This window comes from Nipponia nippon, unplaced genomic scaffold (genome assembly GCF_047370975.1).
Source record: "Nipponia nippon isolate SJK-2023a ecotype South Korea unplaced genomic scaffold, ASM4737097v1 scaffold_15, whole genome shotgun sequence".
Classification (NCBI taxonomy): Eukaryota; Metazoa; Chordata; class Aves; order Pelecaniformes; family Threskiornithidae; genus Nipponia; species Nipponia nippon.
Genome location: NW_028262331.1, coordinates 9,278,918 through 9,349,490, shown reverse-complemented (window position 1 = coordinate 9,349,490; position 70,573 = coordinate 9,278,918). Strand labels below are relative to the sequence as shown.

General features: G+C 50.8%; 2 protein-coding genes across 8 annotated transcripts; both read right to left on the bottom strand.

Annotated features, from left to right (window-relative positions):
• Positions 1–29,059: 29,059 nt before the first annotated feature.
• MRM1 (mitochondrial rRNA methyltransferase 1) lies at positions 29,060–37,803 on the bottom strand. 7 transcript variants are annotated; one of them, XM_087752161.1, is made up of 5 exons: positions 36,708–37,803; positions 36,150–36,243; positions 34,144–34,264; positions 29,950–30,069; positions 29,060–29,806 (listed from the first exon to the last, which is right to left on the bottom strand). In XM_087752161.1, exons 1-5 carry the CDS (start codon positions 37,529–37,531, stop codon positions 29,757–29,759), a joined length of 1,209 nt encoding a protein of 402 aa, XP_087608287.1. In that variant the 5' UTR covers positions 37,532–37,803; the 3' UTR covers positions 29,060–29,756. The 7 variants fall into 7 exon arrangements, 5 of the variants coding, with proteins under 5 accessions (XP_087608287.1, XP_087608290.1, XP_087608288.1 ...); XM_087752164.1 differs by lacking the exon at positions 29,060–29,806 and adding an exon at positions 33,676–33,733 and having other exon boundaries at positions 29,953–30,069; XR_015703539.1 differs by lacking the exon at positions 29,060–29,806 and adding an exon at positions 31,508–31,667 and having other exon boundaries at positions 29,954–30,069.
• Positions 37,804–39,170: 1,367 nt separating this feature from the next.
• On the bottom strand, positions 39,171–67,826 carry DHRS11 (dehydrogenase/reductase 11). Its single transcript, XM_087751749.1, has 7 exons — positions 67,646–67,826; positions 52,045–52,254; positions 45,891–45,985; positions 45,302–45,431; positions 44,531–44,623; positions 43,802–43,867; positions 39,171–42,814 (listed from the first exon to the last, which is right to left on the bottom strand). The coding sequence occupies exons 1-7, from the start codon at positions 67,775–67,777 to the stop codon at positions 42,773–42,775; spliced, it is 768 nt and encodes a 255-aa protein (XP_087607875.1). The 5' UTR covers positions 67,778–67,826; the 3' UTR covers positions 39,171–42,772.
• Positions 67,827–70,573: the final 2,747 nt, after the last annotated feature.

The window sequence follows — 70,573 nt, the reverse complement described above, 5'->3', positions numbered from 1 at the left end:
CATCGGCACGCTGGAACAATAGATGGACAGATAAATGTATATAGAAGAAAATGACCATATTAATGAAGGGTGGAATTGGCTTATATTTTGCTTGAAGCATACCCTGCATTTATGTGGCGTTTTCCCTCACCCAGGCTTTGAGCACTTGGTGGGACAGCAGGATGGCTGCAGTACCTGCAGGCATCCCACCCCGAAGAGCTGCCGGTCCTACAACAGGTCCCTTTCACCCTGGGGGCCTGATTCTGCTCATCCATGTGCTGGGGAACACCCAGGGAAACCCCCGGAGTTACCCAAACCCTGTGCATTAACACGAACGGCCACGCTGGGGGAGGAGTGCTCCCAGCAGCTCAGGCCCAAAGTGTTAAATATTTTCCACTTAAGTGCAAAATCTTTACAGTACGGCTCATTGAGTTTCTTCCTACACCAGGCCTTCACTGGAAAAGGAAACTCTGAGATGCCAAGGACCCGTTGCAGGTCCCCAAAACCCAGGTTTATCCAAAAAGCCTTGCGGCCATTGGGCTCCAACCTGAGCAAACAGCCCGTCTGCGCCGGCCACGGCGTCGCCTGCCACCGCCCCAGGTGAGGAGCCGAAAGCCTGGGGCAGGCGGGGAGGTGTCCATCCCTGGTCTTCCAGGAGTGCACCTGGGAAGGGAGCCAGCCTTCCCTCTCCCTGCCATTTCCTCCCTTGTTCTTTGTAAAACCACACTCATTTCACTACTTTGAAAGCTCATAATATGATGGGTGAAAACAATTAAATGAAATAGACTGGTAATACCCATGAGAAAACATTTTTAGATATGATATTACAATCTTGTTTCAAAATTGGATTTTGCCAAGAGGAAATACAGTTTATTATAAAACACATTTTCTTTTAATTTAATTATATAATCTTTGGCTTCAGAGAAGGGATGCTTAAATCAGACCCATTTAATTTTCAAGTGTATTCACCCATCACCTAGGGCAAATTGGTTTAAATTAGCAGGTGACTATATAAGTTCTAGATATGTGTCAGACAAAAATTTATCTGCGAACTCCGTACAAAAGACCATCTACATCAGCAGCCCAGCAGCAGAAATTACAGGGGATGAACAGACAAGTATCTGAAGAGTAGTATTTGCTCTGATTTCAATGATACCCACTACAAAACCCGATCTAGGATATATTTTTTTTTTATCTTTGTTAATGTTTTGCCAGATCGGTTCATCACACTGCATGTCTGCACTGTGCCAATAAAAACTGATGACCTGCAGTTAGTTTCTACCAGGTGCATTAAATTCCCATAACGCGAACAGATCTTGCTAAGTCTACCATAGCCTCTTCTTTTGCAGAGATTACATTTCCAACCTAATGACAAGAGCGGTTTGTTCAGACGCTGCAGTCACTGAACTCTTCCTCCGATCCGTCACAGTGATGCGGTGCACGTCGATCGCCGCACTCTTGCAAAACAGCTCGAGACGGACAATACTTTGCGACTTATATTGCACGAGTCTCTTCCCATCCCACCCTTTTTTTCCCCCCATTGCTGGGTTCCCAGAAGCCGAAGCTGAGCCTGCTCACAGTTCACTGGGACACAGCATTTAAAAGTGGCTGAAGAAAATACCTCCAGACCCAGCAGCTACGCATACAAACCTGGTTTTGCACAAGCAGCTGCACACTTACGGATCCCAGAGCTTAAAATCCCTGCTTTACTGCTGCTCGCTGTGGTTCGGGATAATCACTCGCAAAGACAAGAGAGGAAATTCCTCAGCAAAGGGAAAATACTGCAGTGCAGTCAAGGCTGACTCGGCGAGAACACCATAGTAATAATAAATAATAATACGTGGGACTTGTAAGGGGTTTTTCATCGCAGGTATCAAAACGCTCTCCATGAGCGCTGGCTGGGGGAGGCCGAGCCTCCCCACACTGCCACCACCACTCCCCGGCACTGCTGCGTGCCAGCCTGGCTCAAGTGCCCGAACCAGCCTCGCCCCGAGCGCCCTTCTGCCCGGCGGGGCTCCCGTGGGCGGCTGCACGTTTCAGAAACCGCTCGCCCCAGCAGTGGTTCTCCAGATGCTCAAGCCCGTGGCCGGGTTCGTCCCCCATGAGCCCTCCTGTATTTCTGCTCACCTTCCCAGCAAACACATCTAGTTTTGTACCCTCCAGAAAAACTGGCCAGGCAATGGCACCAACAACGGGCACAACGACCCCAGCATTAAATAAAGCACAAAAAGCAAAGGTTTCTGCCCTTGCCTGGTGCCAGCTGGGCCAGAAACCCAGCCAGCATTAGAAGACAGAAAACAAAAGCAATACCAAAACACAGTTTGGTTATTCTTGCCAGGCTGTTTTTTTTTTAGCAAATGACAACAAAACATATATCATGATTCTCATGCTGGGCAGCAAGCACAGGTTCCTTTAAGAGCTGAAGGCTCCCACTGCCGTGGCACCAGGAGCACGTGTACATATATAAAAATAAATATAAACATATATCAGCATAGGGGAATTCTGGAAAGGTGATTTGAATGAATTGGAAGTGTTGCTTAAACAGTAAATACTTGTTAAACTCCATAAAAATATTATTGGCAAAAATAGCTTATTTTAAAATATAGATCACAAATCCAGAATTCCCACAGCCATAGTCTAAATCCTTTGTTCCAGGTTAGACACAACTCCAGCGTCTTCTCCCTGGCAAGGGCTCGTCCGCACAGCCCTCGCTGGCACCCTGCGGCACGGCGTTTGCATGGGGTGGGAGCTCGCAGGCACTGGTTCTGCGCCCATCGGTGGCCCCGGCATTGCCCGGCGGCTCTTCCCCAGGGAACTGCTGCATCCCACGGGCAGGGAAGGTCACAGCTCCGGGGACTGTTGCACTTCACGCAGTTTTGCCACTATTTGTGAAATGCTGATGGCTGGATGTGTTTGCCCAACATGCATAGGTGTACATAGATGCATGTGCAATCATACTGATATATATAGGTAAGCCATGAATAAATATATATGATTATTTCAACAGGTGTTGGACATCCACCTCCTTCTGGGTCTCTGATGCTCTCCCCCTTGGCTACCCAATTTGAAGAGGTACCCAGTCCATCCTGCAAGACCAAACCCTGAGCGGACCAACCCTGCCAGCTGCTGAAATGCAGATGTACTCCAAGTGTTATGAAAACATATGATCTCAGCCATGTCTGGCAAATAAACATTACAAGGGGCTGTTTCAAATCTTTGTAGTAGCAAATCTCAGCACTTAACTAGTAATGCAATAAGTCCTATCAAGAGCATGCTGAAAGGTGGAATAAATTTCCCGGAGAACAATGCGGGTGATGTATGCATATGACCAACGCACAATAAAACTGTAGAATGGGAGGAAAAAAATGCATCCAGTCAATACAATAAAATCAGCACAAATATAGGCTGTGTAAGCAAATAAATCTAACAATCCAAATATTTTACAACACACTCACATGCAGAATATTTTTTCCCCCCAGAAATCTTAGGGTAAAAAAAAAAATTAGACTGTTTTGCATCTTAGTGTATTGTAAAGGCATCAGCGGCTGTCTGCACAAATTACCATTCATCTAGGCGTTGTTGTGGAAATTTTCAAGGGATTTGCAGTAATTATATGACAAAATGCTTGCAAATCTCACTCATTGCTGAATAGAAACACACGGGTCAAAGATTGAACACTCTCAGCTTGGTAATTTGTAAATGTCAATCAGACGGGGGGCCACGGGAGGCACACAGGCGTAAGCAGTGAAAGGCAGAGCGATTCCGTAGCAACCAGAAAAAGCCTTTTCAATACAGATTATAAAAGGCACGGGATAGTTTTACTTTCCAGCTTTTTTTTTTTTTTTTTTAAACAAACTGATCACCTTGCACCAAGAGGAGGAGGAAAAGGGGGGAGATAGGAGGAGGGAAGTAAAGAAAGGCAGGAAAAACAGTTTAAATAAAACTGGTGAGATTAAATTAACTGATACATACATTCACAGAGGTAGATCGTTTGCTCTGTAATAAATATGGACTCCTATCTTCTCTTCTCCGAGACAGCAAGGAAAGCAAAATAAAATTAAAAGATATAACAATAAAAATTATAAATGCATTGCGGTCCCACAGACCAACAGCTTGTAATGAAGGCTGCTGCAGAGTTGGGTAGCGCGTTATCTCCTGGGATCATAAATAGGTAGAGGGAGGCAAGGTGAGGGGGTCCGATGTCCCCCTCCCAAACCGCCGCTGGCCTCCCGCGGGGACACAGACCTTCTTCGAGAAGTCAACTCCCACCTTTTCCCATTTTCTGGAAAGTGGGATTCGGAATTAAATTGTTTTAAACTATACAAAAGAAATAATCCCAGCATCTCCCACTCCACGGGGAATACATTAAAGCAACCTGATTTGCCTCTGAAGAGAAGCATCTCTCCTCCACGAGGGCTATTTCAGACACAATTACAGCCCAGGCTCGCTGGGCACCCGGAATTCGTGGCACTTGCCCTCGGGGGCCCGCAGCTTTTCTGCGGCTCATCCTCTATTTCAGTACTAACAAAAATGACATTTTTGTTTAAAAATGGTGATGTTTGGGGGCTCCTGAGGTTGGTCGTCTTTGTTTTTTTAAAAAAGAAATAGGAAAAAACCCCACAGAATGACAAGATGCTGCTATTTTTGCCCTGGAAAGTAGAGTTTTAGGACTGAAAAACCCATTGCAGGACAGCCGTGAACATCCCGAGAAGCCATCGAGCCGTTACCGTGGGTCCCCAGTGCCCAGGGTCTGGCTGGTGACGGGTGTCCCGAGCTTTCGCCCTTCTCATCACACCCGTGTGAAACCGCAGCCAGCCCAGGTTACACCAACAGGGCTCCTTGTGCCACTCCACCGCTCCGAGTCACACTCAAGTTTTCTTAAATTTAGCATCATTCTGGGCAAGTTTCAAGCGCAGAAGGAAACGCCAAAGCCGACAAGCTGCAGAGGTGTTTTCTCCGTACAAATGGTCCCTGTGACCGCAGTGAGATGCCACCGCACACCAGGAGGGGCTGGCATCAGCCAAACTGCAGGGTAGGGATTTAACACCAAAACCATTTAATGCCCTCAGAACATAGAAACATCGTCTTTGGTACATGGCACCTACCAAACCAGAAAGGTTACAGTAGACAGAGCACAGCGGAGGCTGCAGACAAAGGTTAATGCAGAAATCGGAGGAATTCTATAGAATTTTGTCAATAGCAAAGCCCAAGCTGCCAAAATACACCTTCCTTTTCAATGCAAGGTTTCCCTCCCCCTGCCCCATGGTTATGGGAGGGAATGACTGGTTTAACTGGTTCAGAAGAGAAAAGTCACCCTAACCCTGCCATGGACAGGGGGTACTCGTGAAACGAAGACACCGAGGAGCACGAGAAACATCGTCCAACTGCCTCCTTGCCTGCCCAGCACATCCATCCTCTCCTGGTACTCCTGGGACCGCCCAGGCGGGACCCGCAGGGCGGCTGCGATGGGCCAGGGTCCCTCCCACGCTTCGCCTCAAGGATATTGGGGAACCAGGCTGTGACCGGCTGTTTTGGTATGATGTAAAACCTCAACAGATGCTGTTTCTTTGCTGCTGTCACAGGCTGAGCCCCCAGCCCAGCCCAAGCCTGGCTGCAAACATACCACCCTGCATTTGCAAAGGGAACGGTGTCTAAATACAGATGTAAGCAAAATTTAAGCATCGCCATGTGTTCTGCAAGCAGGGCAGCGATGGCTCCTCCGCCAGGACCAGGTCATCTTTGCCAGCAGAATAACCACGAGCAGGCACCAGCTCCCAGCCCTGCCACGAGCTGCCTCCAACCAGCAGCAGTTGGGTGTCAGCCATCACCACCCGCTCCCTCCTCTCCCTCTTCCACCTGCAGCCCCAGGTTCACCTCGTGCAGCATGAACTCATCCCGGAGCCGTCTCCTGCTCTTTGCTGGGGGATTACGGACTGCTCCATGGTACTGGGAATGCACTACCTGCTCTGCCATTAGCTCCACCCTCAACTGGATTTAATGAATCTGAGAAAAATTATGAAGTTCATAAAGGCACAAGTATCATAAAAAGTATAATAAAATTGAGAAAAGCTATTAAGTTATAAATACAACCAATACATGCAACATCACTCAGATGGCAGAAACTAGCTATAAAATAAAGTCATTTTAAACCATCATTCTACAAGTTACCGAGTCTCTTAATTCACAAGTCACACGTCCCTTTATGGCATCCGATCCTATTGTCTGTATCAAGAGCTTTATAACATACATCTGCCTGTACCAGTTAAACATACACGTGCCCTTATATACCATGTAGGACAAAGGCCTTCAGTCAGCGCGTTGGTACCTCTTACAGCCTCCCAATAAGCAGCTGTGCAGATCTCCGCTTCGTCCCCGGGCGATGTCTTATTTAACCAACTCCCTAAATTTCTGGCAAGTGCAGAAAGCGCCTTTGGAGTTATTGCAGCAAGTGAGGATGCTGCGGAAAGGGGGTCTGGGGAGCAGGGAGAGAGGGGGGCTCCAGGCACTCCTTCAGCCAAAACCGAGTGGTTTTACAGAAATCGGTGACGCTGCCTGCATCGCGAGTCACTGCCGCGGCAGCAGGCGCCAAATACTTCTCCTATTTAAAACCAAAGTTATCCCAAGTGCCCCTTGAAAACAAATGACTCTCTAATAAGTTGCTTAGTAAGAGGTGTATTCATTTCTTAAATATATAGAGAGATATGTGTAGCAACTGTAAAACTGAGGGTTTACAGTGCAGGTGTATTTCATTTTGCTCACTAATTTAAAGACAAGGCTTTGCTTATCAAGCATCCAATCGCCGTGAAAAAATTTCTTGTCTTTATTTACCCTAAAGGTCCTGTATGTTATGAATATTCATTGAAATAATTAAACACCCTGTTCACAGCTTGTTGTGTTTACCGTTAGCCCAATAAAAACCAAACAGGTTAATGATGATCTTTAATATGGGAATTTAATGTTATTTCACCTATATATTGGCTAAAAGTTTAGCTTCCCCTTTAAGCCTCATCAATTTACTGAAAAGAAGTAACCACCATAAAAACATGCTGTGGACTATAAGTCAGAGGTACATGCCTCTATGTATTTGTCTTCTGTGCTTTTTTTGCTGAATTTCTCATTTCGGTATTAGCTACAATACTAGAGAGAGAAAAAACGAGGTGCAATTTTTTTTCCTCCCCTCTAAGAATTCTTCACGTGATGGGGAGTTCAGTGCAGTTGGTCGGTCACGAGGGAGGTGAAACAGGAGCACGGTGTGGACTGACAGCGGAAAAACCTTGTTGTGATCCTGCAGTCATTAGAAAAACATTTTTACCGAAGATTGTATTCTAGTGAGGAAGCCTCTTAAAGAAAAATGTAATTTGTGTCTCTGCGTTGCCCTGGGATGAAGAGGCCACGGGAGCACCCTGGGCTCCCTCGGAAGGTGCCACCCAAACCAGGGCCGGTACTTGCTAATGAACCTGCTCCACCAAGACCTAAGAGCTGCCCATTAGCTATTTAGAACAGGCTGTCAGAGCCAGGCGGCGAGAATAGAAAGGATGAGCACAAATCAGGAGAGTTTATGAGGATAACTTACATTAATTTTATCCTTTATAGGCAATAAACCTTTGCTGGTTCATTACTGGCCACTGTTAAGTTTTAAAGGAGTTTTTTAGTGTGTAGGGGAGGCGCTGCCCGTCCCCACGGGCACTGCTTGGCTTAGCTGCGTGCTGCCACCACAGAAGAGGGGAGGTGGGTCTGGGGGACAGGGCGGGTTTGCTGATGGCACGGGGAGGGGACACACGCTGGTGTCTCACCTGCGGGCACAGAAGGGCCATCACTGACCCCAAGCGAGGACTTTCTCCCCCAGACTGAGGTCCCCGATGGCGTGGTCCCTGCTGGTGGTGGCACAGGATGGGGTCCCCCATCAGAGCTTCATTTGCCCAGTTTCCTGCACGTCCCAGCTTAGCACCCCGAAGTTTGTTCTCTGCTTTTGGAAAGGGTGCGCTGGCCTGATTAACCCTTTCCTTTCTGCTTACAGCAAGACTTCAACCAGCGCCAGCAGCCCAGGGATGCCACTGCAGTGCCCCAACCCCGGTGACAGGGGACGGCCCCATAATAAAAATGCAAACGCCAGGGCTTCCCATTCCTTTCCCTCCCGCGCTGAACGCCAGGCGTACTCAGAAGTGCATCCCCGAAGGGCCGGGGCTGGGGGCAGTAACCGGCTGCTGCAGCCCATCTCCTCCTCTGCACCGAGCACCGCCAGCTCATTGCCGTCACGTGGCAAAGACGAACCTCGCTTTATTTGCTGCTTACCTTGTTCAACTTAAACACCCAGTAAAAGCAAGTGCCATTAGGTCAGAAAGAAATTACAGAGCAAAGTACCCAGCTGCAAGCAAAAATGATACTAAAGGTGCAAAGCTGGAAAATAAAAGAGAGAGACGGGGAAAAACCTGCACACACCACTGCTGCCTTATCTATAGTTTCACGATGATTAAACAGCATCAGCTTGGCTGGAGACTTTCTCTGGGTCTTGAACATTAGAGAAATATTATTCTCAGAATTACCTGAAGTTTTATTTAATGCAATAAAAGCTCATTTTCGATGGGAATTAGTCCTGAAATAGATGACTATTAAGAAATGCTGGATGATGTATAGCTCAGCCCTCTGAACTAATGAACTCCCAAATACTTAGCGGCGAAGCACAGGGGAGGGGGCTGCGGGGGTGTTCGATGCCTTTCTATCAGAGAGATGGCAAACAGGACAAACAATTAAGAAAATGTCTAATTTACCACTGGAATTAGCAGAGGTCTCAGAATTTAAACCAGCCAAGCAGCCATTCCTCTACCAGAGCTTTAGTATTTTCACAGATTGAGCCTAAGCAAAGTTCCTCCCTTTTCCAAACTACTCAAAGGGGATGAGAAACTGAAACCAAACCAACAAACACCCCCCATCCCAGAAAAACACAGAGCAAGAGAAGACCAGAGGTATTACCTCTCTTATGGGGTTTTACAAGGCATTTTCTATTAATAGAACTGTTAACATCATTTAATGAGCCGTTATTCCCAGGGTCCCCTCCAGCCTTAACCAAAAGGGAGCTACTGCTAATTTTAAGAAATTACATCAACTGTTTTCCAGTTTATTTCCTCCCAATTCTTGGCACCTTTTAATAAAGTGAAGGAATTCAGGGCAAACAAAGTAGAGCAGCTGAAGCCGGGATCTCAGAGGTACCACTCACATCCCCAGTAAAACACTTATTTGCAAGAAGAGAAGAGAAAAAGAAAAGGAGAAATCAGTAAAATATAAAAATCAGTAGCAAGGGGACCAGACCCTACCTCTGCAAAGACAACAGCAAACCTCTAATTCCCTTCAGAAGGCTCCAAGCTGAAGGCAGAAAATAAAATTACTCAAGGAGGCAAGCTGCATTTCAGGTATTTATAATCTTCACTGATCCTTACCTGAAACCTGGTTGGGGAACTGAGGTTCCCAAGGAAAAGCTCCACCAGATTGATAACTGGGAGCACCTGAGCGCTTCCTCCGAAGCTCTCGCTGATGCATTAAGGGACAAGTTCATTTAGAAATCATTTATTTCTCTGAAATTTTATTTAACTCTGCAGTGGTTCTTAGCACCCCCCCTTCCAGCAGCAGCCAGGGCAGCTCTTTAAAAAGTTCCCTTGAATATTGCTCCATATAAGAGGAATAATTAACCCCATTTCCAGTGGGAAGCAGGTACGAGGAGGGGAAAGGGAGTCAGCCCCCTCCATGTGGAGCTGCACGTTGGGGCAGTTTGACCAAGAACCGGCGTGTTTGGCACCAGGGCTGCCAGGAGCATCCCTTCCCGCCCGGCTTTGAACTGGGGGGGGGCCAAGCAAAAATTCAGAGATCTAAACTAGATGATGGAAAGCAGAAGGAACCCAACCTAGGAAGGCAGCTCCTGCCTGCCGGATAAATGCCATATCTGGTGAGGTTGTCCTTTTTTGCTGTCTATATAAATAAAAAGGCTCCTCCTCGTCTCCATTTTTTTCCGCCGAGCAGCCTGTGTTCATTGTAGCAGTAAATGGAGTTCTTTAAAAAGGTGTACGGGAGCTCTCAGTATTACGGCTGCGACGCTGACGGACACCGTAGATCACGCGGTAACACAATGCAGTGTGAATGGAGGGCCTGATCCTGCTCCCACGCCCATGTGGATGCGGAAAGCTCTGGGAACCCGTGATCCATATGTGGGAGACGAAGCCACCCCGAGTCCTGGTGCCTGGAGGCCTGGTGCCTGGAGCAGGACTCAGTTCCTGCATTGGCAGCATCCTTGAGCTCCTTTACAATTAGGCACCAGCTTTCCCCAACACCCAGCCTGGTCCCCAATCTCCAATGTGCAGCAGCACCCTCCAGCCACCGTGGGTACCAGCCTGCGTTGCAGTCCTGCTGTCTACTTTTTTGGGGTTTCAACGAGGGTTTTTTCCTGTTGTGGGTTTTCATAGCCATTTACAAGAAATTTGGTGATTCTGCATACGACAGCGGCGGGGCGGAAGGTTGGTGTGAGCCGTTGGCTGCTGGAGTGGGCGCCGTCTCCCCCCGAGCTCCATGGAGAGGGCAGCCGTGGGCTGGATCAGGCCCCCAGCACAGGAGAAACGACACCCGCTCAGGCACAACGAATATCCCTGCAAGGCGCACGGCTCCCCGCAGCATCTCGCAGCCTTAAACACTGCTGATAGACAACGAATAGCTCTGGGATAATATACTAATATACGGCAGCGTACGGCTGTGAGATACACTGCAAGTGCTGGGAAAAAAAATTATCTTTTACCAAGAGACTGTCATTGCGATTTAGGGATGTGGGGGACTGCGGAAGGGCGGGGGATGCTGCAGCAAAAAACCAGCCCATGGGGCACACCTCCCCTGCAGCAACAAGGAGGGCATTTCCCCCAGCAAAAGAGACTGCAAGTTTTTTATTCGGCATTTTGCCGGGCAGGTGAAGCTTCATGCACAGCGTGGCTGCCCCAGAGGAGACGGGGATGCAGGGCCTGAACTCAAACATCGATAATTCAGGATGCATTTGCTTCCTTGGCCCCTTGGCTGTGCAAAGATGAGCTGTGCAAAGTCCCAGCAGCAGAGCTGGCTGTGGTGGAGATGCCAGGGCTTTCCTCCATCCCACCCCATTAGCTCGCCTCTGCTTCACACGCACCTCCCTGGATTCACATCTTCTCCCCACATAACCCCCAACCACCCGCCACTGCTCTCCATCATCCCTTTGCTGGTCTCCTGTCATTGCCGCTGTTGGCTCATCCCCCGGCTTCACCCAGGACTTGAAGGCGAGACCCTGGTCCTCCGGCACGTCGCGAGAGCAAATGCAGCCACACGAGCAGGGACGTGCCGTCGGCACCGGCATCACAGCCAGGCACGCTGCTGAGTGCCCAGAGCTCGGGGAAGCCCAGTGGCGTCAGTGAAACAAAACACAGCGATGGCTGTAAATGTGTCTGGGTGTCAGGATGCTGCCCAGCGAAGCTCTGCCCTCTCACCAGCTTCCCTCTGCTGTCTGGTTTCCACTCCCTTAAAACAAGACTCGAGGCTAAGCAGCGATTACTGCTCAAAATAAATTAATAAGGAAAGCATACGGCAAGGCAAAATTGGGACTGGAATGACAGGTACAGGGGGTACCTCCGCCGGGGACAACGGCATCAGCCTGTATGGTGCACCCTGTCCTGACATACACGAGTGCAAGAAGAAGGAACTAATCCTTGAGTAGCAAACCTGCACCTGCAGCAGGAGGGGAGCAGCGCTGGCCTCCCGCAGCCGGCATCCCTCACGGCATCCCTCGCGGCATCCCTGACAGCATCCCTCGCGGCATCCCTCGCAGCATCCCGCGCAGCATCCCTGGCACGGCCAGATCGCCTCGCCCTCTCCCGCCAGCCCAGGGGATGGTTTTGGCTGAACAGCCCCGCTCCCCCGTTGCATTTGTGTCTCCTGGTGTTTCCTGCCACCTTCTCTGTCCACGCACGGGGCTGCAAAGGGAGAAACCACCAACATTATTTCCAAACTCTATAACCGTGCCAGATGTTTATTTTCTTAAGTGAGTTCCCATTCTGGGAATTAAAACGGACATACTGGTTTGCAGCAGGGATGAGGCTGTGGGGGGGCTGTGGGCACCCTGGAGCACCTGGCCTGGGACGTGCTCCCATCCAGAGCCGTCTTCACGCTTCACCCAGCCACATTGTAAGGAAATGACGGCACGTGAGACTTGGCCGTGGGAAAGCAGAGATTTTGCCAATTATGTTGAGATTTGTTTAAAGCGCACCTTGTAAAATCACGCATGTTAAGGTAAAACAATCTGGAATATACTACTACCATTAATACATTCTTTTATATGACAAACAATAACATGTATTTATACACATCTGTTGCTGCAGAAATAAAAATAGTTCTAAAAAAAAGAAACCTGATATAAAATAAAATGAATTTTTAACTTTAGAAATTCAGCTCCCATCATGAGAAACAATCCAAGACATTACAGAAATTTCTTTCTTTTTTGAAACACCAGCCAAGCACCCAACCAAACAATGAGCAGGAGCAAAAAAGATCCTTAAAACGACATGCAGAGGGGGAGGAGGTGCCTCAAAATTTCTCTCTTCTCTCTTGAGAGCTGAGCAGAGAGGAGCAAACAGCCTGAGCTGGAGATACAATGATCCCGGCTCCCCTTTCCAGGGACCGTTCCCGGCTCAGGTGTTTCCTTTAGGAAACCAGCAGCTGTGCATTTTCAAACCAGCTGCTTTAAGAAAGAGAAGAATCCCCTGTATTTCTGAAAGCCCAGCTAATGCGTATACATACATATATTTTGCATATATATATTGCTTCAAGAGGCATAACAAATTACTATAATTAGGGTTCCTGTTCTACCTCTCCAGGCCAGCTAAATAACGCTACTACACAGAGCACGGCTGCAGCGTTTCCGACGGCCTCAGCTGCCGCACACATTATACATGAGGGTTCCCAGGCTCAGAGCAGTGCTTTGCGTGGCGCTGGGCGCAGGGAGGGCCCCGTCCGTACCCAGCCGATGGGGACGCCCAGCCCATCCTTCGACACAGCCGCCCCGTACCACGTGCCTGGGGCCAGGGCTGGTGCCGCCATCCCGAAGGGGAGCGGCCCTGCCCAAACGGTGCCACCGGCAGCAAGCGCCTGGGTCCCGTTTAGCCGCCTCCAAGTATCCGAAGGCAAAAAGTTGATGAGCGCCCGGGATGTTTTTCTCACCCAGCTCCACTCAGGCGCTGGTCTGGGCAGATGGAGGAACCGCGGCAGCAGCAGCAGCATCTATCACCCATCCCCAAAACAGACCCTCCATAACTAACAGAGGAATGACCAAAAAAGAGGGTTTTCCCCCATTTGCTCAGCGCTCTGCCATGCCCCAGCATGTTTCTCAGGACATCCCTGTTCCGTCTGTGTCTCTCATGGGAGAGAAGTGCCATCTCCAGCAGCCACGGAGGAGACGGGCAGAGCTGGACCATGATGGGAATTTCCAAACACAGCGTGTCTGCGTCCTGCACCCCGGGGGGACCAGCCCGGCCCTGGCAGCTCTCACCCAGCATCCCATGGCTGCTGCAGCCCTTCACCAGGGGCGCACTGAGCCCTCACACACTCATTACACATCACCCCACAACCACCTTACAGCAGAAAAGGCAAAGCGGGTTTCCCAGCGTACTCCCTGGTTAACTTTTGCAGCCGCTGAACCTTGACGCTTGGGGTTTCCCCTCCTGCTTCCCATCATTTTGTCCCTCTGGGAGATTGCAGGGCCCCAGAGCTCACCCATGGGTGCTGGGCAGGCACCGGTGGGTGCTCACACGCTCCCATGCCTAATATCAGAGCTCCACCTAGCGCTGTGCAGCCCCTCCCGCTGCCAGCCCGGCCTGCCAAGGTGAGGGGGAAGGGGGGGGGAAAGGGAAAAAAAAAAATTAAAACATATTAAAGGTGTTAATAAGCGACTTATTTAAACGGAGTATCACATATTGAACATTAATCACCTTGCAGTAAAAATGTAATTAAGGAGTCACTCTGCCTTCTGGGGAAGGCTCGCTTGGAAGCCGAGAGAAAATGGTCTCTTTATTAACACAAATTATTTTATTTGGCTAAAGGTAATAATTCTAAGTGAGGTCAACGGGACTCGTGCACATGCGAGCGGCGCCAGGTCCCGGCCAGCGTTTCCATGGTGACTGAGCCAAGTTCATCCTCTGCGGTAATGGCTTTGCTCTCCCACCACCGCTCGGGATTGTTTCTTGGGAAAAAACAGCCTTCGATCTGTCAGTGGCATCTCCTCGCCGCACCCTGCTGGGGACCGTGTGGGAGAAACCCCCTGGGCCTTTCGAGGTGGTTTTTGCAGAAGTGCCATGTTTAAAGGGTGGCAGCACCGGGCCCCCCCAGCAGCTCGGTGCTGGGGGCTCGTGGCATGGTGCCCACCAAGTGTTCTCCACATGGGAGTGGCATTCAACAAGCAGGACCAACACACAATATTGCTTTTCATATTTTCTAGTTCATCTACAGCCTGAGATGGTTGTAGGACGGTTGTAGTGCCACATCCATCCCGGCCCCGCGTGGCTGCAGCCGTGGGAATTTTCCCCACTGGCTTCCCGCGGGGGAGCCAGGGCTTTATGGGGCTGCAGCTTCCCCAAGGAACTTGGACAAACTGCAGTCCCACAAGGAAAGCCGTGCCGGGGATGTGCCCCCAGATGTTTTCCAGGCAGAAACACATTTTCCTCCCCATTTTAGTGCAGCTCCTGCTACCGCATTTGGCGTCTTAATGGGCACCAAGTCGCAGCGAGTCGTTTTACCTGCGAGCATTTCCAGGCTCTTACAGCGCTGAATGTCCATTATGAGCAGGGAACAGCATATTTAAAAATATATCTAATTTCATAAAGTCGAACTCTAATAAACGTACTAGTAAAAATCAGAGAGGGTTTGGGCTGTAAAACCCCATTTTCCCGAGCACATTCCTATGCTCAGAGAACTCATGTGTTATTCTGTCTCCCGCAGATTATTGTCAGAACACAGCGGTGATTTATCTGTCTCCCATGTCATGTCATCCGTTTATGTACAGTATTATATGTAGAGTACGGCATTAACATTTTACTATTATTCTTACCTTTCAATGCAAAAAGATAAGAGTGTAAATCTGGGAGACAAGGGATGTGTCAACAGAGCTGAGCCACCGCTCCTGGGCGCGCGGGGCCGGGTGCGGGTGCTGGTCCTCCTCCCTCGGTGCACCGAGCCTCAGCTCAGCGGGGACCGTGCCCAGCCCGGTGACCACGGTGGGGCCATTTCCCTCACCGCAATGTGGCCTCACCCAGCACCCACCACAGCACCCAGCAGCGCAATGGGCACACTCGCAATCCCCCCCTAATAAAACAATCCCCCTTGACACAAACATCCCTGTTCAGCACAAAGCATCCTCCCGCGAGCTTGCAAACATAAACCACCTCCCTGCCACGCCAGACGGAGCAACAAACAGCCTGTTCACAACTTACGGCCAGGCCCGCGTAACTTATTAACACCTAGTCAAGATTAATCAAGCAGGGAAAGCTAAAGCAGGTCCCTAATTAGTTGCTGATGATAACTATATTTGTCATCCTCTCCCAATTAGTCTACTGTACATTTTGGAGTTTAATTGCACCTTGTTCTTCATTTAAATGTCATCATGTGCATATATTCTCCTCATTCTTTAGTAAATTTGAGAAAAATTTGACATTAAATATAGATTATCTTTAGATTTTCATAATTAACACAACTGAACTGTCTTCGGCCTAAATACATCTCCTTACGCTATAAATCTGGCCACTCTTGGAAGCAAGTATTTCCAGGGGTGCCACAGATGCAGGTTTGCATGCCCTTGGCACTGGTGCCACTGGGGCCATGCATAGGTGGCACTGGTGGCCATGGTCAGGATGTGGCCTTGGGGTCAGACCCGCCCCCCCCGAAGGAGGGGATGGGGCAATCCTTGGGTTTTTCTCTCTTTTGGATTTTTTTCTTAATTTTCATAGCTGATGATTGATAACATTTTTAGGAGTCTGCTTTGCAAACGGTGGGTCAGATTATACCCAGGGAGATGACGAAGGTGAGGAGACTGTGTTACCTCCCTCCATCCCGCTGCCAAACCTGCCCCGGGCAGCGTGGGGACGGGCAGCCCTGCTCAGCCCTCCCGTCCTGCATCACCCTTAGGACAAGACACGTCTGCTGCTCTGCACGGGTCGCACCCGGTTCCCGCATAGCCAGATTAGAGGATATTCAATATATTGATGTACAAGAGAAAGCTCTGGCTGAGTGACCTGCGCCTCCGCATCCCGCCGCCTTTAACCCTTCAGCTGCTGCCCAGAGCTCACCGGCAGGACGCTGCACCTCCAGCCCCCCCTGCCACCCAGCAAAGTTGTCACCAGGGCCAGGGACATCCAGCCACATCGCCCACCTGCACCCTGCCTCTGGCTGTGTGCCTGTTTGCTAACCTGGTGTATCAGCCCAGGCTCCCTGCACGCTGTGGCAGCTTGGAGGGAGCGAGACCCAGGGAATGGCTGATTGCGAGCCATTCCCCGCCATCACCACAGAATTCAAAGCACCATGTGAGCATGGAGCCTCTCTCCTGCCATAACCAACGTTCCCCAGCCCCAGCTGGGCGCCACCGTGTCCCCACGCTGAGCCCCCAGCCCAGCTGGGGCCAAACCAAGCCACCATTGCAAGGGAACGAAACCAAAGCAATGGCCCAATACACCAACGCTGCAAACGGAGCTCCGGGGCAAGGGCGCGATGGGACGAGCCAGGATCGGGGTCTGCCCCACGCTGCCAACGTGCTGGCCCCCACATCCTGCAGGGTCTCGTGCTTGTCGGGCTCCCCCGGCTGACGCTGGTGTGCCGGGACACAGCCATCCGCCGGGCACAGGCACACGGGAGTTGCTCCACAGCCAACCCTCTGCTCACACTGATCAGTGATGGAGGCTGGGACCAGCACAAGCCCCCTGCCACCCACCCTAGCCCCCCCATGCCTGCCAGAGCAGCTGGATTTGGCCCATAGGGCACACGCTGCTGCCTCCCGAACACCCGGCGAGCTGGAGGAGATGCTGGTGGCCAGCAACTCTGTCCAGAGCCCTTGCCAGGGTGACGCTGGCACTGAAAACGAAAGTCAGGCTTACAAAAAAGAAGAGGAAGGGAAGGGGAAAAGCAATGAAGGAAGCTGTACGGTCCTACCTGTCCCTTAGGAAGAGGCTCAGCACACAGATCATCCCTACTGCCTATTAAAGGCAAAAAACCACTCCAGGCTACGCATTTCCTAACTGCTCCGGGGCTCGGTGCATCCAGCGTGGGGAATGCAGCCGCTCGCTTCCCTGGGAGGAGGCTGCTGCCGCCTGAGCGGACGGGGAAGGAGAGGAGAAAGGAAAAGTGGGAAAAAAAAAAATTAAAAAAAAAAATCAAGGAGTAGTCAAAAAGTGTATTAGAAGCAAATTTGGAAAGAAATCAATGGCTTGTAATTAGATTTGATTTTTCTTCACGTTTTGTTTGGCTGGGGGTTATGTATAGACTCTTTATATGAGCGGAGCGGAGAGATTAAAGCGCGGAGAACAGGTGCCGGATCACGAGCCGGTGGCCACCAAAGCATGACAGCTCCATCACCGCTGTCAGGAGGCACGGCAAAATAAACATATAAATAAATAAAGGGGAAACCATGCAGGGAGGAGATGGGCATTTGCTTATTTACTATTTTAGCTGCTGCTCCCCCTACCCACGCACACAAACTGTCCTGTCAGCAGGAAAGGGGCTGTGCAGGGAAGGGGGCTGCGCCGAACGCCTGCCCGCTGCCCCGGCCCCGCTTGGGCCCCCAGGGCTAAAGCCCTCCTGGTGCCGTGGGGGACCCAGACGAGTCCTGCCCTGTACGGAGGGGCACACACAAGGATAGCAATGTCCCAAAAACCACGTGAAGGGACTCCCCACCATGTCCCTGCAGGCAGGGATGCTCCTGCACCCCCTCAAACCTTCACTGCCCTGCTCCGGCCGGCGGTGCAAGCCCAACACGGGTGCGTGGTCACTGGGAAATGAGAAAAGAGACCACTTGTGCCAGTTCATCTGGCATCTCCATCGGTACGTGCCTTTGAAACCACAGGTGTTTCTGTTTGAGGTTTTAGTTCTCCTCCTCTAAATGGGAGCGACCCGTATGGTGCTGGGAAAGCCAAGCCAAGTCCCTGCCCACCATGGCGCGGGCTGCGCGCGGGGACACCGGTGCACATCGCTAGTCCTTAGGTAAACACAGGCAAACACGAGGCTGGAAAGCATGGCTCCCACGCACCATCGCATGGTTTGATACACCTGGCCTGACGGTGAACCTCAGCCCTCCCCACACCCAGCAGCACTGAGAAAAAGCTGCTTTTTCTTTTTTATTCAGCCTGCTTCCTAAGGAGCCTTTCCACAGCTGGAAAGTCCAACGCCACATGGCAGCATTTTCCAGCCAGAACTTGGGAAAAGGCGCAGTCTGTAGGGGAGGAGGATGGGAACCGCTGAGGGGCCTGGAGGGCTCCGGTGGGAGCCCGCGTGCAGCCACACACGCACACACAGGCAGAGGCTGGGATGCACTACATGTGTGTACATGTGTATATATACATACATGTGTGCACGCGTGTATATACACATATATGTATACACACATATATATAAATATATGTATACCCCCCCCACGTGCCTTTCAGTGTGGAGTTGCCAACTGTCACTCCTCATCCTCCAAAGCTGTGGGTTATTTTTTTTTTACCCTTTAACCTTGAAAATTAACCTAAAACACAGGGCGCTGTACACATGACTTACTCAAATAAATTGCATCCTTAATTATGAACACCCTCCGCTCCTCGGTGCTCCAGGCCATACTGCCCCAGCGGACACCCCCCTCCTGATGAGTGGTTATTGAACACGCGAACAACAATCAACACTAATTAAATACTCAGCTGTTGAGAGGAGACAATGTTTATCAAAAAATGCAAGAGGAGGGGAGCGCATCTTCTGTTTTCTATAATTAGTTAGCAATATTCCCCAGGCGGTCTTGGAAATCGAACTCGGGTTTGTTCACATCTGTTTGGCACAGGCAGACAAAGGCCACTGCGGCCCCGGTCCCCCCCAGACTTACACCCCAGCGCAGCACCCGCACGGTGCCACCGCAGCCTCCCCGGCCAGCTGAGGAAGGCCACCTGCCCTCCTCATCCCCTCCACCGGTGTCACCGATGGGGATTAGGACGTTCAAGGGGGGACAAGCCACCGGAGCGGCTGTCGGCTGCGGAGATCCTGTCCTGGGCCATTACAGGGACTTGGGCAGGCGGAGGCATCCCAGCATCATGGGGTCCCCCCACAGCTGACGCCGCGAACACGGGAGCTGCCGGGTGCTTGGAGAGGGTAGAAAGGGAAGGGTGAGGGCGCAAGGTGTATACACCTTCCCTCGCACCCCATTAAAAACGAACTCCTCACCAGCAGGAAATAATTTGAATGCAAATTTATATCTTTTAATTCTTGACTTTAATTCTTTAGTGGTTTTCAGCCAGGGAAGGGGCAGGACAAGGCCGTTAATTTCCCTCTGTCTCACGTTATTACCAGCTTAAAGATCTACTCAGCGGCAGAGGACAAGAGTTAAAATTTCCCTGAAGGAGGGGAAATAAGGCGATTAGTGATCGCCAGGGTTTGAATACTGAAGCCTGGGAAGGGCTCCAGATAAGAAAAGGCTGGTTTCATAGTTTGTACATGAATGCAGAACAACAGGAACAAGAAAAACTCTCTGTCATACTCTGCGCTCTGATATTTATCCAAGAGCCGCTGAAGAGTCCCTGTCCTGTAGACCCATACTAATATTACCCATCTTCCTACACACTGCTGATAGTACAGCCACCCTTGTAATGAAACAGGTTTGCTAAAGAAAACAACCTCAGGAAATGCTCTGAAGTTACTACGCTGGCAGGCTGCAAGCCCTTTGCGTACACTCCTATAGAAACTGCTAGAGCTATACAACACGCTTACTACTACCACTTGTAGGCATCCCCTGCACGCAGGCACTCCGACACTATGCATCCAGATGGACATGAGCACCTTTCTGAAGTCTTTTCCACTACATTAACAGTTCATCTTTCCAAACACTGTACATAATTCAATATTAACGCACATTCTCCGTGCAGCATCATCCCCAGCCCAACCCCGCAGCGAGGCGGGGCAGCCGCATCCCCCCTGCCCGGAGGATGCTTGGGTGATGCTCGGCTGCCGGTCCAGCGGGAGCACGAGCCCTGGGGACGTCCCTGCCGCAGCCCCCTCCCGCTCCCTGCCAGCAGCCGTTGCTTCCCAGCCTCGGCCCCGCTTGCCGCTTCGATCCGTCAATACTCGGCACAGTCACTGGGAAGGGCAGGCAGGGCCCCAGCCCCGATCGATAGGCAGCAGCCGCCGGCCCCGCGGGTGCTGCACTTGTTGAGCAAGGCTGTGGTGGAAGAAAAAGAAACCACATTTAATATATTCCTCCTCCATACAAAGCCAAACCCAAATGTGTAGGAGCAAGCAGAGGGGCAGCAACATCTTTAGTGGCTCGCAGAGGCTGAATAATGGCAGCGAAAGCAAGGGCTGGGAGCCGGGGAGGAGCAGCGCCTCGGGACGTGAGCCCGTCCTGCAGCACGTCCATAGCACCGCTCTCGGGCTTCATCTGTTGCACCTGACACTGCTAATGGCATACAAGGTTTGGTAGTAAATTACACTGGAAAGCATAGATTAAAGTTCAGGACAGCTCGGTGGTAGTGCTGGGCTCCCAGTCCTGTGCACGTGTGGGTGACAAGGGCTTTGCCCCCTCTTTTCAGCCCCTCTTGCTCTAATCAGCAAGAGCAAAAGCTCGCTGGGGATCGGCACGTGGCTTCTCTTGGCAAGTTTGGAGGTTACAATAAACAGCAAATGATACTTTCACAGTACTTTTCATCCCAGGGATCTCAAACCACTTTTATGAAGACCAAGAATTAATCCATACTGCCTCCCTACGAAGGACTGGTACCCGCCGCTCATAGACGGGACATCACTGCAGATGGGGAAAGGGGGGTAGCACCAGCGCTGCGAGCTGGGACAAGCTGGAACGAGCCGGGATGAGCCAGGACAAGCCGGGACGAGCTGGGACAAGCTGGGATGAGCCGGGACAAGCCAGGATGAGCTGGGACGAGCCGGGATGAGCCAGGACGCTGGCAGAGCCTGTGGATGCACTTTCCCACTCACTCGGCTCGTGGCGTCAGTGCTGCGGGTTTATATAACCAGACTCCACGATCAGTACATTGCCCTTACACTCCACTGTGATCTACCCTAAATACCTACAATATTTCTGGTAGTAAACAATCTCCAAGACTCATTTCTTAGAGCAGCAGCAGATGGTCAAGAGCATTTCCTGAAATTGAATATTATAATGAATTTGGGATCGAAAAAATTTACATAATAATCTGGTTTAGATTCTGATAGTGAAGAAACCTACACAGAAACTGCTTCTTTTCAGCTATTTGAATTAAAGTATAAATCTTCAAGTACTTTAATTATAAACAAACTCTTTGCTATTCCAGATCCATGAGAGAAATTGAAAAATTAACTACCCAGTGAGGCTCAAGGCCACATGTCAGGCTTAATTCATCGGCGAGTTTACCTCTCGTGACCCGGCGGCTGGAGCGGGATGCTCGGGGGCCACGCAGCCGTGCTCAGCCGGGTCGTGCCTGTTGCGCCTGAGTTGATTCGAGATTTGGCTGATCCTGTCAAGTCCCCATCAAACTGCACGGCCAGCACGATGCCACACCGGCTCGGCTCGGACTGGAAAGCTGCAGAGCTGCCCAGGGAAGGCAGGAGCTCTTGGATTGGGGTGGTATTACGGCCTTTGAGCGCATTGCTGCGGCGGGTCCCAGGTCTGCAACCACAGCCGGGGATGGGGATGGGTGGGGTGAAATGAGACAGGAGGGATGGGATGGCATGGGATGGCATGGCACAGGTGGGATGGGATGAGACAGGAGGGGACAAGACCATACCGCCCTGGGGATTAGCCATGCCCAGGTCCCAGGGGAGGAAGGTCCCCCAGAACAGGCACAAAGCCCCGGTCACGCACAGTCGCTGGGAACCGGGTCCCACCGTGCCTCCCCCTCGCACCCTCCACCCACTCGGGGTGCCCGTGGTGAGGCAGCAGCGCAGACACCACGGTGAGGCTGCGAAGTCCCTCTCGGGGTCGTCTCCCCATCGTGGCACCCGGCACAACCCTGGCAAAACCCGCCCCGCGCAAAGTGCACCCCTGCGATGAGGCACAGGCGCCGTCGGGTCCTCGGCTGGAGATGCTGCCGGGCATCCCTGGCAGCAGGGGGGCATCTGAAGGGGCAGCAAATACAGCAGGAATGGCCAGATTCCTTAAAAACAGTCCCAATTAATTTAAAAATAACAGAAAAGCATCCGGCTCAAAGCCAGCTCTCCTCCCCAGGGCCCGAGGAGCGAGCTCCGAGCTGGTCAGGACGGCTCACAGCGGGCTGTGACGAACCCGCCGCAGGGGCCGCCGGCAGCCAGGGCTCGGGCAGAGACGCCACCCTCCTCCCGCCGTTGCTGGACCACAGGAAAATTTCGCTTCCCGCCCTCATGCCGGGAGATGCAGAGGGCCTTTCCTTTTAGAAAAGCAAATATTTAGTCTAGATAAAAAATCCCGAGAGCGTTTTCCCCAGGTAATACTAGTAACTAAAATAATCACATTCACTTTGCTGGTTTAATTTTATATTTCCATTTCTACCTTATCTTTTTTCTGCAAGCATCATTAAACCACACCATAACAAAAATACATGAACTGTTATTCTTTCAAGAGAAGCCATAAACCACCTCAAAGCTTTTCAAGTTTATTCTTATCTCGTACATCTTCCTCTGGTTCTTTTTTTTTTTTTTTTTCCCTTCATGCATTTCAGAAAGGTAGTTTTCCCTAATGTTAAGAATAGTTGCATTGAAAATGAGATGCTGCCTCTGAAAAGTCCCTCTGGAGGATTAAATAAGTAAAATATAGCCAGAAAATAAACCGGAACCTCATTAAAATAATTTTGCAAGAAGAAATCCTACGTTACAATAGGTTTTCAATATCACTTAGAAAATTCTTAGAGTCATATATATATGTTCTTAATTCAGGACCTTCCATTAAAAAAGACATTACAGAGGGAACTGAAAGGCCATTTAGTACCCTTGTTTATATAAAAATGCATATTAGGCAGAGATGCAATCTCCAGCAAAAGACTTGTGATATAGTTTGAATAAGCTCCGCTTTGCTGAAAGGTGCTAATGAGGGTTGGCAAAGCTGCGAAGGCGCCGCCAGACACCACCACCTCATTTATTCTGCCGGGTAACGCGAACCCTCGCGCGTCGCTCTTGCATCCCCCTCGCTTTTAACTACTCTCCCGCTTGCCGGTTCACCTGCAGCGCCGCTGGGGAGCCGGGGGCTCGCCCGGCCTCGGCTCAAGACTGTTTTATAGCACCGACTTGCTCCATCCTCAGCGGACAGGGACGCGGCTGTGCAAGCAGCTTGGTCCGGGGTTGCAAAACCACTCGATTCCCCCTCCGCTGCTGCTCGTGGGATGGCGCTTACATGCCAGGAATGATCCCAAATAGAAAAGGGGTAACTCTGCTTGCTGTAACTCCGTGTCACGTATATTTAATGTATGATACTATCCCATACCTTGACATAAGCATGCACAAGGACACCTGGCTGCAGCGCTGGTGGGACAACCTCCACCCTGCGCTGCCTGCAGCATCGCTCCACCATCCGCTACTTGTTCTCACCCCGGGATCCCCTCGCTCCCGTCCCCACCTCCAGCTCCCCTCTCCTTTCTCTCTCCCACCACCCCAGCCCCAGACCGGTTCCCGACCACCCGACGCCACGCAGGAAAAGGGGACGTTTCCCAAGCACCGGCACCTGCAGGTGAGGTGGCAGCGAGGGGTTGCTGCGGGGCCGGGGCTGCGTGGGTGTGCCCAGGCAAGTCTGCAAAGAAGGGCGTGAGCGTACAGCACCCTGACCCCGGGGAGGCTCGAAGGTACGAAGGAAAAGGCACATCTGCAGCCACTGCAAAACAATTGCAGTTTTGGGCAATGGAAAGAGGAGAGGAGGGGAAGCATCATTTGGCTATTTGTTGCCTCCTGCAGGAGAAGCAGGCAGCGATTGCTCCCATAATTAATTAAACATTGGAATAGTGCTAATGATTTATATAGGCATGGAGGCTTCCACCCAAGGCCCTCTGAGCCCTCGGCAGCACTGGTCGCCCTGAGCTGCTCCATGGGGCTGAGCCCATGGGCAGTTTGGTGCTCGGACACTTCAGTAACCCCTCGCAGGACCCTGAACCCCCAGGGTCAGGCAGTCCTTTTATCTGCTGTACAAACCTTTCAAAGGCGGCTTTGAAAATATTAGGAAAGGATATTTATACCCAACTGCAGGCACTACAGCTTCCGTCCGTGCAAGCGGACGCGAGAGGGGACCTGGAAGAGTCGGGGCCGGAGCCATGAGACGCACGGGATGCGATGTTCAGATCTGCAGAGAAAACAGCTGAGCTACCGCTTCCCAAGTGCAGGGGAAACACTGCTGAGTTCACAGCTTCTAAAACAGGCCAGCGAAAAAAAAATTGGCAGGTTTAATTTTGCATCAATTCACAGCATATTGTTACATTTTTAAAGTATATAAAACTATTGATCATAAGCAAGGCAATTACTTCTGCTCATATTTAAAAGCACGCAGCAGGCGATAAGGAGGGATCGCCGAGCCCACCCAGCCTTTTCACATGGAGGAGGCAAAAAACCTCCATCAGAAGGAAAAAGCCACAAGCGGAGGCTCCTTGCGCGTAAGCCCACGCATGCCTGTGGGGCTGGAGGTGTCTACACCAGAGTCGTGGTTAAATCATGGAAATTGCCAAGATGGGAACAGTTTTGGACATCCTACTTAACAGGAGGCTAAAATACAGGCAGGCCGAGGATGCGCCCCCAGTGTACCGACAAATACTGTATCTCCAGAGGCTTCAAAAACCATCGTGAGTGTAATTACGGTTCCCAGTCCCACTGAAAACACGACGAGAACTTCTTCAGCTACCTCCAAGCCTCCATCATTTGGAGTTGGGCCTCGAAATAACTGTAATAATCCCGAGACTGAAGCCCAAGGGAGGTTAAAGCATCTTCCCTTCAGGCAAAATAACCCCCTAGCCAGAACCCCCCCAGTCACTGGGATGGCAGCGGTGCAAAATCCGAGCCGTGCGGGCGTTACGCGCTGCATGGCCGCTGCAGTAACGCCTCCGCGGTAACCAAACCCGCTCGTACACGATATTTGGGTAGCAAGTTTTGTAGAGAATAAATATCACACTTCAATTTCATGGTAACTTAGGAGGGTTTACTGGCAAATACCATGGCTTTTACATGGTTCTACCAATTACCAAGCAATTACATGTAACCTAGATCTGGAGGACATACAGTAGCGATATAATGTATTCCTCTCTGTGTTAGGAAGAAAAAGGCAGTTAATAGAAAACACTTTTTTTTTTTTTTTTTTAAATTATAAACCCCTCCACAATATTCCTGTGTGACATTATTAAAACTCCACATCAATATCAAACCCAAAGCAAAGCCTGCCATCCCATTAACACATCAGTTGTGGGATGATCAATAAAAATTTACTTTAAACTGTGCCATATGTCGCTCCCCACAAAGTTTTATTATTCAGATTCATCAGTTTGTACCTCAACCCCCGTGCAATTAAATCCCATTTAGCAGCACTGACCTTCTGATTTGAACTTGTCATTCCTACAGCTGGTTTGGAGTTTAACAGCACTTTTAAATAATGAAAACAAAATGTCTGTGAATTAACAGTGGGGTACGGGGAGCTCTCCGCCAGGAAATCCCTCCCGCGCCGCTGCCGGCGGCACGGCTCCCGTGCTGGAACAGGGAGAGGGGGGGAAAAAGGGAAAAAAAAGAGTGCCGGCACATTTTAACATGTTGTAGCATATTTGTAAACATCATTAATCACGGATTAGCAGATGGTAATGTTAATTGCACCTGTGGAAGTAACAAGACCTCAAGGTTGATTACATTTACAAACTCGGATCGGGGCTGCGGTGCGGCGGAGGATTCCCCACCGCCGGCGAGGACGGTGCCCCTTGGGCGGCGTTTCCAGCACCGGCCGCTCCTGCCCCAGCCCAGCGGGTGCCAGGATCAGCCCCAGGACCGCGCTGGTCCCTTCAGCCATGGTACCACCTCGAGCCTCGCAGAGACAAAAGAAGGTGGTCTCTGTCCCAAAGCCTTGGCAAACCTCATCAGGACCCAGTGATGGATTTGATGGAACGGGATTTTTTCGGTCATGTTGATAATCTGTGCAGAAAAGCGAAACCTGGGCATGCGCTGAGCTTCTCTTGCAGCCAACTCTTCCTGGAGCTGATTTTGGGGCACAAAAAGATTTGTGGTCACCCTCATCGGAGGATAAAAAGGCCAAAGCGCGGAGCACATATTCTGAACCATGGAGGACAAATATTTTGCCACTGCTTAGAGACACTTTGATTATTGAGAAATCATTTTGGAAGGGCAATTACTAAATTTTAAGATCAATTTGGTAAATAAGCCTCTGAAAGGAATCCACGACAAGCAGCAGGGAGGGAAGAATTGACTTTCAAATTACACACACACACACTTTATTCATATCTAAATATCAAAGAGACCGTATGTACAAACAGAAGTAATCAGGAAGCATGTTTTGATCTTGCTGATGTACACAAAAAATGACAATTAATGTCCTCCTTTATGATATAAAGCCGGGAGTTTTTTACAGTTACATTACAGGGACGATTATAGTCAAGCTTAAGGCTAAAAATAATGAAAGACTATAAAAACTACATTTTAACATTTAAAAATATCCAGGAAATTAACTGGAGAAGCAGGCAATGATCCAATTAATGGATCGCATTTATTAGATCAGGGGCAAATCGCACAGCACAAAGCTCCATCTCCAAAAGGGCGAGTGTGCAGAGGTCCCTGTGCTCCTCACAGGTCTCAGCCCGGAGCAGGATGGCGCTGGGGCAGAAGGAGGAAGCATCGGCATCAGCAGATACATCCAAAAGCCGGCTGGGTGACGGCAGAGGGGCATCCCAGTGAAACAAAGAGGGGCCAAAACTTACCACCGCGGGAAACGGTCTGAATGCAAACAGCAGAGCCGTCTGGAGTGGGATTTACTGCACTCGCAAGCGCCTGTACTGCAGCTCTCAAGCAAAAAAGTCTGAGCTGCAGCCCTAGTTACGCACACAAATTCCTGCCTCTTAAAATTCAAGCCCCATGCAACTCCCAGTAAGCCTTGCCTGATACTCCAGTGCCAAACCAAGGCGCTCCGTGGATACACTGGCTGTATGGGGAACCCGCAGGGGAGTTGCGATGGTTGCCGGACTGCTGGACAAGCAACTGCGGGAACTTTGATCTTCCTCGCTCCCCCCGTCGGCAGAGCCGCTGGGGGCACTGAGGTTTCAAAGCTTTTTGGGAGGCTTCCAGAAGTAAAGTAGCTGCTCCATCATTACTCACCTGCCTCCTCATTAGAGGGGGGGAGCCGGCACGGCTAAGCACAGTCTGACAGCACCCGGCTTTCCCAAACACATGCAAAGCCAGTGAAGTGCCTCCTCTATTAAAGTACTGCTCAAATAAATTAAAAAAAAAAAAAAAAAAGAGAAACTGCAGTTCCTATGAAATCGGAAACATATATGCTTACCTACTGGTCAAGAATAAAGAAACGGCTTTATCCTCATCCCTGCTGCTGGAAAGGAAGGGTTCAGTTAGCCCCAAGCGCTCAATCTTTCCTCTGAAAAAGGAGCAAATCTGAGCCACGGGCACCCTCTGCTGGGGCACCCACGGCTGCGTGAGCAGCGCCGGCGGCAGGGCCGGCCTGCAGCCTCCCTGGCCCACCGCCTTTTTATTTCAGCATTAAAATAAAAGACATATTCAGCTGGCAAAATGCAAGTGCTACAGACCCGCCCGAGAGCTGTCGCCCCAGCAATGCACCGGGTCACTGTTACTCAGTGAGCAGCTCGCCTTCAGACCCGGGCAGCAAAGCCCTGCTCGCGCTACGGCTGTTGTTTGGGACAGATTTGGGTTTTGTCCTTTTCCACAGGAGAGGACAAAGGGGCAGACACAGCTCGGGATACGTGCCACCGCACCAGGCAGCCTTTCCATCACGGCTGCAGACACCGAAGTGAGTACTCAACACCTTTGAAAAGCAAAAGGTTTCACTGCAAAGCTGAGCAGGATTCCACCTGCAAGCCAGGAGGGCAGAAACCTTCTCGTGGGACTCCTCGAGGAACCCCAGCAGGGCGTGGAGGCAGCCGTGGCCCCGAGACACCTCCGTGACCGCCGCACAGCAGTCTCCGAGCAGGGGAGGGAAATAAGGCCCAAACTGGGCAATCGGCCGCACGAAAGCCCAGCGCCAGCCACCGTGTCTGCCCTTCCTTCGCGAGGCTGGGCAAAGTCCCCGTGGCCGCAGCAGCCGCAGAGCCGCATGTCCCGTCCTCCATCCCGGGCATCTGGGGCATCCGCAGCCCCCCACCGCCGCAGCGCCCACCGGCCGGGCCCTCCCAGGGAGGCATCTGAAAAACCTCCACATCCACAGACCAGTTTACAGACTTCATTTAGCTCAAAGGAAAGTCCTAATTAGTCACTCTGAGTGATTTACTTGTTCATTTGGAAGGGGGGGAGGGGGCAGACTAAGCTGAATTGTTTGAAATTATCCCTAAAGGGCACTGTAAATTAAGTGTTAATGAGGAATCCTATGCAAAGGGCCACAGTAGCTAAATAAAATAATTAAGGTGCTAAGTGATAACATTCATTTGGTTCTCAATAATTTAGCCAGCCTGGTTTTCAACCAGGATATTTGCAAATGAAGCCACCCTCACACCCTCCCATGCCATCAGCAGGGACGGTGGTGCTGGGGCAGCTCAGCACCCAGTAAGATCAGGCCCGCCATGGAAAGAAAACTTCCCTGGACGAAGAGAACAAGCTCCTGATACCCCTTCCCACCTGAAGGAAGTGCCCTGTTCCATTAATCACCCTCTGGATTTATATATGACACAAAAAGAATTGATTCGAGTCTACAACCAGTCGTTACAGGGGCTTTATTTCAATGGGCTGCGTTTTTCCTCACTACAGCCGTTTTCCAACAGCTCACGTCCATCCTTTGGCAGGGCTGCAGACCTGGTTTACAACCAAATACAACACGGTGTGTTTTCAGACATTCAAGCAGCAATATGTAACAGAGAAACCGCCTCGTCATAAAGAAATTGCTACTGAGTAGTTCCAAATCATACCCAGTTCTCACCAGCACGCTCTCGGCTGCTACGGGGGCAGTGGGCTCAGGCACAGGGTGGGCACGGCTGCTCTCGGTGGCTGCACCAGCCAAGCACTCTCTCACCTGCAGCCCAAATCCTCTCCGCAGCACGAGCGACGTACAAAGTCCCCCGTGTAACAAGCACAAAGCTCGCAGCCATCACCGGGTATTTTACTGCAAGAACTGAAGGATTTGGCTGGCTGCTTTTAAAACCTAGCTCTGCCTCCCTTCCTTGCGGCCGCCCCTCCGAGGTGCCAGTGGGAGGTGTTACCTAGTACAGGCAGGTGTCTGACTTCAGCATTTCTGGTGGTATCGTGTGTCAGCCAAGATGCAGCTCAGGTCAGCGGGGCTCTCCCTGTAACTTGCAGCGACTGTGAAGACCCTGGAAAGAGCGCTTCCATATCCACAGCAACAGAGCACAGCCATGAAACGCCGAGCAGCTTCCCCCGTCAAACAAACAAAAAATTCAATCACCGTGCCTCAGCTTCTGGCTGCAGATGGAGTGCAGGAGAATACCTGTAGGAAAGTAAAAATAAATTTTAAAAAAAAGATCTTTTTTTAAACCACAAGAACATCATTCTGCAGGCCTGGATGTTTGTTTGATTTTTAAATACAGAAATTTGGACTATGATGCCTTTGTGCATCAGAACTGTTTTTACCAGTAGCAACAGAGACATTCAGCGACTCGATCCCAGGGTGAAGCGCTCTGCCAGCGGGTATAGTCAGCATCCGATGGCACAAGAGCTGCGTCTCTAAGGAAAGTCCGTCACCTTCACTGCCTGCAGAACAAAGACACAGCTCAGGTCAGCTCGCAGCGACTGCCACGTCCCTCTTCCCCCCTCCCAAGAACAGTTCTTGCCAATGCTCTGTCACAGCTACACCCTTGCCCCTAAGCCCACAGCAACCTCACCAGCTCCCATGGAGCAACAGCCAAGAACTACCAGAGGCGAGACAGGCACCTTACCTGCCTTCCCTTCCTGGCCCACTCCAGTCTCCCTGGATCTGTTCTCCAGTACCTGAAGTGTTTTTGAGGAATACCTGTGCATGCACAGCGTAAAGCACAGAGCCTTGTAGCCTGAGTGCAAAGATCCCCTGGCGCAAGCAGCCACCGTGCCAGCAGATGGCTGCCCATGTACGCAGGTGGCTGCCGGAGGGACAACGCAGACAAGAGGCCACAGGCCTGATCTGGTCCAGCAAATCCCACATCCCTATTGATAGTGACGGGTTCAGCCTTTTCAGCACACAGTACCACCGGCTGGGTGCAACTTGTGAATGCAGACAGTTTAACCAGAGGCTTCAATTGATTAGTTGTTAAACCATCCAACAGCCCTGATATGTTTGGGCTGATACACTGGTGAAACAGAGTTGAAATCTATCCCAGGTCATTAGTAGTTGTTTGACTCACACTGTCACAAAGGGAAATGGAAAGGGAGAGGCTTTAAACAATCCTGCGCACAGACAAGTGAAAATGCAGAAGACCACAGACCTCCCAGCCCTCTCGGCTCCCCAAAGAATTCTTCCACATTCATTATTTAGAGCTACACAGACAGCTACACGGCTGCAAGAATACCCAGCTCATTTCTAAGGCGTGCTCACCCCCTGACAAAACAGGCTCAGCATGCTGGAAGCCAAACGTTCCCCTTCGACAGCCATACCCCGACGCCAGCTGAACCCCAGACTCGTCCTGGGACGGCACTGCCGGGGCACCCGCTGCCTACCAAGGGCTTCTGTGCCTCTGCCTGCGTGACCAGCGCTGTCACCGAGGACTCGCTCAAGCTCACCTAAATTTAGACACTTAACTGAAGTCTTAACAGCATACGCTTATGCTTTAGGCACTGTCCATGCCACTGGAGCCTCGCTCCACAAGGTAAATGAGCTCTTTGCTGGGCTGAGTTGCCACCAAATTCTTCCCCGGTGTCTACTTCCAGCACCTCCCCAGCAGGTCCCATGCCCCATCCCTATGTATGGATCTGTGCGACACCGCTCCGACCACACAGGGCAGGAGAGTGCTGTTGTTCCCATTTCACAACTGGAAGCTGAGGCCCAGTCTCACGTTTTGCTGGCCTGATCTAACTGGCAAGATGCATTTTGAGCAAGCAAAAGAATGCTTTGAGTAATGCATCTTGCATGACCTTCCCACATGAAATAAGCCACACTGGCAAAAACATCCTTTGGCTGGGGTAAGTGAACCAAAGAAAACCAAAATCCCATCCTAACCATTATTTCGTTCCTCCTTTCTTTAAACCAGAAGTGCAGACAAGACCTGGGTGAGTTATCCAAGGTCACACGGGAAGCCTGGGCGACACAAGGAATCAGAGCGAGGCCTCCCACGGCCCGGCCTGCTTCTTCATCACTAGACTGTGGCTCTCTAGGGATGCTTCAAGAAAAAAAAAAAAAAAAAAAAGAAAAATTATCCTACTTTTTCCTGATTGAACACAGAAAAGTTTTACAACTTACAGCCATATTTGTCTCCTGAGCCTCTCAAAACACACTCTCGTGGGACTCTCCAACTGGGACAGCAGCTACTGCCAGAGGTACGACAGCTCCTGGAGCAATCCTCTCCTCTCTCTGATAAGGGTCTTACAATTCCTAATAAAGGCAGCAATTTTGCTTCCAGCTTTTACAAAGCTTTTTATGGCTCTGGCTGCTTAAAATAATTAGGAGCCATAAATTCAGGGCAAAAAGACTTGCACAGTGTGACACGAGGGAGGGAGTATTGACTGAATCAGATTAAATCCTAGTTTATACTGGTGAACAAAACACTTCCCACTTCAGATCTTTGACTTCCATCTCTTAGCTTTGTCCCTCACTGACAGGCCTCAAAGACCAGAGTTAGAGCCTGGCTGAAATGACAAAACAGGTTTCCTGCCCCCTTTACAATTAACACCACTAACAACCGCAGTTTCCCATGCTGGAAGTTCAAATCCAGGCAGAAGCAGCCATGCTGGCAGTTCAGAGAAATATGCAAAACGAGCATCTCAAGAAAACCAATTCCATGAACAGTCTTAAACGCCAAGCTAAAGCCTGAAGGTGTAAGAAGAACAAATTACCCAGAAACTCTTCTTGCTCAGACATCTAAGTGCTCCCAATCTGTTCCTGTTCACACAAGGCTCCCAGTCTTTAGGGCAGCCAGCCTGCCTGTCACCTTCGGCAACGACTCCAGTGCAGACAGCATTAAGCTGGACTGTCCAAATCACTCTCTGCCAAGCCAGCGAGGATGCCAGGAGGGTGAATTCAAGTCTGCAAATGCTTAACTCACAAGACAATCCGTGCAACGCTAGGAAGCTCACTACCACGCTAAATTATCGCTGCTGCTCTCTGCAGCTGCAGGTACGCTACATATTCAGATCTAGGACGTTTCTTCAAACAACCTCAGCATCAGACGACTGTGATGTTCAATTTTCTTTTCAGCGAAGAGTTAGTGCTCAGCAGAGAGCTGAAATCATTACTGCTGCAAGGTCCGGGAGCTCTCCTCATGCATCTACCAATCGGCCTCCAATCTCCCTTGACAAAAGGATATTTGGACTTTTTCCTGGAGAAATCTCTCATAATTCAAGGTAACGACACCACTGCCACTTTCACCCCCTTCCTTTCTCCCGGTGTTGTCGTTGTTTCTGGGATGCATTTCTTTGTGGTCCATCAGCAGCGCTGCCAGCCTCCCTACTCCCTTTATAATATAGCTCCACACATCTTGTAGAGATGCCAGATTTGCGGCGTTGTCTTGTCAGTATTTCGAGGAGTTCAATAAACATTTTAATTAAAGGAATGTCTTCTGAGCCAAGAAAACCGCAGCACGGGGCAGGATTACAGCCCCTTGATGGCTCATCGCCAGCATGACACTACTTCCAAGTGTAAAAGCTCAAACCAGCTCTTGTGCCAGGTGACACAAAGTGGGGGGCTACAGCATGGCCACACAAGGGTGCCAGCAATCCTGGGTGAATTTTTTTATCTCGCTGCCACGAGGCCATTGCTCCCCTTCTCTTCACCTTCTGGGAGGCTGCACAACCCCAAACTCTGCCTACAAAGGAGAGCATCCTTTGCAAGTATCCACTACACAAAGAGGGGGCAGAAGCAGAGGGCCCTGTAGGAATCGCCCAGTTTAGGTGCTCAGGAAAGTGGCACCCATTGCTCAAAGAGCGCACAGGTCTGGCAGGGAGGAGGTTCCGCCTGCTCCTCCTGCTGGTACTGCAGCAGCCAACAGCTCCTGCCTTCTCCTAGGTGTACAAAAGCAGCCACCGACTGGTCTCCGTGCCACAAAGCCCAGCTTTGTGTTCAGACCAACCCCCGCAACAGCTCCTCATGCTTCTTTCCAGACCTGGGCACAGAGATATATTCCTGTTTTTTTAAGAGGAAACATGACAGAAGAAAGACATGGCACAGCTCACCATTACAGCCTCAGCGCAGCAAGAGGAAACGTGTACCTCCCGGGTCTCTCACTCAGGTCTATGGGTTGCCAACACAGAAAATCCAGGTTCAGGGCTCTAGGACAGGATCAAAAGCGCCGCAGAACACGATGCAAAACAACACGCTGTGGCTACGCTGACCCAGACCTGTCCTGCCACTGAAAACTGCTATCTACACCCTCTGCAGCTACTAAACTCCCTGTTCATCTACGCAAACTGGTCTGTTCTTGCAGTTCCTACTGAGATGCTGCTCGGCTCCCCCTCTTCTTCTGGGTCCCTACTTCATTTGCAGCCAGATCATTCTAGTACTTCTTGCTCAGCTTTTCTTTTCCAGACCAAAGTGTGATGTAACGTAACAGACCTGCAACTAGCTTTGGAGCGAAACACCGCCCTGATCGTTCCCTCACACATGCACTTCCACCAAGCCCAAAGCTCTGTAAATTGAAATACCTATTACTATAATAACAGGTTTATTCCACCGAAATTCCAAGCAACTGACGACAGGAACATCTTCCACATCCTCAGGCTTGCTGACCGTTCCCACGACTTCCCAGCCTTCTGCAGTTTTAGCCTAGAAAGGGAAAGAAAACAGATGTTAAAAAATTTCCTACTTTTCAAGCTTAAAAAGCAAATAAGTCATGTATGCAAACACACTTTTTTTTTTTTTTTAATGTTTTCAGTTAAGCTGACTGGCTTTTCTAGATTTTTTGGTATCCCTTGAATTTTTACCACCCAAGTTCTCCCAGTACCAGCACACAAACCTTGATTTAAGGGAAAAAAAAAAAAAGAGAGAATTAAAAAAAAGTAATTTTCTTTCTGGCGTTTATTCCAGTTCAGCAAGCAAGCAAACAGCAACTGAAAAGATTTTTTTTGCCCACACAACAGTTCTAGGAAGGTTTTTGCCAGGAAAGCATACAAAAAGAGTAGTGTTAAACAAATTAGCATAAGGCTACTCCACAGAGCAATGCAGTGGACGTTCTCAAGTGCAGGCTCAGCCATCAGAAGCCCACAGTAATATTTTCAAACACAAGTGCACATTTTCAAACTCAGATGCCAAAAATCAGCTCATACAAAAGGCAGGGCACTCAACATTCAGTGCCTCACATAACCAGAGAACCAGCCTTCCCTCCCACATCCTAGTAAAAAGAGCATTAATTATTTTTCTTGGAAATCCATTTTAACAATAAAAAAGCCACTGCTTCTTGCCAGCTTCATTTCCTGTGAAATTGGCACTTTTTATATTACGTTATATCAAATTTACACCAGCCAGGCAATGCCAAGGGTTAGGCCAGTGAATCCGGGTCCAACTAAATGAACTGCTGCAATGGCTCAAAATGTTAATAATTCAAGCTTTACAGAAACAAAGTGATTCTTCTAGCTGTTTCAATTAAATATCAATGTATTTTACGTATCTTGCGTTTCACCATCATCCAGAGCTTCAGCTGCCACAGACCCACTGTATAGCTGGACAAGGGTTTTCTAGCACCAAGCAGGAAGAGTCCAGGCTTATCTCCGCTCGGCCTCCTCGCGGTCACACCAGACTATGACGAGCTCTTCCTCAAAGGGACACAGGCACGCAGTGACCCTGGGAGCACAGACCAGGTGCCTCTGTTCCCCCAAGGGTCCGCAGCCTCTGCCCTCCCGTCCCATGCTGAACCCTCCAACCCCACAGCTCCCCCAGGTCTGGGGGATCCCACACAAACAGGAGGGCAGATGAGAGCCTGCAGCTCCCTGCTCCGTGCGTGCACAGCGTTCAGCCGGTCCCCAGCCCTGCCAGGGCACAGGGGACCTCCACAAGGAGTCCAGACAGTCACACGGTGCTATCACAAGGGATGGATGCACTCTGCCAATTCAAAGCAACTTCCCTGCGTTTGTTTCAGTTTAAATCATTTTTTTTCCACGTGCATTCCCCCCCTCTTTTGCAACACCATTCTGCAAAGGGCCCTACCTCACCTCACCGCATAGGTACAGCTTAAAAAGATTCTCAGCAGCTCACACCAGCCCTGGTTCCTCCTCTCTCCCCTGCTCCAAAGGCTGCCCAATGCTGCCATCGTGTGCCTGGGCCCCGGGATGCTGCCTCCGCCACACGCCAGGCAAGACCCGCTGCAGGCAGCAGCGCTAGCTCTGGTCCCCACGGAGAGAAAGGGAGACAGACCCCGTCTTACCGAGCTGGCAGCCTCGGGAGATAGACACAGCGTGATCCTGCTATCGCCATTTTCCAGAAAAAGACTCACAACTCAGCCCTGTCACCCCAGCCGATGGAATGGGACTGGGGCTGCGTGCCTGTCAGAGGTGGTCCGACAGCACAGACCACCGGCAGCAAACAGGAACGCAGAGCAGGAGCACAGAACGCTGCAAATCACCAAGTCCTTTTCCCTGCACCTCCTCTCTGTTCAACAAATGCAATATTTGAGGTTTCGTGAAACCAATGGGAAAAAAAATGTGGATAATTTTACCTTCAAAAAGCTCCGGAGATCACCTGTGCTGTAGACATCGAAGACTTCCATAACTCCAGAGCTAGCTTTGCTCACTGTCGGAGTCAAGGGGCAGCTGCAAGGAAAAAAGAAAGGAAAAGCGTCATATGAGAGCAAAAAAGGAAATCCAGGAGAATTTGTGTTTCTGTATGTCTTTCTCTTGCCTCTGCTGCCCAATTCCAACTAGTCCACTAAGATCTTGCTCGCTATACGGATATATTTTCCTATGGAGAATAGGAGGGCTCAGAAATTAACCCAGGAAATAGGTTACAGCAGTTTTGTGCACAGATGGACAACTGAAACACAAAATGGGTTAAAACAAAAAGTACCCAGGGAGATTCCTTACCAGCCTGGAATACCACGTCCTGCAGCCTCCCTGCAGAGCGCAATGCAAAGCAGCAGCTAGCCAAATTCAGCTCTCAAGCTCAGTCCTAGAAAGCCCTCTAAAGAAGCTGTCGAGCAATGCAGGCTAGAAACCTCTTTGGGAGCCAGCAGGAAAAGAAAGAGAAAAGCTGAAGGAGCAGATAACCAGCCCCATACCTGTTCCTCTGGCTTGTTACCACTCTGTCCACCCCCAAGAAGTACGCGGAGCGCAGCAGTGCCCCCAGGTTCATGGGATCCTGGATCTGCTCCAACACCAGCCAAATCAGCTGTCGGGTCGGACTCTCTTCATCCCCCGAATCAGGCTTTTCAGCTTCCTCCAAACTCTTGAAATGGAGAGGCGTGGCCTCCAAACAAACTCCCTGGTGCACCTGACCTCTGCAAAGAGCATCCAGCTCTCTCCTCCTGACGTGGTGCACGGGGACTCCCCGGGCCGTGGCCTGAAGGACAAACTCACTCATAACAAGCCGCCGAGCGCCGCTGCTCTGCTTGAGGAACAACCTGAACAGGTCCCTTCTCGACTGAGAGAGGGCCAGGGAACACGGTGCAATCCCAAATAAGATCTCTGAGCCTTTAGTCCTCTCGATGGACAGAGGCTTTCGTTCCAGCCTCTTCCTCGCCTTTGAGAAGTCGCCCTCTCGCGAGCTCCACAACTCCGCGTTGGCTGGCGCAGCCTGCCTGGCCCCTCTCTCGTACCGCTTGTGCCACGGCCGTGGCCAGCTCTGCGGGGCCAGGCCCTCGCGGGAGGAATGGGGGTCAGCCACCGCTCCAGAAACCTCCGGGAGGGCCGGTGGGGGAAGCTGACCGCCGCCATCCCTGCCTCGGGGTGGCCCTTCCTCACGCCCTCCTGCGGCTGGCGGTGCGAAGGGCGGGGGCCGCCGCTCCCGAGTGGAGCGGTACCTCAGCCCCCAGCACCAAGGGCCGCGGTGCGCGGGTGTCAGCCCCACGGCCCTCCAGACGCCGGACTTGAGCGCTTGCTCCATTGGTGCCCCCAAGGCCTTTCCACGCGGGAGAGGCCAGCGCAGGCCGCGGCTGAGCTGACAGAAGGCGGCCCCGCACCACCCCACGGGGCCCTGGGTGGGGGGAAAACACCGAGCTCAGCTCCAGAGAGAGCCCGCCCGCAGAAGCGGGACGGCGGCAGGGGCACGGAGCCGCGCGGGGCGCCCGCTGGGCGGGCGGGGGCTCCGGGAGCCGCGGGCAGGGCTGCAGGCCGCCGTGGACACGCGTGGGCCCCGCCGCCGCCCCGCTCCTCCCGCCCGCGTGCGCCGCGCCGCTTCCGGGCGGGCACGCGGCCGCAGCAGCGAGAGGGGAAGGAGGGGGTGCCCCGCCCCGCCAGGCAGCGCCGCCTAGCGGTGGGCGGGGGCGCGGGCGGAGCGGGGAGCGGGCGGCCCTGGCCTCGCCTCCCTTCAGCTGCCGGGCACCGGGCTCTGCCCGGGAACGGGGCCGGGTCGGAGCCTCTGCTCCCAGCCAGAGCCCGCAAGGGGCCCCGCCAGCCGTGAGGGAGGAGGGCGGCTTTCTCCCCGGCGCCCCCGGGCCGAGCCAGGTCACCTCATCGGCGAGGGCCGCAAAGGGCAGGGCTGGTGCTGCCCCGAGGCAGAGGGGAGCCGGCCCCCGCGGCCTCCACGGACAGGGCCTTAAGTAAGCAGAAAATAGCTTTTAACCGCTTGTTAGGGCATCTCAGAAAGACTGGGGCGAGGGGCTGCGTCCCACAGACCCCAGCCCAAGCAACCGGCACCACCCAGGTCCAGCAACAAGCGCTGGTGCTTTGGAAAGCCCTGGCCCTGGCCTAGCCCAGACCTTTTTAATATTAAAAAATGAGTATTTGAACTGCAGTTACCCCAGGGAGCGGGGGTTTCTCTCTGACCCCGTTCCCAAAGGCCGCGTGGGCTCAGGCGGGCTGTAAAACCCCACGGACAGTGGAAAGTGCCCGCACAGCACCCGACGTGGGGGAAGCGCGCGTCCGAGGGCGAGGAGCTGGCCTAACGACCGCCCCGGCGCGGTAACGGCAACGTGCTTCTCCAAACACGGGCAGAAAGGGCTCCCAGCTCGCCAGGCAAGTCCCAGGCGCTGCCACGGGCCCGACCCGCACCTGTAATGCTGCTCTTCTAACACCAAAATGCTGCTCTTCTAATTACATTTTATATCCATCTTTTAATTTCATAAATAGGTAGACAAAGGGCAGGCAAATGGGGAACCAGGTCATCCACAGCAATAGGTTTAGGGCTTCCAGGGGTTCATCCCTCAGGCAAACACACCTGCGTGGGCCACGGGGGACAAACCATGACAATATCATTTTAAAAAGATATTGCAGAGAACCAAAAGTGTTTCAGTCCTTTCCTATACTGTTCGTCTGAAGCATTGACAACTTACATCAGGCCTCAAAAATAAAATGAAATTGTTTTTGCAGGTTCAGAGATCTCAAGTAAAATCATGTTTTTCCTGTTGGTTACCAGAGCCAACCGTGCTCATGGTTCCTCCCCCGCCCCCCCAAAAAATAGCTGAGACTAGTCCCCTGAGATCACGTAACCTACCAGATAAAACTGCTGTACCTCCAGCAAATGCGTTAACATAACTGATGATACATACTATATACAACCAAAAAAAAAAAAAAAGGCACAAGAATAGGAAAAAGCCCATGGTTTTAATTCTACAAATGCTCTCTACCTATTTACAAGGTATCCAAAATATCTGCTTCAAGTCCAGCCATGGCAGCCAATTCAGCTCTTCATTACTTATTTGCAAAAACCTTGTATTTCACCGACAGCAAACCTGAGCTCAGGAACGTGCCCCTGCGCTTGGACAAGCTGAAAGGGGACTGGGGAGCAAAAATGCCTTCAGTTAACGACGACGATAACCTGTCTTGCTTCGAGGGAAGAACAAGAGACTGGAAGAGTTCAATATCCAAGTCTAAGTAGCAACAGTGGCTCAGCCCCTGCGTAGCTTAGTCAAACCCAGCTGTGCCCAGCAGCCTACCTGGGGATTTCAGCGGACGCCTGTGGAGCGCGGCTTCATTTGAACAAGGACGGGGGAGTCCAACCTCCACAGGTTATCCGTGAGACAACTGGATGCTGTTCTGCTCTAGAAAGCAATTACGGTGTTTCTCATGAACCAAAACCAGACATTTCTGTTTGAACTGTTCACAAAAAAAAGTTTAGCTGTGAACAGTAAGAAGGATGTTATAACACAAAAACTACAATATACACAACAAAACCACCACAGTGTGCCTCTCTTTTTATTCTTTATTTTACAGTTCACAATTAGAAACCTACTGATAAATTACACAGTTCACCCTCCTGTTTGGGGATTTTAAATGTTTCGGAGTCATGCTGCCAATCCTGTCTCATCCCAGGATGAGACTCAAGGTGCCACCAGGTTACACGAGGCAGAGCGGCCAAACAACCCACGCCAAACCCCTCCACAGGCCGCGCTTCACGTGGGAAGTTAACAGGCAGGAGGAATTATCCCCTAAAAACATATTTGAAATGGAAAAATATACTGGATATCATTTCAAGGGTATTTTACAGACTTGCAAATGTTACAAATGTTCTTGGGGAAAAAAACCAAACTTCCAGGGCTGCAGGTCAGCCAGGTTGTATTTGCAGGGAGCAACTACCCAGACTGGCCCTTTTTCAAGGCCTTACATCTTCAGCAATTCTCTCCGAAGCCTCCTTTTACAGAGCAGAAAGATAAGTTAGGTCCCTCCTCAGCCATGCATTTCAACATCTGCTTAACTTCGTACACAGTTACGGCCACCAATTCAGATGTTTCACCGGTGCTACCCACATCCCTGCTCATTTTTTTTCTGCTCAGAAGTTCCTAATTTCTCAACTTCTTTTTTTTTTTTTTGTCTCCAACTCCTAGTTCAACCATCTTCTCTTAAAAAGATGGCACACACTGCACAGCATATCTGCTGAATTTCAACAAGCTCCTGCAAAAGAAACCCTACGGAAAACACCAGTTTTCATACCAAGTCTAGCTGAACATCACAGGGGTGTTACAAAAAAGCACAGTAGTGCTTGACCCTTCCTTAGCCAAGTGCCTCCAAACTGAGGATCATGGTGGCACGGAGACTGAGGAGCTTTTCCAGCTGGCGCAGGCTCTCTGCTGCGGTGAGGATTGCTGGCTGCGTGCAGACCTGGACTGGCCGCTCCTTGCGGGACACAATCTAACCCAACGCCGTGGGTGAAACCCAGCTCTGCGCAAAGAACCCACACAAAGCTACCGCCTCGGCAAGGTGGAGGAAGGCAGTGCATTACAGTGGTGCAAGACCGTGCCACGGGGCATGAATTTCACTCACAGTAAGCTAAAAGGCCAAATCCAGAGACGAGGCTATGTGCACTTGCCAGTAGAAACTGGTGACAGATGAGGAATGGACAGAACGCACCATGAGCATGTATTTATAAAGAGAAAAAAAGGAGCAAATTGCCTTTGTTTTGCCATTATGAAGGAACGTTTTACCAGTTTTCTCCTTGTATCCTTCTACAGTTGCTCACCTTTGGCACAAGGAATTCTACGTATCACAAGATTTAATTAATAATAATACTTCATATCAACCCTCAGCACTTACATAGCGCTTCTCATATTCAAAGTGCTTTACAAAAGTTTGTGTGTCCTCACAACACCCCTGTGAGGTAGCTAAGTATTATTATCCCCATTTTACAGATAGGGAAACTGAGGCAGAGAGGTAAAGTGACTTGCCCAAGGCTTTACAGGGAGTTGAAACTCATGACGTAGTGGCCCAATTCTGGTCTCCCTTATGGTGGTGTAACACAGATGAACTCCCACAGAGCTATACTGGTGTAAGCAAAACAATCCAACCCCAGTTCCTCTGGCTCCCAATCCTCCGCTCCGATCAACTGACCATACCTGCTCCACCTAAACCACTGGCTCACCTTCCAAAACACTACAGAAAGTCCAGAGCGCAGCAGGAGCGAGTCTGCAACCTTAAGGCAACACATACGTTGTTAACAGCTCCATAGCTCTGCAGCAAGCTGGACTACACACAAACGTGTTTCTGCCATGCTGCAAGAGTCTTACGTCGACTCAAGTGGTCTCCAGCTCTGCATGTATCAGCGTTGAGGCTGATTCTTTTCTCCCTCAAGTTAGAATAAATCCAGAGCAAAACAATGGGGCTGCACCAGCGTAGAACTAGGACGAGATCTGAACCGGACCTTTTACCTGCTGCTTCGTAGGCAAATGCCCCTACCAATATCTTTTCATTTTGGACAGCTTCGGCATGGTTCATTTCACTCTCTCTCTCTCCGAGTTTGTATCTCTGCATATAAACAAACTTTCAACGTTTCCAGCTCATCAGCACCAGCATTTAAACAGCACCATACATCTTTCTAAGACCGATCAATATTTCCAGAAAAGTGTCAATGCATGCAAGTATCACATACAAAAAACATCAAGAGTGCTGGGAGATGATACCAAGGGTAGAGGTGATCACAAGACAGCACACATTTAGTTTTTATTAAAAATACCAAACAACTCACTCTTACTCTAACTATGCCACTTAGATGATCATTCTAACCTGCAGAAGTACAGGTACTTTTCCTCCAACTATTTACTACCTACCTAGAAAGAAAGAGAAATAGCAAGCACACACATTTATACTTCCTCAAACTTGGCAGGCATGATTCATGTGAATGGGAAAGGAGGGTTTGGGGAGACGGGTGAGATTGTATACTGGGTTTAGGGCAGTGGAGTATGAAAGAGGTAGAAGATATCACATGCATCATTACCGTCAGTAATCAATCTGATGAAAATAAACCCCAAAATTAGATGGATTCATGTATGACATCCACTGAAAATCTCAAATCCTAAGCACACTGAAGCTGGCAAACATCTTGTGCCATTTCACCTACGTCCAGACACAGCACCAGCAAATAAGATCAAACAAACTTTGAAAAGAAAGCAAAAGGAAGAATAAACCAGCCTGGAGACGACAATCTTCCACAAACCACTTCCCTGCATTATTTTCAAATACATTTTACTCTTAAGCAGTTTCAGAAAGGAGTGGGGGAGAAAAGAGACCCACTACTATTTTTTTTAAACTGGCTCAGCACCAGCACCAGCTCAGAGAGAGGGAGAGAAAAATAATTCTTCAAACATGATCCTTGGTACTTGATTAAAACGTTGCTAGCCAGCCGACGAAACCCTAAATTGCCAGAGGGTTCGAAGTGGAGTGGATACACGGTGCTGCTCACGGTCCTCTTCATGTGCTATGATATCTGCTCTGTGGGCCTCATCTGTATATCTCCAATCTAGAAGAGACCAACATAGGATTTTACTGGAGCACTGAAGTCCACCTTAAATCCTGCTCTGGGCACTTCCAGGCTGCAGCATTACAGTGGCAAGCTGCACATGAAGAAAGTTCCTGTGACTAGAAATGAGCCTGCTTAACTGAGATATTAGAAAGAAATAAAGGTGAATGTGACTGCTCTCCCTTCAGCAGAAGGGATAAAAGCACAAACGTGCACAGAACAGAGTGCAAGATGACACTGATTACAAACTCTCATGGTTCAAGTCTTTAGTTTGGTCCTGCTAATGGAGAGTCAAGCAGAAGCACTGCTTGATCGGCCACAGGCAGGACTTTTTATCCTCTTAAGACAAGAAGGCCAACTGTCACTACTGATCCAATGTCAAGACAGACACGTCTTGCTCCAAAGGAGCAGAGTTCACACGAGGAGCTGCTAAACCTCTCATGATCAAAGTTTGCTTTTACAACAGGAACTTATACATTGCATATACTAAACTTTGACATGGCTCCTGACTCCAGCTCAAAGCTGTTCACTTATTTCTTGTTTCACAGGAGGAACGTCCCTCTGGCAGCACAAGCATCTCACACCACCCTTGGGAGGTGCCTGGCAGCATCAGGTCCAACACGGTATTTGGCAACTGGCAGGATCTAACTCCGTGGCAAGTCTGGCAGCAAATCTCAGATGGCACCACCCAAAAAAAGGGTAAAGCATGCCCATATCCCTCCCGTTCCCCCTGCCTTGCGCAGTCCTTCTCTGGGGTCAGAGCAGCCTTTGCTGGATCCACAGGGCTGTGAGCAGCCCGAGCAGCGTAACCCCATAGCTGCCATAAGGGAAGCGTAAACATGATCACTGCTAATCCCCAGCCCAGGCTCTGCTAAGCACACAGCTGATACAGCGGCTGCAACGCTGATTAGCAAACATCAGGGCAGCAGTTACCCTCTCCGCCTTCAGCCACCCACCACAGAGTCCTCCAACCCAACCACAGCCTACCTGTACATGAGGTGGGGCACTGAGGACATATATGACAGCGTTAGCCATATCTTCAGCTTTGAGACACTGGAAAGACAGGAAAGAGATTCTTCGTCAAAGGGCACCTCAGGAAGTTAACCACAAGATCATGTCTTTCCTACCCATCAATAATGAATTTCGACAGTGTCACTGGGGCATGTCAAAAAGATGCAAGCACGCAGGAAAAAAATAATCTGTTAAAAATTTAACAAAGGACATGTCTGGTGCTGATAATTCTCCATTTGCTGTGAATAATCTTACTACTGGCACAGTAATTCTGCCAGGTCAGGCATTGCCATCCTTATCAAAGATCACCAGAGAAGCACATGAAATCCTGTGTTAGCCACCTGCAAGACAACACCCTCTCACATTTCTTCTTCTGCAGGCATGTTTACTTATTGTATCTTCTCTTCAATAAAGAGGTCATAGCCTGCCAAATGTTAAAGCTGGCTGCTATTTATTTACAGGAACATAAAAATAAAAGGAAAAATATAGGGAATCAGAAACAGAACCTGAATGAAAATCTACGTAGTGTGTAAACATCAGTGCAAAAATCTGAGGTCTGAGTGCTGACACTTTGGGGATGCTGGTTACGTCCTGGAAAGCACTGGGCACTCTGCAGAACTAGTTCCTTATACTATTAGCCAGGAGAGAGACTGTTGAAGTATGATCAGAGCCCCTTCCCTCTGCTTCCATTTCTCCATGTCCTACCCGAATACTCTCATAGGTTGCAGCAGCTCTCTCAGGGTCATTATCATGAAGTTTAAAAGCAAATCCTGTTTCCACCAGTCCTGGAGATATACACTGGAAAAAAGCAGAGCACATCCTAATAGGATTTATAATTTCCCTTCAGTAAAAGAATTTAAAAAAAAAAAGAAAAAAAGAAAAAGAGAAAACTTTTTAGCACTGAAAAAGCCAAAAAACCCCACCCCCCTTTCTATCATTCTCCTTCTCCGCTCTTTTTCCAGGGGAATAGTTTAAGAGAGCAGGCTTTGCCTTAATGATTGTTGAGGCAGGTACCTCTGGGGAACTGCTGATGGGTGCTTCCCTCTCATGCCCCAAAGGGACAGAGAAGCAGAGAAAATGATGGAAAAGCTTGCAGTACAAATTAACTTCTGGACACATCACTTCTGAGATGCAAGCTCTGCATGAGAGCAAACAGCCCAACTGATTGCCTCCCTCTGCTGTCATGAGCTCCCCTCACTCCCAGACAAGCGACTTGCCTGCTTCGTGCACCCAAAAAGTTTATTCCCTGACACAGCTCATTGCTGCTGTGCCTTCTGCACCCCAGCCTCATTCTGCCTGGGAAAGAGAGGTGACCAGAGACAGTTGGCCACAAGACTTGAACGTTCCCAGCGCGCTGAGTACTATTTTTGCGTTTCCCTGCCTGTTTTCCAAAGGGAAAACCTCTGCCCCATAAAGCCTGCCAGCTCTCTACCACCCACAAAAGCAGGAGAGAGGAAGAGCGCCCACAGTACTCACTGTAGCTCGTATGTGAGTCTTTGCTTCTCTGAGTTCTTGCCTCAGCCCCTCTGTGAGGGCTGTAACTGCGTACTTGGTGGCACTGTAAAAATGCACCACCGACTGTGGTACAACGCTGTGGCCGTTCATGCTGAGGAGAGAGCAGAAAGGAAAGTGCTGAGAGGTGGGGAGGCAAGCAGAGTCCCAAGGAGGACCCAACAGGATATTCAAACCACCGTAATGAACACAGAAAGAGATGCTGACAGGGTGGCTACGTGAGGAATTCCCCTGTCCTGTGGGGAATGCGTACCACCAGAGGCTCCTCTCAACATAGCTGTTTTCTGGAGCTGGTCAAGAAGTTTCAATCTTCAACCTTGCACTATCACAAGTGATTGGTATTATCCTTTTCTCCCTGGTTTGGTCTTTCTTGCATTTAGACCAGCAGAGGTTAAAAAAAGTGGTTTGAAAATCAACCATCACAATCCTTGGAAAACGCCTCCTTGGGCACCATCAGCCCACTCCAAGGTTAAAGCTCCACCACTCGAATCCTCTCTCAGAGCCGGGGAGGAGGAAGCACATGTGGCTGATCCCACGTTCCCCCCTTGCGTACCTATTAATGTTAATAATATGCCCATCATCGATGTTTCTCTCTTTCATGGACTGGTAGGCCTCTCGGGTGCAGATACTCACAGCCATCACGTTGACCTGAGGGAAGAGAAAAGAAGAAGAAACTAAAGACCAGCAGCCCAGCCAGGCACCCTTTGACTTGCCCCTCGCACGCCCAAAGCCAAGGATGCAGGTTACAGTCCCCGACCCACGGCAATTCCTGCAAACACCAACAGAGGGAAATGCACATACACACACCGCACGCCTCGCCGCACACCCCACATCACGCTGCGACCACACTCGGGGCTGCAGCAACAAGGGGTTTGGGCAGGGGAGGCACAGTTTTGTGAGACAGCCTTGGCCTCTGCTAGAAATAAATGGACTTAATTGTTTTACAGACGAGTGAGGGTAGAGTGCAAGGTAAGGGAGAACAAACCCACTTCCCCACAGTCAGCACTCTGTCCAGGAGACAAAATTGTTTATTTTGTACAGCACTGAGCACACTGGAGTTTGGGCAGTTGATAGGACACTAACAGCAGGTAATTAGCTCAGCTAGTTAACGAGAAAATCCCCAGATATTCCCTGTCAGAGAGCCAGGCACTCAGAGCACCGCAAACCACACGGCCAGCAAAGAGCTTCCTGTGCACAAATCAAATGAAGCCAAAGATCACATCGTGCCATGGGGAGGGCCAGAGTAGGCAAGCAACCCTGTAGATATGAAAGCCACCGACCTGTCACACCGTCCATGGACATTTTCCTCAGCCTAACTGGATAAGCCAAGGAAGAAAGGACACGGCAATTTATCCAATCCTTTACGACAGGATCCAGAGCTTTCCAGGCTCTTGCTCTTTGGACCAGCACTGCCCAGCACACTGTGGCTCAGTGAAACTCAGTCGTATCACCTCCGCAATGTGCGACGGTTCATGCGCAGATGCCTTGAGCATTTGCTGACCATAAAACACAGAGTCAAAGTTTCCAGGAAGACGGAGGTATGGAAATTCCCCCAGCTGGAATACAAAGCACCCAGGGGTGTGTGCAGGACTGATGAGCAAGCCACCTCAGCAGCAGTGCTAACTGCTCAAGTTTACAGCAGTTTAGATTTGGAAGAGTGGCTGAAAGGTAGAAAGTGTCTGCTGAAGCCCTCTAGAAAGGATGCAACCATTTCAAGGCAGGACACACTGGCAAGTCCTACCTAACGGTACGTCACTCTGCTAACTAAATGAGCAGGCCAGACAAGTCTAAAAACACCACTGTGAACTAAATATCCAGGAAAAACGAAATTTCTGATGAATCAGAAGTCAGGTGCAACTCTAAATGGGAGGAGCAGCAGGAACAAGGCCATGTCAACAGTGAGCAAAGGATACGCGAGAGGGCTGGCTATCAATGCTGTGAAACCTATGAACAAGAATGAGGCGAGCTAAGTAGGACTTGCTAGCACAAAAGGACATGCGAGAGAGGAACATTAGTTTGGAGACCAGAAAGTAAGGGGCAGAAAGGGATGGATTCAAGAGATGTAATTACTGAGCAGCACACAAAGGACGAGTGGGGTCAGCTGAAGGATCTTTGGGTCACTGCTTTTGTCTTGGTTGTTATTTCTATTCATTACTAGAGGCCATCCTTACGAGTTTTTGTCTTAGTGATAGGTAAATAGCGTGCTTATCTGATGTCGGAGTACCCAGGCAACACAATAAGTAGAGTCATCATCCTCATCCAAGTGCACTTTGGTTGAGCACACAGTCACTGCCGGATATCTCAGTCACCATACCTGGAACTACAGAGATAAATTCCCTGGCACCAGGTTGAAGATTTACCTTGGCTGCGCAAGGAAGAAAGTCAGCAGACATGTCAGCAGAAGTGGCACTGTACAACCACCTCAGCGCTGGAGTGAAGCCCAGAGCACGCAGGGCACCTGAAGGCTTTTGGATTTCACACTAAGGTGGTCAAAGAAAGCAGGAGTAATCCGCTCCAGTCTGATATACTAATCAAGTGAGGAGCCAGACCTTTCAGATATGGATCTGGGCAACTGTTTGTATAAAAAGCCTTCGTGACAAGCAACATCCCTCCTTTCCTCCATGCCCCAGGGCGCCCTGAACCCACTGGGCACCGTGTCTTTCGCGCAGTAGCTCCCCGGCTCCACTCCATCTCCGTAGGCCACTAGAGGGTAACATCAGCCTAAAGCCTGAGACCCGGCTCCAACGCTGTGACTCACGCTGAGCAATGCTTCTTTGCGTGGGTAGAGTTACAACATTTTGACAACTACTGGCAAAGCAAGATACTAATCAACAGCCACATGGGAAAGTCCAGAGCCCATACGATAAGACACCCTGGTACAACAAAACAACTGGCTGGAAGGCAGCTGAGCTGGGATTGCCTCGCTGCCTTCTCCCAATAGCACCCACAGGATTTTTGGGTGAAATCCCATTTCAAAACATGGAACAGGCACTCAGGAACCTAAAAACATGTCTGGAAAATGAGCAAGTCTTACGGCTGTATCATTTCGAGAAACAGTCTAAGGCTGTTGTTACAAATATCCATGCAAGACATTTTTCAGCCTTGTTCCTATTTTAAGAACAAAAGGTTCAAAGGTCCCTTAGCAAAGGTGGCCAACAAATCTGCACTCTGCCTTTGCACAGCATGCTGCACAAGGCAGCATGTCTGTGACCGCCGCCTGTGTGTGCTAATGCAATAGAAACAATGAAGGCACATTTTCTAGTAATTAATGAGTTCCAATTGCCAGGTTGGGAGAATATGAAAGATCCTGTTCCTGGAAGCGCTGAGCATTTCACTTCCCAGAATCAGCCTTTTCTAAGGCAACAAAATGAGTATCCCAGCTCCTAAGTACACATAAAAATGCAGGTTACAGAAAACATATCTCTGCACAGATGGTATATAAAAGCAAGAAGAACAGAGCCTTGCCGGTCAATGAATAATGCCAAGAAGAATCAAACCCATTTAGTGTCTAGAGGAGCAAGAGGATGTGTGCTGCAGTCCTTTGTGCCCTGAACAGTGCAAATGGATAGTTCAGCTTGAATTCCTGGCTGTAAAGGTCAGTAGGCAAGATGTGAAGGAGCTGTTCAAATCCCAGAGCCTGGAGTCCATGTGTACACAGCACCCAGCCCCGGCTGCTCCAGCACGGATTGGGGACGACTGGAGGACTTTGCTCCAGCCTCATGTCAGGCACAACCTCACAAACAAGTAGAGAGAAAAGCGGGGAAGCTGTGAACCAAAAGACGACGGCCTCAGAACCTGCCTGTGATAACACGCTCCCTCCCTGGCACACGCTGAATTCGCTGGCTGGCAGTGCTGGGCGCTGCGCTGCTGTAAAGCAACGGAGAGGCGATTCCCAACACGAGACTCCTGCAGCCCCGGGAGATGCAGCTCCCCCTTGGGAACCAATACCAGACAATAAGGAACTGGAACATTAAAAAAGGGGAGGAATAAGTCAATGATAACATGATTTCGACTGTTAGATGTACAGCAAGAAATTTTATGGAATAGGTATATTGAGAGAGGAGTCTGGAAGGAGACAGAGCCTCAAAGGTCATAAAAAATGCATGAAAACCAAAGTCGATTTACCAAAGAGAAAAAAATGCCTTTAATTTAAGGCCCTAATGCCTCCTAAATCGATAGATCAATGGCTGTTTAGAAACTTCTCCTGCCTTCTTCTGCAGCCCAGAAGTACACTGAAACTCTCCAACAGCATCTCTCAAACTGTGCTGCTCACTAACACCTTTCTCCTAGGGACCTTTGGAAGAAGCCTCCCTCTCTGCTCCTGCCCAGCTCTGCAAAGCCCAGTGGCCCGTGAAAGGTGCTGGCAACCTTCCCCCATCCTGACCCTCCGAGAGCTTCAGAGCATGCAGGAGAAATGGGCCTGGCGAGTGTTTCCCTGGGGCTGGTGTGCCACAGCGGGGAGAGCTGTCACTGCAGATCCCTCCCCAAACCCCACTGCCACACAGGCGCCTGCACTGCCATGGCACGCTTGGAAAGCGAGATTTCCAAGCAGGGAGGTCACAGCCACAAAACTGGAGACACACAGCAAAGGGAAAAATGCTGAGCTATTTCTACCACTTACCAACAGGCTAAAAAGCAAAACCCAGGCTTGTCAGGCTGCCTAGGCTGAGGTGGGTGAAGCATTCGGCTCTAGAGGGTCCCAGGGCTTCACCTTCACATTAAAGGTGCAAGTGTTATTCAGACAATTACACACAAGCCATGAGCAAACGCACCAGCTGCTGGGAAGCTGGCGAGAGGAAAAAAAATCTGCCAGTATATGAAGAAAGCTTGGGTGTCTGTCTGTTCCCAGTGCTACAACAGCATTTTTGCCAAGCAAATGAGGGCAGATACTGCTGTACAGATCACCTCTGGGAATAAAATATTCCCCCAGCGTGGTTTCCTAACACTGCCCTTGTGGAGCCACCACCCTGCCTCTCCTCCCACCCCATCCATCACCCCGAAGCAGCTCCAAAGGGTGCACACAGCAGCACCCTCAAGGAGGGGGACCCCACAGGCTCCCAAAGCCCACGTCAGGCCACTGTAAATGCCAACACAGGAGACTCTCATACAGGACAATCCCCGTTCCAAAATCTTGCTCCCTAAAAGTGGTGGAAGGTGAGACAAAGGGAGCACTCCCACCTGAGCAGCCAGGGAAGGGAGCACAGAGAGGGGAAGGGCCTTCAGGTGGCAAAAGCCACGTGTATCCCCGAGCCTGTCCACCTTACAAAGAACAAAAGGTCAGAAGAACAAAGACAAACAAGCGCGAGGGACACACAGCATCCATAGAGGCATCCACACAAGACGCGATGACAGCAACCAGGACAAGGAGTTTACAAGGCGCAGGCGACCCGCAGGGCCAGGCCTGCGGCAAGACAAGGCTGGGAAGTGCCCTGCTTTACACCAGCTCAGCCTCAGCTACACTTCACTTAATTTTCTTTAAAGACTCCATGGCAACCGGGGACAGGGAGATGTGGCTGTGCAGTGACCCAGGCTGGGCAACCCACAAAAGCCTTGGCTGGGCAGACAAAGCTGAGCTGAGCTTGCTTTGGCTGCAGTCACAGCAGCCATCAGACTGGCCAAAATCCTAACAAGAACTTAATTAGCCAGGATATGGCAGCTCTTGCCCTGGCAGCAGGAGTCTGAGGCCTCGATGTGCCTCTCTGTTTCGCTTTACACAGCCCCTGATTCTGCTGCTGGACGAACAGCCACCGGCTGCCACAGGAGCCGACAGATCCCAGCTCATTCTGCTGTCAGATGTAGTAGCCCCGAGCCTACAGCTTCGAGCAGCTTTTCAAATAGACATGTCTTTTCCTTCACTAGGACAAGCCCTCACAGCTGCTGGAGGTGCTGCAAGGTTTACTCAAAGCCACAAATTCAACTCTTGTTCCTGTGAGGATGACGCTTTCATGTAGGTAGTACCGGAGGGGAAAATCACCTTGATGAAAAGCTCCTGTTTCAGCATCTCGCCGGCCAGAGCTGCAGGGAGGCCAGTACAAAAGGGCTGTTGCAAGGGCAGGCAAACTGGCCTGGGGTCCCGCAGCCGTGGCTGCCACTGGTATGTGCAGAAAAGGGCCATCGCATAATGACAAAAGGTGGTGAAGTCCCCAAAAGATGCATAGCAGCACCTCAGGACAGCAATACCCAGGGTGGATTGATGTGAACCAGGCAATTTCATATGCCGAACTGGGAGTTTGTACAAATGGTCCATGCCATTTACTAGCAGCTCTAACCAGATTATGGGCAGAAAATTAAGCTATAAAGACAAAAAGCATTACAGCTTTTTAAGCCAAAAAGAATCTGCCCATTTTACAACTCACTGCTACAACTAACAGGATTAGCTACAAAAGCCAGTGCTTGGCATTCAATTTCCTATTTTAATGAAGAAAAAAAAGTTAGGCTCATCACCCTTTAGAAAGCCATTGAGCTAAAAGAAAAAAATGCTACTGAACGTATTGAGTGTTTTCATACTCCACGGTGAAGGCATGTGGCTCAGCAGCGCATGATGTCTTTCCACTTCCCAAACAACAAACCCGGACCATGTCAGTGCTAGATGGGAAGCAGGTCCTCAGCTCTGCATGCGCGAAATAAGCAGATGGGGACAATGGTGCTGGTGGCCAAAAGAAATAAAAATCTAGCACAGTTCCTGCTCTCCCAGTGGCACTACTCACGTCTATCATCATCCGCCAGCCCTCCGTCTTCCCCGAGAGCAGGGGCTCGGGGCGAGCCAGCCCCGCATTGTTGATGCAGACATCGACGCCTTGATGGAGGGTCTTGATAGCGGAGAACATCGACAGGATCTCCTCTTCGTTGGAAAGATCGCACTTGTATGGGATGAGGGTCCCCGGATAGCCGGCACTCTGGCATTCAGCTGCCAATTTCTAGTGAAGAGAAAGGAAGGAAGAAAACAGCCATCAGCTTCCTCTCCTTGTGGAGCAGCTTATCCAGCCATTTGCTTAAAAACACACCCCAGGGCTAACAAAACACGGCAGCTTCCCAGCGAGCCCGTCTTAAGAGCAGGCACTAGGGAAGAATCATTGTAAATGCTAACTAAGAAAAAAGAAATATCAATATACATGAGAGTCTGAGCCCTTCAGCCTTTAAGTTATTAAACTTGAGGACGCACTCTGTGCTCATCCATCACCCCAGGCAATACAGGTCGAGGTGAGCAGGTGCTGGCAAAATACAAATAAATACTGCCGCGGCACCAGGCTGCAAGTCTGCCACACTGCCGCGCGGATAAAGGACACAGCAACCGCATGCCTGACAATTCCTCATTAGCCATTACCAACAGTTATTCCAAGCATCCAGATCTTTTATAAGACTAGATGATACAAAGCAAACGAAAGGCCAAGAGCTGCTGCTGGCCGCCTGTGTTAATGATGCGGCAGCCACCGCACCAAATCCTCTGGAGGATGCCCTTTACCCCCTGATGCTAATGAGAAGCAGCATCTCATCTCTGATGTGTCATATTAGCGACAGTGACAGCTTCCAGCGTGAGGCGGGAGCCACGTGATGTCTGGTTTCTGCGGAGAGATGGACTCTGGCTACAAACGTCCACCAAATCACTCGAACGCCATTGCCCGCGGTGGTTTCACCAACGTGACATTTCAGAGGGTGCAATAAAGCTGCTCTCCTGCCAGAGGCAGCTTTCCCACTCCTCCCAGCTCCTCCCTGCATACCAAGGACTACCATTCACAGCTGTTTGTAAAAGGAGGAGCGAGGCCCAGCTCAGGAGTCCCCTGGCTGGAAGCAGAGGACGCGGGACAGTGATTGCACATGAAGGCAGCTGCCAAACATCCCGGCACCAGCCGAGCACCTGGAGCTCACCCGGCCTCGGCCAGAAACAAGGACACGGGGAAGCTGGGCCACCAGCCACAGCACTCGAGACCATTCAAAACACCACCGGGAAGCTTGCACTGGAGGAATGCTGACTTTTTTTGCTTGCTATGAGGTACAGCATCACCTCCCAGACTGGCCAAGCTCCTCCGGGCCCTCCAGGAGGATGCGTGGAGAAATTCCCACGTTCTGGAGAAGGCAGATGCTGAAACCCGCCCCACCACCTGTACCGACATGGGGAGGAGCCTGGAGAGCCATGCTGGCCTCGGACACGGCTGCTCTAATGAAAGCGGTGACAAACCAGAGCATCGAAGGTGCCTTTCTCCCAGGGGAAGCTAGCGAGCCCCGGGGTCCCCTGTCCCTTTCACTTAGCAGAGCTGGTCTTTCGGTGGCTGCCGCAGGGGCAGACTTGCCCCCCAAAACACCCAGCATCAGTGACATTCGCAGAGTTTGTCAGCCAGCCTGATGTCCAAATTCTGAAATAAACATTAGACAAAAGAAAAAAAAAACATGGAAGATAAGGGGAAGTGGAAAGAAAAGAAAAAAAAAAATCAGAGACAGCACAGCACCTGCTCCCCCAGCGCAGGCTGGCAGGAGAGCTCGTGGGGCTGCATCAGTTCACAAACACCACGGGACCTGGCGAATGCCAAACCAAAGCACGGGCTCAGCTCCCATCCAGCTGGCCTCCAACGCCTGCCATCCCACAGATCAGATGCCAGCACGCCCAGGAAACCTGCAGGTTCTGATCCCTGAAATTTTGTTAGAATCGGCTCTCTGCTCCCCAGCCAGCACAACACAGGACGGCTGCGTGCCTCGGGGTAACAAGGAGGACTGGCAACTCCGTTAGATGCCACAAAGTCCAAAAAGGGGAAAAAAAAAAAATCCACCTGAAGATGTGAATTGGCTCCCAAGTACAAATCATAAAGTGTGCTCTTTGTCAGTGGCTTTTTCAGTGACTAACTTTTTCTTAGCCAAGTTTTACACACAGCAGGGCTGAGCACCCTCACTGGGAGAGGGACAGACAAGCCAGGACCTCCAAACCCCTCTCTGCACCCCAAGCACATTCATTTTAATTACTCTGGGGCAAGTGGCTCTGTTCGGTAAATGATTTTCAACCTTTCTCCATACCTAGGACCACCACAGAGGTGGGCCAAGTCCCTGAACAGTGAGTTTAAGCTTCTCTGATTTGCCTTTCACAGCAATCCACAGCTTTCACAGACCACAAGCCAAAACCAGCACAGGTCTAAGGGTCTGGTCCAGAAGCCGCTCTCCTTTCCGGGTACCGCTTCAGTGAAGGCATTGCAGTAACACAAGAATTATTATTATTGCTCTCACAGCAGCAAGTGAGAAGGGGACGGACATGCTGAGTTCAGCCCGGAGATCGATACATCCCAACAGCATCGCGCTCTCTGGAGAGCTCTGCTTGGGCTGAGCTAGACAATATTTCTGCCCTACAGAGAACAAAGGTGCCCCTGGGGCTGAATCGTACCTCCCCGTACCCTCCCGGGGCTGGCTGCACTTTGCTATACATGCAGTCTTGTTGATTATGTGCTGATAATAGTAGAAAAATATATACTTTTTAAAGATCAGAGTACACACTTGAGATTGAGAAAACAGTTGGAGGAAAAATCTGCAAGAGCAGCATTTAGGAAATTAAAAGCAGTATGAAGGGCTGCTGGAAGGTGCTAAACCACTCCCGGGATGGGGCCTTGTTCCTGCAAAGATACAGGAGGGAAAAATGGGCACGGGGCCCTCAGCCACATTCCTCATACCCTGGCACCAAGGTGACAGCTTCAGAGCTCTCTCCATCCCACTGCCCAAGCCTCCAGCACTCCATCCCATTCAATATTTGCTTGTAAAGTACCACGGCTCATGTCTGGCACTTTTTCATCCTAGTTCACCAGGTCATGGCCAGGACTATGGTCTTAATCTGCTCTTGGAAGAGGGCTGGTGTTCTGTCACCTCCTGCAATTGCCAGGCTGCAGTTACTTTGCTTGATCAAAAGCTGGGTTATCTTTCCAGCGGTGCCTCCAATTTCCACTGCTGGTGTCAGTGCTCGTTGCAGGTAAAGCCGCACGCTGTCTTTCCAAGTTAGCGTACTCGCACGGAGAAAGGAAAAGCAGGGACCCATCACGTCCCGAGGCTGAGCAGCATGGTGCATCCCAGAGCTGCAGGGAGGAAAGCTTACAGCTTGCGGCAGGAACCAGCTGAACTCGAATCAAGCAATGCCAATGGTTTTGAACGATGAGAAATACAAGCACAAGGGATCGGGATGAATCTCCCAAAAGTGGACTCATGCCAGGAGAGCTGGCTGGCTGGCTGGAAGAAGGGCCCATCAGCATAGACGGGAAAGGACAGACAAGCTCATCTACGGCCCAGAGGGAAACGCCGTGTTTAATATCTCCGCTTCCACGTTCAGCTGTCACTTTTCACTATTCGGTGAAACCTTTCACTGTTCAGTACAGCTCCTCGATGGAGGCAGACAGGGTCTAAACACCACGGGCTGCAGCACAGCAACCCAGACGAAGGAGCAGATGAAACAAGGGGTGCTCTGGACAGCAGTGGCTGTCATGGTGGAGCTGCCCATCCTGTTTTCCCAGTCAATCTCCTCAGCTTACGTCTTGGATACACCAACAGAAAGCTCCTTCTCACTCGGAGAAAGGCTTCTCTGCCACAACTGACCAGAGAAATCAAATATCTCTCAAGATCCTTCTTTTCCTGTCTGGTGTCTCGCTGCCTCAAACGAGGCTCAACATGGATCCTTTTATCTCTCAAGCTACACTTGTGTTAACAAATTCTCTTTGAAAATGAAGTGCCGAACACCGCTGACATCTAGGCAAAGCTGAACGTGCTTCAACCATCTACAGATAAAGAGTCGTCACAGGCTCTTCAAAGAAACATCAACTGTGGGCAAGTTTGCAAGAGAAGACTTATGTAAAGCAACTCTCTGAATTAGGGAGCTTGCAATATTTTTTCAGCGCATCCGTTAAGTCACTCAATTAATGCTCATTCCACTTTAAGCAAACCACATGCACAAGGAGGAAAAAGAAAAAGAAAAAAGCTGTTTTTCCAGATTTCATAAGCAACTTGAGCGTGACCATGTAACACAACACCAATACAGACGAGGGCCAGGGCACCTCCAGCAGCTGGAGATGAAGATTTGAAACAAGACCCGAGCATCGCTGTACCATACCGTTATCACTGGATGCTTGGAAATCAACAGCCAGGTGCTATAGCTCCTGGTACAAACTGGGATAATGCAACATAAAGAAGAAATAGATACCCTACGTGTTAAAACGTGTAAGCTAGAGCCATCCACTGCCATGGGTGCAAGCCCTCGCCCCTGTAATTCTGATACGCTGCCCAGCATGAACACAGTACCTGGCAAGTTCTGCAGCACCCATGAAAGACCAGCTGTCCACAAAGGGCACCTAAACTACTCGTGGGCCATAACGAGCCAAGACAGCAGTACGTACTAGATACACGGGCTGCAACGTGCCTCTTGCTTAGACACCAGTTTTTCCATTGACATCACAGTGATTTACCTCAGCTTCCAGTGGTGTTGCATGAATGAATGAGCAAATGGGAAAAACCACCTAGCGCCTACCTACGTGTAAGTTAGACAAAGAAGAATACCTGGCCGTGCTGTTTACTATATACTATTTAGTTGTCTGCTTTTAAAGGTCTAAAAGGATACCTCGCATTTACGGGACGTTTTTCATATGTTAAGAATACGTCAGTTCTCCCAAGAATGGGTTAATGCTCTTTGTGCGTAGGACACTTGGGAAGGGCACAGTGCCATGCATTTAGATTCGGTCTTGGTAAAACGGTTTCACAAAACTAATTGATACAAACATTTAAAGGGACTCTTAAGGGGAGGAAAAAAAAGAAGAGAGTCACATAGGGCTTTATTTGGCAAACCATCCTATTAACTTCAGACACATTTAGTTCAGAGAGATTAAAGCCAGAAGAAACCATTAGGTAATTTTTAATCTAACCTGCCATTCATCACAGGTACTTGCATCCTACTGATTTAGCTTATGCTTAAATACACAGCTGTACCAAGAAACCAACTGGAAAGAAACCAAAGTCACCCCAATTACTTTTGCTCTCTAAAGGAAATGAAGGAGAAAAATCCTAACGAACAGCATCACAGTTGTGAAAGAAAACTTGGGGCTTACAAATCCTTTCATTTTACTGATTGGCAAGTTTGAAGCTTCTTTTAATTAAGATTTAATACCAGTGCAACAGCATAATAGAGGAAGAGAGATACAGTGAATAAAGCACGATACTGGGGTTTATTTCCATAGTGTGCTCTGTGACCATGGGCAGGATTCAGAGCTGTTTCCCCATCTGTAAAATGGAGATAATCACACTGAGCCCCTTCCTAGAGCTGCCGGGTACCTGGGGCTTTTTGCCCGCGTATGATCCAAGGATGAGTATTACTTCACATTTCTTCCAGTTCCTTTTGCCTGGCTCCAGGTGCCTGAACAGGACCTCCATGGGAGCCTAAAAGGAGTTTTCAAATGAATAAAACAGTAAAGTGATTCTCTCTCCCTCTCGTGAGCTTCAAATTGATGCTTTTCACTGATGGTTTGCCAATTGCCGCTCCTCAGCTCAGATCCACGTCTGTTCCAGGACAGAAGGCAGAACGGTGGGGATGAAAAAGCTTGGAAAATAAGGTTTAAAAGGAAAAGCAAACGTACAGTACTCAGCTCGGGGCACCAATACCAAAACCTAGTACAGACGAAGAAGGACTAGCACCAGTTTCAGACCGTTTACCTGAAGTGCATCTCAAGTACAGGCTGCCTGGTCAGGGAGACTGAATTTTTCACATTGCTCCAGAAACCCACTACCTCTTGGCACAGGCAAAGGAAAAAAAAAGTGATCAAAACTTGGACAAAATTTAAGTCCCTGTATTTTTTTTCACCCTGTATCACACTAAATGTACTGACTTCACAGACCTTGCAAAGACTCACAGGTGGCACACAAAATCAGCACTCATATAATAAATAACGCAGAAAAATCAGATCTCATTTTGTGGAAGAGAAGGGAATAAAACCCTGGGGAACCTCTTAGATCTATTTGCTGTTTATGAGCTTCCAGCAGCAAGAAGCAGACCCTGGAGAGGCATCTAAGGGGTAACAGTCCCAGCCAGGTAGTCGTGACTGCGGTCATCATCGGGGCTACAGAGCACGGCATGGCACAGCAAGGCAGCCCTCCTCCTGCCAGGCTCCTCACACCCGTGGTGCTGCCACAATTTATGATACCCACCAGAAACAGCGCAAAATTACGTCTTGGCATATCCCTGGCATCAGCTGTCTGGGATATCTCCTGGATGCTACCCAGGCTCTGGACACTGAACATCAACACGGTACCTGCCCTTTGCCCAGCAAACCCATCCCACAGGCCCCGTAGGGCCAAGCGGCACCTCCTGCCCATCTCCTGCCCGTGGGTGCAGCGTGGCCCAAGGGAGCCACTCAGCTGCTTTCAACCCAGGCACTGAAGCCCATCTCCCTGCTAAACAGGGGTCTGGTTGAGCAGTCGTGTCTTCCCAGTACTGGTAATTGTCCTCCCAGACCGCTCCAGACTCACGCTGCGTTTTTCCAAGCCCTCTCTGCACCCTGCACTTTTTCAGTAGTTAAACAACCAAGATTGTTTTTTTCCTAGCTCACTTAATTTTAAAATTTCCAGTGTCATACAGGCAAACCAAATCGCCCCATTTACGCTGCCCTGAATGTCCCTGCTACCTTAAGGCATTCAAACAATCGCTCCTTACGTCAAGGCTGAAGGCACTTTTTTTTTTTTTTACTGCTTGCTCAGATCACTGTTGCTATGGGCTGGCGTGGGGGAGGAGGAAATACGCTGCTCCTACGATGACAGCTCATTAGAGCAATATCTCTTGCTTATTCTGAGGTATGACTATCCTAAAACAAGCATCATAGGTGCCTGCTTGCTCTTCAGCTCCAACATGCATAAAGCAGGTTCCCACGCAGCCAGGCACGTAGATGCTTTCCTTCCTTAAAGGATCCCAGTACTCTTATTAAGACCAAAGCTGCCGTACTGCAGCCACCCACGGTCCTCCACCAGCCCTCGTCTGCCTTCGCAAGCAGGGTTCAAAGACCACATAACTCCAAGACACCCAGGTGCCTGCACACAGCAGACCCAATGGTCCACGCGTTGCAGGCTGGATCGCCGCCCGTTCCAGCGCAGATTTCCAAGGCAACCTGCAAACACACCACTCGGAGGGCAGAGCCGAGCCTGAGCTTCAGCCTGACACCCTCAGATCACAGCACATGCCTTCTGTGTCATCTCCACTGCAGGCGAGCACACCTCCACTACGCTCAGGGAGTCGGAAAAAAAATATTTATTTATTTTAATTAAATCAAACTCCACCTAATCTTGCAGCAGTGAAGGTCTGAGATGCCTAGCGATACCCTGGAGATCTAGGGTGTGATCAGAGGTCCATGGAAACCACCAGCACATGCACACCCTGAATAACGTATGTTGTAACCAAGTACATCGCTGTACCTTGTGGGTAAGACTCGGCAGCGCTCTTGAGGACAGCCAGGACCCGTTCCCAGCTCTGTCACAAGCTCACCGGGGGGCTTTCCCCCTTCCCAGCCCCAGCATCCCCGCCTACCAGACAAAGAAGCAGCAGATGATAACCCACCGGTGAGCTCCGAGTTCCTCGCTCGGGAGCCCGGGAAAACCTGAGCATCGATCGCAGCCACTGGGCTCCCAGAGCTTGGGCAAGCCCCACACCTCGCTGCGACACAACCCGCCTGTCAGTGCAGCCATCTGCAAAGCACCCGCCGCTGTCACCGAAAGAGCTGTACCAGAACAGCAGGTCCCCACCGTCAGACCACAAGATCAGCCTTTTCTCCTCTCCACACCCCACAACGCAGCCCTGGATTTTCTCCAAAGCCCGCAGAGCTGGGTGCTTTCCTGCTCCCCCCCAGCTCCATCCACACGGCAGCAAGCGCTCCTGCTGCGAGGGCAGGGCGAGAGCCGCGGTCCCCACGCGTCTCTGTCTCATCGGCTCCCATCCTGCGCCCGTGTAATCCTCAACGAATCCGCTTCTGAAAAGACAGATTAACGCGTGCTTGGAGAGGAGCGGGCCTTCCCCCACTGGCTCCCAACACTCCCCAGCAGCAAAATTCAGATGATGGGTCCTGAATTTTAATACACCCCAGATTTACAACCCACCACGAAGGCTCTCGCACACCCCAGCCCAGCCGTGGTCGAAGCAAGCGGCAGCAGGGATTACCACGTCCATCGCCGCCCAGCTGCAGGTGCCGCGATTAAACATCTGTACCAACGCCAACGGACGCAGCGGACTCAGTGCCGCTCACATCTACGCCGATGCTAATCCCCAGTTAAGCTGAGCAGAGCTGCAGCTGATCTGCACGAGCCTAACAGGGAGAAAAGTCTGGCTGAAGGAGCAAGACTGCAGGTCCTCTGCTCCCGCAGCACCCTGGTCCCATGTCACCCTACAGAACCAGGGTGGTTTGCACCCACCCAGGACCGACCAAGGCAAAATAACGATATTGTCAGCCTGGAAATTACCATTAACACTTCCCACATGGACACTGGCAGGAGAGAGGGTTAAAGCTCAACTTTAGCACAGCCACTGCTGTCTGCAGAGCTTAAACTATTAACAAGCCCCAGGAAAACCAGCGTCGTATTTACTCCCCAACACTGTGCCGGCTGCGTCCGGACCTCCCTGCCCCGGGAGACCCTCCACAAACCCAAAACACAGACCAGAAACCCCCTCCGTGCCTGATCGCTGCTCCCATGCCGCCCTCCCACCTCCGCAGGGCAGCAGCTGCCAGGTGTTACATGGGGAAACTGAGGCACGGGACGGCTACCTGATCTGCCTTGTTACACAGCAAGACAGAGGCAGAAAAAGCAGCCCATCAGGTCTCCAAAATCCCAGGAAAGGCTCAGTTATTACCTATTTTTAGGGCTGCAAGCATGACATACCCCAGTATTGCCGCTCTACTGCAAAGAGAAGCGGAGAAGGGGGGGCTGCTGCAATAAGACTTTTTAAAGCACGTTTTGGGAGGAAGGAAGATGAATCCAACCTGGTTTAAAAGCAACCCTTCCCCCACGTGCCTCCTGAGCTTCAAAGCTGAGGAAAACCATTGGGACAGCAAAGAATTTGTTCCCGCTACTCAGGACAGCAATTATGGGATCTCTTTCGCATTTAATCAGGAAAGGATCTGGTCAGGGACAAGCAGCAATAAAAGCACCTCAGAGGCCTTGAGTAGCCACCATCCCTGAGGCAAGGCCTTCATCAAACACAAAACAAGCCCTTCCAGAGGCCAAGGAGAACCTGAAGGTCATTCATTTACACCAGGACCATGCCTTGGGATTATTCTGCCTGGAGCTGCTCCTCCTGCCTTAAAAAAAATAATTCATCAGGAAAAAATAATTCATTGGGCTACTGCGCAGCCCAGCAGCTCTGCAGCCTGCGTGCCAGGAGAGCGACCAGACAGAGGAGAGAGGGAGCGACGAGGTCCATGGCAAGCATTTGGGGACAGCGGCTCATCCACCTTCAGCACGGGGCGGGGGACGGGAGCCAGGCACCAAAATTCGTGCCTTTTGCGTTCAGCCATGACCCCGTTGCTGTAAGTCACAAGATTAAGACAGTGTGGGCACAAAGGCAAACCTGTGTTTTCAGGAATGCCCCGTGAAACCCAGCCCCGGCTGTAGGGCAGAGGGACAGACCCCACCATGGACACCTGGCACTGCAGGGACATCCACAGCTCAACCCCGTGGACAGACGCCCACAGGGGAAGGCCAAAATTTTAACCAGTTGACCTCCAAGCCATAAACATGATTTGCACACAACATAATTAAATTCCACATTCAGGTACTACGAAACAACTTAGCCATTAATTAACCACCTTGGAACACTGAAGGGGTCGAGAGCCTCCCTTGCACGTTACGGCCCTGGCAGCGATCGGTGGAAGGGACCAGCCAGCCCACAAATGGCTGCAGGGGATGCTCAGCTCCCAGGAGGAAGGCTCGGCTACTTCTTCCTCCTCCCACACCACCACCATCACGGCGCTGCTTGATGAAGAGAGCACGAACCTCTTCAGAGATTGGACTGCTCGAATCTGCTATCAATAGCTCAGCTTATCAAAGGCAATTTCTTGAGCAAGATCTAACCTTGACAAGGCAGTCCCTGGTTATAAATGTTACCTTTGATCAATAACTGTCACAAATGCATTAGAATTAATCGGTTAAACCTTGTATTTTAAACCACGTTTATTGCTTCCTGCACAGCTCGCTCTCCACGCCCCAACAAAGAACAAAAGATACACGATATCCACCATTAAATCTCTCCAACGCCTTGAAGCAGGCCATCACCCGAGGGCCCCCATCTCCCCCCGCTCGCCGACAAAGCCTCGCTGCTCCGGGAGGGCAGCAGGTTCCCCCCACCATCCTGCCCCTCTGGCAGCGCAGCCAGGTACCGCTGCGTCAGGGGATGCCCGCCGGTCTCCCGGGAGCAGCCGGACACTTTGTTATTTGGCCTGCAGCGGACCCAAGACGTTGCCATCGCAGACAGGGAGCCCGGGGTGAGCCATACGAGACGAGCCGGCCGGCATGCCGGAGTCGCGCAGCTCTGTGCACTCCGACCCTGCAACCCCGCCAGCTCAGCTGTTTCCAGCAGCGATGCGAAGGACTGCAGGAGCCAGCTGACTTCCCACACCTCTCCCAAGGAGTCTTTTCTAAGTGATGAATTAACAACACTTGGAAGGCGTTAGAGAAAAATAAAATTTAAAAAAAAAAACTTTACAAAATAAGTGACAGATGCCCCTGGCCACCCTACAGCAAGGTATCAAAGGAATGAATGAGCTGCTGGAAGATTTCTGGCAAAATTGAGTGAAGCAGGCGGGACTGCCCCAACCGGAGCTTCTCCCATCGGCGACGGCCCCGGCCACGCAGCCGCAATGCATGCACGGATCCAGTGCTCCGACACCAGGGCCGGAGGGAGAACTCCTGCCAGCACTTTTGCCATTCTCTACAAATATAAAAATAAATATAAAAATACATGAAATTAAATTTTATTGTAAAAAAAAGAGTGCAAAACCAAGCATCAACTGCAAACTCTTTGGAAAGAGCTCCCTGTCTCGTACGTTCCTGTGCTCCAAAAGAAAAGCGCCAGAGTACCTCGACGCCTTTACCATGCCTCTGAGCCAGACCCTACATTCACCACAAACCCTCCCAAGTCTTCCCCCACCCCAGGGGAAGAACACAACAAAATAAAACTTATGCACCACACCAAATAAAAGACCAGAGAGTGGTTTGCCAGCCGGCGGGAGGAAATGTTTTGTACCGTGCATGGGGAAACTCTCTCCCTTTTTTGTGCTGCTGCAAGAACTCAGACACTAAACACAAATTTCTGGAAAACATCAGGAAGAAGAAAGCTGAAGAGCCTTGTAGTGAAGCCATCAAAAGCGATACTCTGCTTTTTGTCTGCAGGATGGAGTGACTGCAGCGTAACGCACCATCCCATACCAGCTGAGCTGTGGCAAGTGATTAAATCACAGCACGTCTTCTGCCACGCTGGAGACCCAGCCGGTCAGCGAGGGGGTCCCTGTGAAGGTGATCATCTAACAGGGAGCAGTTTCCACCAAAGCTTGGTCTTACAGGCTGCTAAAAACTCTTGGCTAATTCATTAAAGCCCCGATGCTCGCTCCTGACTTGGAACGCGCGTAGGTATCTGAAGAGCAGAAAACACTCGGTATGAGCACGTGCCAAAAAGTCTGTGACAGCTGTTAGTACCTCCAGGCTTCTCATTTAAAACAAGCCTTCAACTCAAATTATCTCCTGGCATGCAAAAGTAAAATAAAGCCATTTCAATTATATTTTATTCCTCGATGTCTGACTATTAAAGTTACTGTTGGGTGACCCACACAAAAGCGGCACGAGTGGGGAACACAAGGCTGCTTGTGAGCGGGGACTGCAGGAGGGTCAGCACCGTGTTTTAAAGGGTCACAGCTAGGTGCAATCACAGAGGGGAACCCAGCCGCCGGAGCCCGCGTTTGCCACGCCTGCACATACGAAAACGTGACCAAAGAAAAATCAAATCCAATTTTGAAGCGATACCACCGAAGTCAGCCGGAGCGCTCACTCAAGGCAAGTCAGGCGCGTGGCTTTCCTACAGAGCCAGCGGAAGAGGAAAAAAAAAAAAAAAAAAAAAGAGACTTTTGCAGTTTTTGTAAGTCATTAACATTTTTATTTCAAAAGTCAAATAAAGAGCACTGGAGTCATGACACGGGTTTAATACCAAAATCGTAACTTTGCAATTCCTTCGTTATCTTGCCTCAAGACCTTATCTGATTTTCCAAGAGATTAAGAAATCTTGACATAGCATTTATTGCCCGAGTTAAATTCCCTACAAGACAACATACTCTTTCAGTCACCAGTTTACGGCAGGTTATAAAACCACCATATAGAGTGGTTCCACCCACTTTACCTTAAAATGGATGACTAGTGCATAACATGGAAACATATGCTTTTGTGCTACAAAATGAGTACTGTATGCCTGGTTTTAAACTGTACCGTTTGCACTCTTTCCATTTCAAGCTGTCTTGATTTATTTTTTGGGTTTGCTCCTCTGTACGCCATTATCCACAATGGTATTTAGTGGATTATTCCATTTTAATACAGCAACAAGATTCGTCCTGCAGCAACTACATCCGCGATGCTCTAACCTCTCCTTCATTCACATCTGGCAACACCAAGCCCTCAGCTCCTTCGTATTCCTCTCCTCTCGTCCCTCCGCCACCGCGCCCCAGCCCTGAACATCAGCGCCGCTTCCCCCGTCCTGCCCCGTACGCGTGAGCCGCTCTCCCCGAATTAGCGCATCCTCCGAATCCCCACCACGGCTTCCTGCACGGATGCCATCCTCCCGCTCCCAACCAACAACGACTTGGAAAATCAGCAGCCGGAGATAACAGATGAGTATATTTTGTGGATAGATCTGGTTATACAATAACTAATCAAGGTAACAACATGCTTGCAGAGTGCCAATGGCGCAGACCATCCCATTGCCTTCCTACTGCCCGGAGCATCCGAAGCCCCTCCGGTGGGCAGGAGCCCCGCCGGCAGCTCCCAGGATGGGGTCTGGCCGCATCGCCCACCGTGGCAGCCGCAGCAGGGTCACCCCCCGCACGCAACGCCAACTCCCGCTCCTCGAGATGACTTCTTACAGCCACGTCCAAAGTCCCAAGTCCCAGCATGAGCTCAATAGTCTGAAGCCTGAATATCTTCCTCTCCCCTTTTTTTTTTTTAAAGAAAAAAACCCACACGGTGAAGCTCCTGGAGGAAAGCTTAGTTATTGTAAATAACTCTGCTCCGAAGGCACAGCAGGAGTCGGTAAGAAGCCTCATCTGTGCCGACACAAGCGTCCCTGGCAGCCAGTCCGAGGTGAGGGACCCGTTCCCGGAGTGACCCCAGACCACCTCGCGCTCCACCACCTTCCCTTCCCCGAGCGAGCAGCCCCTCTGGGATCGTCTTCCTCTTTAAGGAAACACGCGTTGCAATAAATAAAACCACACTAGCAACGGAGCTAAACACAGTCCAGACACCTACCGAAACAAATGACCGTGTGCTGCAAACACAATTCGGTCCTTGGAGAGGACGGGAGACAGAATGAAGCAGGGACAAACGTTAGCTGCGGTGTTAAACACAAGTTTTCGAAACGCGACAGTAAAAATAGACTTGGAAGATGCCAAACAGTCAGCACTGCTCAGTAAACGTGCCTACCGCACAACCCAGATAAGTCACCTATATAAAGTGTGATTGCATTTTATGCAGATTCAAATAAGAAGGCAAAGCCTTTAAAAGACTACGCTTTCTGAAATCTATATGGTATTGTGCCAGGGAAGTTTCAGAAAGGCAGGCTTTCAGGCTTCAGAAAGAAGCTCCTCTGTAGCACCAAAGGAAGATAAAAGTTTCATTGATTTTCTTTCCAAAGAACATCAAAATATTTAAAAAGAAAATCAAAAGAAAGGGCAATATTGGCAATGGCTTTTCTTTCTATTTTGGAGGGGAATGGGAAGCACCAGCATCCTTTACCAGATGCCGTGAGGCTACAACAGCCTCACGAAGCCGGAGAATGAAAGTACGTTAAACACCGTCAGCCGCGCGTGGGAAAGCCTTTGGAGAGCTCGGCCTGCCCCGTACGCCGCAGCATCAAAACGTCGGGAAGTCCCAAATTAGAAGCAAGCCCCAAAGGACAGTTAAATACGCTACACCGGTGCGTCTTCTCTCTGCAAGCGGTATCTTTCTCATTCATGACGGAGAATGGAAAAAGTTTTGTTTCTTCCGAGCGTTTCTTTATTTAACCCCACTTCCCAGCAACACCAGCAGCACCAAGCCTTGTTTTCCGTGATTTTTTGAACGATTTATTCTTGGTGCGGTCAACTCTGCCTAGTGAGTCCTTATCCCCTCTGCTAAGGAAATACAAGCGCTGGGTGTTGGTATAGATCTCCCTTGGCTCGGCAGGCACCAAATAACCGAGACAACAATATTTAAGCTGCCTGACTATAACTTTTTTCCTCCCTCAGAGGAAACTTCTTAAAAAGTAAATAAGCTTTAGCTCGTGCCATTGTGAGGGAAAGCCTACAAATGCATCCAGCTACAAAAAAGGATCCTACAGACACTATTTCTCTTAAGCATTTTTATGTTCAAGCCAGCATCGCGAGGTTTTTGACTTAGCTCTAGAGATGCTCGCCATAGGGGTAAACAACACGTTAAGGACCAAAACTCTATTTTAACATTAACTCATGAGAGCATCCCATCTCCTGAAGAGCAGCGTGCGGACAGAAAGCCCGTGACGTCCCACACCGAGCGGGGTTTAACGTGCCCTGGAACATTTCGCAGCCCAGACCCGCTCCTTCCCACCGCGGGGTCAGGCAGCCAGATGCTGGTTTTGACCTCGGTAAGAGGTACCTCAAAATAAAAAAAAAAAACCAAACAAAACTGGATCTGCGCCTCGGGCAGCTTCCAAGCCACCGTCCCCGCTCCTCCGGGGCGGGAAGAGCCCCGCAGGGCCCCGGGAAGGCGCCCACCCAGGGGAGCCCCCGCACCCCGCTCTTCCCTCCGGCCGGGGCGGGCCCGCGGGGGGAGCCCGGCCCGGGGCCGCTCCGCCATCGGCCCCCGCCGCCCGCAGCGGGGCGAGCCGGCGAGCGGCGACCGCCCGCAGCCCGTCCCAGGGCGGGCAGGCGGAGCCCCGGCCCGGCCTCGCACCGCCCGCGGGCCCGGCCCGGCGGCCCGGAGCACCCCCGCCCCGGCGAGGCCTCCTGGGCAGGCGGCAGCGGCGCGGCCGAGGCCCGCCCGTGGGGCGCTCCCGCCGCGGGGCTGCCCGCACGCCCCGGCCCCGGCCGAAAGGTGCCCCCGCCCCGCCGCCGGTACCTCGATCTTGTCGACGCTGCGAGCGCAGCCCACCACCTTCATGCCGTGCTGCACCAGCGCCCGCGCCACGGCCGCGCCGATGCCCACGGAGGCGCCGGTCACCAGCGCGACGCGACCGGTCCAGCGCTCCATGGCCCCGGCCCGGCCCCGCCGCCGCCGCGCACAATGCGCCGCCCGCCCGCTCCGCCGGCCACGCCCACGCCGGCCGCGCCCACGACCACGCCCCCACGCCGACCACACCCACGGACACGCCCAGGACGTGCCACGCCCCCCCCCCCGCCTCGCATGCAGCGAGTTTGTGAGGGCTCAGCCGGCGGGGCCGGGGCAGCCGCCCCGCCCGCCTCGCACCGGCTGGGTTTGGGGTTTTTCCTCCCTAAAACGTCCCCGGTGAGAAGGGAGAGCCCTGGAATCAGAAAGGCGAAACGCTGTTAAACGGCTTTTGTGCTTCAAAGGTAAAATACGTTCTGTCAGCTGGGTAAGGAACAGAGGTGGGCTGCTTTAAATCAAGCATAGTTTGTTAACGTGAAACGGCTGCGTGGACTCCTGTTCTCTTCAACGACGTAATAACTACATGAGCTATATCGCAATCCCGACACTGACTGGATGACCCGTTCGCTCGCACACGCGGCGAGGAGGAGAAGGCTGCTTTGTTATTTTACACGGAGCTCAAAAAGCATCCAAAACCGCAACGCAGACCGCGGGGGGAATCGGCTTTGCTGCTTCCCTGCAGGCGCCCGTGGCAGAGCGGGTGCTGCCGGAGGGTCCCTCTCGCCACAGAGGAGATGCTCGCACCCGGCGGGCACCCACCCACGGCCCGAAAAACCACAGCCCCGGGAAGGAGCTGGGGGTGCCGGGATGGACGCAGGGAGCCCAAACGCAGCGGCCCAGCAAACAAACACGGAGGTGGGGCGAGCGGTGGGTTCGGGAGGCAGAAAACGCGTTGGGTGAGAGCAGAGGACGCAGCTCTGGCCCAGGGTGAAGCGGCTTTGGGAAGGGACTGTCGTCCCCCCGCCCGTCGACCAGGGGGAAACGGATTAATCGAAGAGACAAACGTACAGATATTTAATTTATGAAAGAAGAAAGGGTTGGGATTTGACAATTCTGTTCCAACTCCGCAGAAGTAGAGGCCTGGGTTAGAAACGGGGCAGCGAGCCCTGGCAAGGCCTTCCCTGCTTGCTGCGGGCAAAGGGGGAGCTGGAAACAGGAGCGTGACTGAAGAGACAAGTCAGTCCCCACCGTGGGCAGCGACTGCGCAGACCCGAAGGAGGATAAGCACGTGTGGTTCTTGCCAAAATTATCTTTCTATCAAATCTGAGATTTTGGGCATCCGAGCCAGGCTGGTGCTGGAATCCCGGGGGAGACGCAGCCAGCAGCACGCGGGAGCAGGCGGGGGGTGGGCGCACAGAGCTCCCTGCCCGAGTTTATCCGAGGTACGAGCACGGTGTAGCTGAAAAAGCGGCGTTCGGGTTCCCTGCTAGAGACAGGTAAGAGAAGGAACTTAAAAACGGGCCCTGGCTGAGGTTTGGAGGATGTAGAGCAGCTGTATACAAATAATACAAGGAGGAAAAAAATAAAAATAGGACTTTCAGGGGTGCCGGAATCCTGCAGCAGCCTTTTGTAAGCTTCACAGCAAAATCCTAGCTTTCAAATAAGAGAGCTCGAATACCACTTCTCAAATAAGACAGATGGGCCACTCTCACCCTCCACAAGGAATAGGTTGGTGAGAAATGGGGAATTAGACTTCCTACGGAACACATCTTTTGGGGGCTTTTTCTCCTGGGTGTGACTTTTTTTGCAGAGGAGTGCACAGTCCCGACACCCAGACCTCCCAGGGGCGCAGCAAGAACTGTAAAGCAGTCCAACAGCGGGACAGACCAAATTCCCTCCAAAGCAGAAGCGCCTTCAGTAGTAACGAGCAGCAGAAGTTTAGCAACCGAGCATAAGCCTGCGAGCGGAGGCGGTGATGCACGCAGCCGCCTGCCGCCCGGGGACGGCCTCAGCTGGAGTCTCCGCAGCATCGAGCCCGACGGTTTCCACGTGTGTGTCCAGCTGCGTTCTGCACCCAGCCACACTCCGGCCACCCCCACCGTGCTGGGATAACGAGCTGCCCAGTTCAACTGGGATTAATTTAAGGGATTGGCCTCTTTGCTCTGGAGTTGGTCAGATCTGGAGCAGAACTGCTGACCTCCAGGGTCCATCTGCCGCTGGGGGCAATGGCTTGCTGCAAGGACATGCTGGGAAAGCCGTTTTTGAAGGTGTTTCCTCCCATTCTCTTTCCACCAGCCACACGTTGCTGCGCAGCTTAATTTAAACCTACTTTCAACTGACACAAAACAACGGAGAAGGTTATTAAAGGTCTGATTGCTGAGCACCACCCCTAGAGCTGATAACGCAGCCTGGCACTGAAAATTAAAAAACAAAAAGCATAAATAGAGAGATATTCAGGTTCTTTCGGTTTTGTAAAAATAAATCAATAAATAAAGTAGTAGCCCTCGTGTATCTCGCCCAACAGGGCAAGGGGTGCAGGGGATGTTCCTGGGGGGGCTGGCTTGACCGGGCGCAGGGTCCACAGCAAGCACAGGGCTCCGCCTGGGCGGCGGGATGCAGGAGCGGGGCTGTCGCAGTGAAAAGGGCCCCTCGGCCATAATAAATCTATAGGGAAGGGTGTAGATGCTGTCATGCTACACGTCACAACCACCACATACGGTGCCTGCTCACGGCCGAGCTGGCTGCAAGGGCTCCGGTACACTCCGCTTTCCTCCAAGCCGCGACCCCGAGCACCAAACCGCTCTGTGGTAACACCGCATTTAAAACGAAGTGATCTAAATTCATTTTTTTTTTTCCATCATTTCAGCTCCTGGTAAAGCACAAAACAACGAACGCGCCCCTTAAAAGTGACAATTTCATCAATTTGCAGGGACAACCGCC

Coding starts and splice junctions, on each gene's coding strand:
- MRM1 (XM_087752161.1), bottom strand. CDS start 37,531: ATGGAGCAAGCGCTCAAGTCCGGCGTCTGGAGGGCCGTGGGGCTGACA. Junction 34,265..36,149: donor ATCTCCGGAGCTTTTTGAAG/GTAAAATTATCC, acceptor TTCCCTTTCTAG/GCTAAAACTGCAGAAGGCTG. Junction 30,070..34,143: donor ACCTGTTATTATAGTAATAG/GTATTTCAATTT, acceptor TTTGTTCTGCAG/GCAGTGAAGGTGACGGACTT.
- DHRS11 (XM_087751749.1), bottom strand. CDS start 67,777: ATGGAGCGCTGGACCGGTCGCGTCGCGCTGGTGACCGGCGCCTCCGTG. Junction 52,255..67,645: donor GCAGCGTCGACAAGATCGAG/GTACCGGCGGCG, acceptor TCTCTTCACTAG/AAATTGGCAGCTGAATGCCA. Junction 43,868..44,530: donor CAACCTATGAGAGTATTCGG/GTAGGACATGGA, acceptor CTGTCTTTCCAG/TGTCTCAAAGCTGAAGATAT.